This window comes from Cynocephalus volans, chromosome 16, assembly GCF_027409185.1.
Source record: "Cynocephalus volans isolate mCynVol1 chromosome 16, mCynVol1.pri, whole genome shotgun sequence".
Lineage (NCBI taxonomy): Eukaryota > Metazoa > Chordata > Mammalia > Dermoptera > Cynocephalidae > Cynocephalus > Cynocephalus volans.
Window position 1 is genome coordinate 23,895,267 of NC_084475.1, and position 72,089 is coordinate 23,967,355.

The following is a 72,089-nucleotide window of genomic DNA, read 5'->3' on the forward strand; positions in this document are numbered from 1 at the left end:
CTTAGTTATGGCCTTGCTTTATTACTCCTAAAAACTGCAATGATTTTGCATTGTTCAAACAGAGCTCTTTCCTCAGCATTAAGCTCTAACATGGCTGCCCATGTGCTAAGCTAATATTTGTGATGATCTATCAGAATGTGTATTCTGTTGTTGGATGGCATGATACACACACACACACACACACACACACACACATTTGTTAAGTCAACTTGTTTTGTAATGTTCAAACCTTCTGTATCCTTGTCAGTCTTTTGCCGAGCTGTTCTATCCATCACTGAAAGGTGGATATTGACATCTCCAAATATGAATGAAGAACAGTTGACTTCTCCTTTAATTATTGTTTTTTTAAAGAATTTAATGTTGGGCTTTTTTATTAGGTGCATATTTATCTATAATTGTTATGTTGTCCTGCTAGATTGACCCTTTTATCATTAAAAACTGTTTCTCCTTATCTCTAGTAACATTTTTGTTTTAAAGTCCTCTTTATCTGATAGTATGGCCAGCCAGTATAGCTGTCTTGTAGTTCTATTTGCATGTATGTATATATTTCCATTGTTTAACTTTCAACTTGTTTGTATCTTTGATTTAAAGTGTTTCTTCTGTATACAGTACATAGTTTGGTGTGGTTTTTTTTTCTAAAATCTAATATGACAGTCTATCTTTTGATTGGATTGTATAATCCTTTCACATTTAATATTATTCTTGGTGTGGTTGGATTTACATCGGCCTCTCTATTACTCTTAAATATCACTTTTAACAATTTTTACTTCCGTAAGTATCCATCTATGGATTTTGTGCACATTGTGGTGATTCCCTTGTCTTTGTCTATCATTGCAATATTACAGCTTCATAATACATGTTAGTGTCAGGTAATGTTAGTTACTCCCATTGCTCTAATAATTCAGAAGTTTTTTATTCATATATATATTTAATATATTCATATATAATATATATATATTTAACCTGAAGATCAATTTTAGAATTTTTTGTTTTGGTCCCTTCCATTAACAAAAAAAAAAGCATGTTGAAATTTTGATGGGATAACATTATATTTATAGATTAATTTTGGGAAAATGATCATTATGAGTTTTCTTATCTACAAACATGGTATGTATGTGTAATCAAGTCCTTTTATGTCCCTCTCTAAATTTGTATTTTCTCATAAATTTTCATATTTCTTCTTTAAAACATGAATGCATGTCATATATCTACACATGATGTCTATGTAAAAGTTATGCGGTGTTCATAGTAGTCGTTAAACTGGAATGTAAGACTTAGAAGTTGGCTGGTTCCTGGAACTACTCCCCACACCTTCCCATTCATATCACCTCCTCTTGCCCCTTCCCCTTGGTTTCAGATGTTTGTGTCTTGGTATGTTATCATGGTAGCCATGTGCGTGCACTTCTCTAAGCCTGTGCCATGGTGGGGGAGTATCATGTATCTCCAGTAGCCAAACAGTTTCCCACAATAGATATAAAAACTTACCCTGCAACTGTAGTTCATGATAGTTTAATTTTTGCACATCTGTACTGATACTGTTTAATTTTCTCCATCCGATGTGGTTTTAGTTTGCATTTCTATAATTGTAAAATATGTTAAGCATGTTTCATAAGCTTATTAAACATTTAGAAATCTCCTATAAGTGGCTGTTACTGTCTCTTACCTACTTTTCTATTGGGGTCTCTTTCCTTATTAAAAAATGTTTGGTTACCTGTGAGGCAATTATTTTCTCTCCATTGCTTCTCTTTGTGCCCTTTAATGATTTAATTTAATGAATAGAATTTTCATCTTAATGTAGTGATATTATATTTATGAATATATTTATATTTATGAATATTTTCTTTCTTAATATTGTTTCAAGACTTTTAAAAGAAGCAATTCTCTTTCCTATAACAACTTCTGAGACTTTTACCATGTGCTTTTATATGTGGGTATTTATTACCTCTGGAAATGATTTATTGTGTGGTACAAAGAAAGGGTACAGTTTTTTGTTTGATCATTGTCCTAGCAGCTTTCATTGGAAAAGATGTCTTTTTTTTCTACTTCTCTACAGTTCAATTCTTGTCATTATCAAGTGTGTAAAATGCAAGAGTCTTTTTAAGGGTTCTCTCTTTAGTTCCACTGGTCTATTTATTCATTTTAGTTCCAGTTCTGCACTGTCTCATTACTATAACTTTATAATACATGAGTGTGTGTGTTTGTTACAATTATATATATTCAATTTCATTTTTAAAAAATATATTTCATTTTGCTGATCCTCTGTATGGCATGTATATTTTCAATACCTTTGCATTTTGTTCTTTTCTTTTAAGTTTCTTTTTTAAGATTTTCCTTTCCAACCTGAGATTGATGATTAGCTAATAAATTCTTTTTCTTTTTTATTTTACCTATTTAAGGCTGGATGTTTCATCTTAAGCTAAGCTTTAAATTCATCCAATTTTTAGCAGCTCTATTGAGGTAAAATTGACACACAATAAACTGCATATATTTAGGTATATAATTTTATGATTTGACATAGGTACACACCCATGAGGCCATCAATACAATCAATGTAATGAACATATCCATTACCCCCAAAAGTTTCCTCATTCCTGTCTAATCCCTCCTTTCTGCTCTTCACCACCCTTTAATAAACTTGCTTATATTGAGCAGAACATAACAGGAAAAACATCAAAACTATACCAGTCAATAACTGATCACAAAGGGAACACACTGTGTAACCACCACCTAGGTCAAGAAATGGACCCCAGAAAGCCTCTTCAAGCCTCTTCCTCTCAGCATCCCCTCCATTTTCTCTAGTGGTAACTGCTATTTTTATATTCCAACTATTATGATTAGAACTTTTAAATAAAATCTATAGGTGCATTTCTGTTCCACCTAGGAGTGGAATTGCTGACTCATAGGGCATGCCTGAATCATGCTACCAAACCATGGTCCAAAGCGGCTCTACCACTGGACACTGTCCTCAGCAGTGATCAATTCCAGTTGCTCAACTTCTTTGCCAACTCTTGAAATGTTAGTCTGTTTTTATTTTTGCTTTTGTTATCACTGTTTTTGTCATTTGGTGAGTTTTTAGTAGTTTCTGCTGGTCTTAATTTTTATCTCTAATTACTATTGGGTTTGTACACCTTTACGTATATTTGGCATTTGAATGTCTCCTTTGCGAGGTGCTTGTTAAAGTCTCTTGGCTGTTTTTCTGTTGGGTTGTTTGGCTGTGCATCCTGGCACAGCTCTGTAAAGAGGAACATTGGCGCCCATGCCTGGCCTCTCCTGACCCCTCACTGTGAGGTAGCCTTTGGCTGAGGTGCATATTCTCACCTGATGCTATGTTCGCTTAAACTGTAGATCCCTAAGCACTATCCTTTTGGGTCCTATGCCTTAGTATCTAGACATAGTGTTGATTTTTCTTTATTGACTGCATTTAGCAAACTTATACTCATTTAGCCATTCTGCAGCTTATCTGTAGAATATTTTAGATTTGTAAAGTACATAATCATAAATTCTTAAGCTTTTATTACGTGTTTTGCTGTCTACAACTGGCAGTATGATGGTCAATTGTATTTGACTGTATCAGGCATACTTGAATTGTTCCTGACCTGAAATACCGTAAACAGTTCATCAATAAATATAAAGAATGTTACCTTCTATTCCTAGTTTTTCATGAGTTTTAAAAATTAAAAGAAAGTGTTGAGTTTTTTCAAAGGCCTTTTATCCATCAGTTGAACCGATCATTTGTTCTTTCTTATTGTGGTGAACCAACAGAAGCTCTAAAGTTCCTTCTAATCATGGGCTTAGCTGAATTGCAGCTTCTAAATGTGATGTCTTGTGATGGGATGATTGCCATTCTGTTCAATTTATTTTCTAATCTCCACTTGGTATAAGGGTTATTTTTGTTAGGGCATTGCCAGTTCATGTATAACACAGGTGTGATTAACCCCATCTCAGCTAGAAAACTGTCAAGTTTTAGGCTTATTGCCTCAGGTCTCAGACTGACTGAAGAATTTCCTCCCCCTGCCATGTTCTTCCATTCTCCTATGGAAAACCATGCTGTCCACCCCATGGGAGCCTGGGCAGGCCTCTCTCCAACCCCACTATGTCACTGGCCTACCTGGTGGGGGAGCCTGTCAAGAGAAAGAATCCCTTTGTCCTCAATTCAGTGTATTTGGACCCAGGAGATGCAGACTTTGATTTTCATCATTGGCCTTAATTGGGTCGATGCATTTTGGTGGATTTGAAACCTGCCTCGGGTGCACACACTTTAATTCCTTGTTGATGACTCCTTGCACACTGAGAATTTCTAACATATGAAGTTCCTGTAAACAATGGTCTTAATTATATGTTTTGTGTCCATGAGAGCTCAAACTACATGCAGCCTCAAATTACATTTCTTTTTCTCAGCTAACCAGTGGGGACTACAGCACAAACTGACTGGTTTGGGACGCTAGCTCATTAATCCTTCTTTTAAAAAAAATTTGTCTGTGTAGTCCAAGCCTATATAATGGAATTGAAATCATCTCAGGGTGGGTTTCAGACCCTTTGGGCCCATTGTGAAAGGGTCTCATCCCTGCATCCCTCTGCCTGGGGGCCTAGAACAGCTTGCCAGATCCTACAGATAAAGAGTCCAGAGACCAGAGGTTGAGGAAACATTTATTGAGCACCTGCAGTGCAACTCTTGCCCAGGCCAAGAGTCAGAGTCAGGCCAAGGCATCAGGTGGTCTCACAGGCCTGGGGATCTTGGACCTGACCCCTCCTCCTTCCCAGCACAGACTCAACTGAGGTGAGTAGTGCCAAAACAGCACTTTTATTTCCCAAAGCCCCTTGGGAGAAGGTTGGGGGTGGGGAGTGTGTTCCTGGTCTAAGAGGGCATCAGGTCCTACTCAGTGGGCAGCTTAGGGTCTTCCTCTTCATGGACTCCTAGGAACTTGGGACTGGCCTGTGGTTGGACAGGGTCCAAAGTAGGGATGTCCACACATCCCCGTGCCCACACCATTCCCTCCTGCTCCTCCCCACCACCACCATGCATCCATGCCTTTGCCTTGGCTGTGTCCCTTCCCCATAGACCATCCCAGAGGATTCCCAGATCCCTCCTTCCCCCAGCCTCTTCCAGGAGCTGTCTCTCCTCCCTGCCACCTGAGTCCCAGGCTCACTGTTTTTCTTGGGCTGGCCCATTCCTCTTGCTTGCTCTGGGCTTGGGCAGGAACATGCATCCCATGCTTTTCCAGTTCCTCCTTCAGCCTGGATGGGAAGGGGTGGGGTAGGAGGGTGAGATGGAGGAAGGAAGAGGGGGTGGAGGAGAGACAAAAGGGTGTGAAGAAACACAGAGACAGAAGGGAGAAGCGATCCCCTCAGCCACCTTCCTGGGGAGGGGCTGGGGGGACAGGGATTCTGTGCCCACCTCTGTCACGTCTGTTGCAGCTGCTGGCACTTCTGCTGCAGCTGCTGATGGTGCTGGGCAGCAGCTGCCAGGAGCTCCTCAGCCTTCTTGTTCTCCTCCTGGAACAGCTGCCTGGGGGCCCGGTGGGGTGGGTCAGCACAGGCCACTCCTTTCCCCAGCCCCCTCCACCTCCACATCTTACACTGCTGCTGCCGCCTCCTGGCTACGGAGGAAGAACCTGTCAGCGATGGTGGAGGTGCCCTCAGCCCCGCACAGGGAGCACAACCGATGCTTCACATCCTCCAGCTTCACTTTGAGCACCTTCTCTGTAGCACGAGAGGGTGAATGAGTAGGCGAGGGCAGGTAGGTCAAATAAGGGCCACCATCCTCCTCTGGCCTCACCTTCTTTGGGTAGCTGCTCCTTACTGCTGTCCAGGGCACAAATCTCTCTCACCAGCCACTCTGGCCTCTAAGGGGGGCAGAAAGGAGGCCAGTCCACACCTCTAGGCTTCCCCCATGCCTCAGGGAAGACCACCTGGATCCAGTCGTTTACTCACTCACCATGCCTCACTTCCTACTTCTCTGCCCCTTGGTGCACCCAGCCACAGTCTAGACTCAGGGCCTTGGTACTGGCCATTCCCTCCCCCTTATCCTCTCTCACCCCAGATACTCACAGTGCTGCACTGGGTAGGCTCATAGGATTGTTAGTGTTCAGGAATTTTGCAAGCACTGAAATCAGCACTGGAGTGTTTGCAACAGAGAAACCTGCAAATTCTTCAAACCTGGGCTGTTATCTGGAGACTGACCAGCACAGCTGCAGTTTTTCCCTTCTGGTGGCCTCATTGACCCCTTCCCTGTTGACATTCATTCTCTCTTTTCTTGTTTGGTGCCTGGGATCCCTTGGGGGCAAACACTGGATGCTTTGATCTGCACTTTCTTCCCTGTGCCTGTGATGATCCCAGGTACCCATGGATGTCTTCAGTGGATGACTTGACCTTGGCTTTGTCAGGTTTCCTCCTGACCACTGAACAGACGGATCAGCCAGGGTTGGAAGACAGGATTGGCAATGAGGACATTGGGTGGCTATGAGAGCACAGACAAGGGACTGGATTCAGGGTGATGGTGACATTAAGACCATCAGGGCTTGCTCAGGAACTGGGTGTGGCAGGTGAGAGGAAAAGGCCTGAGGATGACCCTGCAGTTGGGCCTGGTTCTGCAGGGAAGATGAAGGTGGGAGGAGTAGCTTCCAGTAACTCACATGGAATTCCCAGAGGTCCTTGTGCTGGGCCATCAGATCCTCCAGCTGCTCCTCAAAATCCAACCTAGGGACCAACCACACAGGTATGAGGGGCCACGGGCTGAGACCTCCACCCCACAGCCTGGCTCAGGATGGGGTCTTCATGCATATACTTGGGGCTCTGCCCATGCTTTGCTCCACTGGGAGCACCTCCACCACCCTGACCCTCCCATGTTCAGCTTGGCCAGCTCCTCCTCTAATGCTCATCCCTGGTAGTGCCACACCCACAGCCCACCTGAGCTCCCCAGGCCTTGGGTGCTGGGGTTACCTCAGCTGCCTCTGTTTGTTCTTCACTTCCTCGATCTTGGAGTTCAGGGCAGAGATTCTCTCCTTGCACTCCTGCAACATGCTGTGCTTCCTGGGAAGGGGCAAGGCAGCCCTCTCAGCTGTGTTCTCTGAATGAGTCCCCAGGAGGGGAAGGGGTAGGGCTTCTGGCTCCCTCTGTTGAGGGCCATTCTCTCCCTCTACACTGAGGTCCTTCTCTGTAATGTGTGTGTGCTGGAGGGTGGGGGGTGACGTGAGCACGTGACCCCTGGAAGCATCCTTGTGAGGTTTAGGTAGATCAACATGGACATATTCAAGTGCACATGCACACATGTATTAATATCATCTGACCTTCCTAAATACTTCCACTCTTCCAGTCTTACGGTGTGCCAAGGCTTGGAGTTGCTGGTCACAACATAAGCTAGATAAGCCTTCAGGAAGCAGACAGATGGATGGGGGATGGAAGGATAAGGGATGAATGGAGAGAGAATGGACAGATGGTCAGCTCAATGCCTAATGAACAGGCAGGTGAGTGAATCTACAGCAAGGAGCCAGGTGACAAAGAATAAAAGACACAGGATAGAAACTGGCTGAAGAAACTGAATTGAGAACAATATGGCAAATCAGTGGTTATCCCAGTGAGTGAGAGAGTTACCCTCAGCACTACTGCTGAGGGCGGAAGACACTCTTTGACCTCTCAATGTACAGAGGAAGAGAATGGGAGCTGTGGGCTGAGACACATCTCCCTTCCTCTCTGCTGGGCCAGAATGAAGGGGCAGGCAGAGCCAGACTTGGCTGTGAGCTCATACCCCTGTGCCTCATCCTCCTTCTCCTGACAGTGCAGCTGCAGGATCCTTAGGATCTCTGCAGGGAGAAAAACAGGGCCCTGTGAGAGTCCATCTAGCATCAGGTTTGGGCAGAGGAAACAGGACTGGATCATGTCCGGTCAGTGGACACCACCAGTCCAGCAGAAGCCACAGGGGGGACTAAGCTGAGGCAGGTTTCAAAGGCCTCAGCTGCTATAGGGAGAGTGGGCTTCTGCAGGGTGGGACAGGCAAAAGCCTGGAGACAGAGGAGCTGTCAATACCTTGTTTTTTGCTCACGATCTCCTTCACGCATACTTTCTCTCATGCACTGGAAAACACAACACGTTCAGAGATCAGGGACTGCCCACTGAACCCGCAGGGATGGGGCTTGCCCATGGTCACATGGAAGGCTGGGTATAGCCCTGCCCCCAAGCCCAATGTGGACCCCATGAAGTGAGCCCCCTCCTCTCTGGTGCCCACTCCCTGAAAGCTCCAAAGGGCCCTGACATTTACAAAGGATGGCTGTGAGGATCCTGTGGGATGCTCATGCTTTTACATAGAGGGGAAGAGAAAAAATAAAGACACTGCTTGAAATGGGATAAGGGCTGTGAAGAAATACATCAAGCAAGAAGGAGCATGTGACCAGGTGGGGTAGGATGTCATCTTCAGATGGGATGACTGGGCACAGCCTCTGTGAGAAGGGGACTTTCAAGCTCAAAGCTGAATGATGACAAAAGGCAAGAAGAACCTGTATTATCTAGGGAGAATGCACAGCAGCCTGGCAGAGGCCCTGAGGTGGGAGTGTGCTTGGAGGGTGTTTTCAGAACACTTCCACCAGCAGAGGAAACTGGCAGAACATGAGGCTGGAGAGGGAAAGGGCCCTTGGCCATTTCAAGGAATATTGGAGTACTGGGTTAGGGGATGCTACATGTCTGGAATACTGGGCTGGGAGAGGCTAGAGGCATGTGGGGGCCTCTGGGTGGCCCCTGGCTTGCTTACATGTGTCCAGTTCCTTCTGCAGGGCCTCCCAGATAGTCTGGGCCTCTCCCAGCTCTTTGCTGGCTTTCCTCTTTGCTTCACCAAAGAGCAGAAGGACAGACATTGTGTAAGTACAGCCTCCACCCACACTATTCCCTTGCAAACAATGACATTTCACATTTGTCTTCAAGCAAACCTAGAGGGGTCCAGATTTTACAGAGCAGGAAATGAGGATTTCAGAGTCCAGGCCCTTCTTGCTAAGCTCAGCTGGCAGCAGAGCCAGGTTCATGGGCATACGACTATGGCAGTTTTATGAAGAAGGGTCTTGTACTTAATTTAATGCTCTGCTGTTGCTATGATGAACATCTAGCAGTTCTTGCACCAGGGACACTGTATTTTCATTTTGCACTGGGCCTGGCAAATCCTGTAGCTTGTTCTGGCTGGCAACCAGGGTACCTGAGCTCACCTTGGGGAACCTCATTAATCTGGTTAATCAGGACCTCAACCCGAGGCTCCAGGTTTCCTCCTGCAGGGAGGAAAGGAGGTTGGTTGCTGACGAAGTAGGGTGGATGCCAGCCTTGTGCCTCTGCTGCTTTTATTCAACACAAATCTACTGACCGTTTCCTGCTAGCAGGTGCTGTGTTGAGGCCCTCACGAAGCTCACATTCTGGTGGGGTCAAGGGGACAAGGAACAGAAAAAAGAGATGCAAAGTCAAGTTATGGTAACTTTGGTCAAGAGAAATAAAGAAGGGCAAGGGGTTAAAGAGAGAAGGAGTGTTAGAATAAATAAGCTCTGGTGTGCTACTGTGCAGAGGTGATTACAATTAACAACATCGTATGGTATATTTCAAAAGAAGCTAGTAGAGAGGATTTTGAATTTTCTTACAACAAAGAAACAATAAACGTTTGAGATGATGGAAATCCTAAATACCCTGATTTATTACATAATGTGTGTATATATATATATTTATATGTATCTAAACATCTCACTATACCCTGTAAATATGTACCATTATCATATGTTAATTGAAAAAGAGAAAAAAAAGAGCGAAGGAGTGGGAAGTGTGAAAGAGTGAACAAGTGGGAAGGTGTATTGAGGGCCCCAAATCAAGTGAAGGGGCAGGCCCTACAGCTCTTTGGGTGGAGGAGGAAGGCAGTCAGTGCAGATGCCCGCCCTGAGGGGGAACTGGCTGGGAGGAGCCTGGTAAGCAAGTGTGGAGTAGCAGGAGGTGAGGAGGAAGGAAGGTAAGTGAAGGTGAAAACTTCTAGATCTAATGCAGTATAGTGGGAGCCAAATGGGTGACCAGCAAAGTACTCAGGACAGGGTTTTGGGAAAATATTTTGCTTTCTATCTCCTTATACTTCTTTAATTTAGAACCATTTTTAGTTCAAGGAATTCAATTTTAAAAGAGAAGAAAATGTAATTTCCCAAGGTTGTGAATTGTGGGGCCTAGAACTGAACCCGCATCTGCCTGACCCTAAACCTCAGGCTAAGCCTCAGATACAGAGGAGACACCTGACCTTTCTGCAACTTTTTCACCATTTCCACCAAGTCTTCAATTTTCTGTGAGGATGTGTCCTGCCCTGAGGAGACAAAACCAAACATTTCAGAATCCAGTAGGGTGAGAGACCAGAGGAAGGATCTCACCGGCCTAGGTTGGGACTGAGGTGAGCTGAGGGTAAGTCTCCAGCCAGAGTGGTGCCCCAGTTCCTTGTCCTGAGGTGGACAGTGCACAAAAGCCAGGTCTCCCCTCCAGACTGAAATGGTAACATAGGTATTCCCTTCATAAAACTCAGGGTGAGGGCAGGGGTGTACTCTCACTACTAATGCTGTTCAAAGTTGGGTGGGTCAAAAGCTGGTAATCTAATAATGAGAGGAAAAAGAAGGGTATAAAAAACTGGAAATGAGGAGTCAGAAATCACTCTAACTGGCAGGTGGAATAATCAATTATAAAGTTCTAGAAAATCTTACTTAAAACTGCAAGGACTAATAAGAAAATATAAGATGTCTGGCTAAAATATACATAAATACAAATAGCCTTGCTATATACAATCAGTACTGGTTCTGAAGCCTCCCTGTAAAATAATATTACATATTAACTTTTATAATCATTATAGGCACCTAATTTTACTACTTATGGCATTAACATCACAATAAAGGTAACCAGATACCAGGAGCCACTTGATCTAAAAAGACAATATCACCTATTACATACTCTTGCCAAAAAAAATGATGCTAATACTCATTTAACCTCTAGATCTCAATACAAACTCAAAGGAAATACAGGGATAGAGCAACATGTTGCGTGTGGGGATGCAATTAGCAAAATCAAGACTGGAAAACTCCATGGGCAAAACAACCCATTTTGTTTAACAAATAAATTCCAAAGGTAATAAAAGATAGAAAGAAAGACGCTTACAGACTAAAAGGGCTTTAAGAGACACATCAACCAATCTCAATGAATGGTCCATAACTGGTTCTTGATTCAAAGAAAAACACAGTAAAAAATATTGATAACAAATTCAGCAAAATTTGAAAATTAACTAAATATTTTATGAAGTAATTATTGTTATATAGATGTGACGATGGTATTACTTTTCTGAAGAGTACTTAGCTTCTAGAGATATACATGGAAACATTTATGGATGATATGTGAAATGCTTTAAAATGAAATCATGGAGTGTGTCGTAGGAGTGGGACGATTAAAGAATAAGTAAGATTGTCCAAGAGTTGATCATTGTTAAGGCTGGAGAGGGGTTCATGGAGTGATTATATTTTGTTCCTTCCTTTTGTACAAGCTTAAATTTTTTCATAATAAAGTTTTAAAAAATCTTCCAATCACTAAATCAATATAGAGAAGGTAAACAATCGATTGTTGCCATGTAAGAGTTGAGAAAAGGAGAGAACAATTAACAGAAAATAACATAAATGGCCAAAAAGTACTTGAAAATATGTACTACCTCAGTTATAATTAAAGAAATACAAATTAACATACTGCACCTAGCAGACTGGTAACACTTGCTAAGTCTGATAATGCCCAGTGTTTGTGACAGTGTGCGGAAACAGGCCTTCATATCTGCTGATAGACACTGAGGAAACCGATGCAGTTTTTTAGAAGGCAATTTGGCTATATCAACATTTTGAAGACATAATTCCAATTCTAGAAATTTAACCAGATATCCTTGGTGAAGTATGAAAAGGCATGTTTGAAGACGAAGCACCTACTGTCAGCTCATCAATGTGTGCTTCCAAAATTCCTGTGCTGAAATCCTAACTCCTAGTGTGAGGTATTAGGGGCAGAGGCCTTTGGGAGGGGATTGAGTTTTGGGGGTAGAGCCCTCAGGAATGGGATCAGTGCCCTTACAAAGGAGAACCAGAGCGCTCCCTAGCGATTTCCACCGTGATAGGACACAGCGGGAGGATGAAAGTCTGCGACCCACAGAGCGACCCTAGCCGCTCACTCACTCTGCCAGCACCTGATCTTGGACGTCCTACCTCCGGAACCGTGAGAAATGAGCTTTTGCGGTTTATAAGCGACTCAGTGTACGGTCATTCCTTACAGAAGCCCGCACTGACTCGCGCACTGGTGAAGTCGATTAGGCTTATTTGAGGAACTTGAAGGTGTGACCCGAAAGCATGGCAGTGGCGCTCAATGAAGGTGTATATACGCATCTTTGCGTTCACGTCCTGGTGGCCACACCCTGCTCCGAGCTCGCTTTTCCGTGCCGAGCTGACTTCGTGTTGGAACCTCCAGTGTTACAGGTGCGCGGTGCGGACCCAGCCCGCGCTGACGTGGGCGGGTCTGCAGGCTCCGGCGTCTTCGCGGAGGGCCCGGCCGCAGTCCCCGCCGTGTTGCTGGAGCCTGCAGACCCCTCGGCACCGCAGGAGCAGCCTGAGGGGAGGCGGCCGGGCGGCTGGCGTTTCTCCTCCGTGCCGGCTGCGGTCCTGGGCCTGTGACCCCGCGTCAGGCCGCCCGTCCTCCCCGGCGATGGCGGGGAGGGAGCCCCCGCCGCGGGCCTCGCCGTGGGCCGGGCGCCTGGGCGCATCAGGGGGATCCAGCTCGGACCGCGGACCAGCCCGGTCCCACCACGGACGTGAGGGGTCACTAAGGTCCTCAGCTCTGGGAGGGCCAGGAAAACGTCCTGTTCTGTTTAAGAGGCGTGTATGGACGTTCTCAGGAAGGAAACGGAATGACCGACACCGACAGGACGTGGAGCAAATCAGGCGCGACAGAAACACGCGAAAGGGTGAACCAGGCGGCTGGTGGGACCGTCACGCCCTCGTCCCTATGACAAACCCTCAACCCACCTTCCCGCTTCGCCTCGCCCCTCCCTGCCCGCTGGGCGAGCTCCGCTCCGTCCCCGCTTATCCTCCCCGCCCTCCTGCCTCTACCTCCGGCCGCCTCGGCCCAGTCCGCGGCGCTCTTGGGCTCCGCAGTCAAGGGCGCTGCTCTCCCCGCCATTTCCTCTCAGCTGCAAGGGCGGAGCCTGTGGCGCCTCAACGGCTGATTGGACCAAACCTCGCTGCGGGCGGGGCGCTGCGCGCCTACGCACTGCTCTCTCGCCAATCTGGGTGGAGGCGAGTAACGTTTCAGGAGGCGCGAGGAAGGTCCGCCTCCCCTGCCCGGCAGCTAGTGCGCATGCTTAAAGCTGCCCGGCCGGCCAATCCCGCCGAGAAGGCAAGGGTCACGTGCGGCCTTCCAAGCTTGCGATTGGCCGGTTGAGCGGTCACCTGCGCATGTGTAAAGGCTGCCAAGGGGCGCTCCTACTGACGTGGCTGGGTGGCGGCAAGTGCGCATGTGCTGGGCTCTGGGGACGGCTGTTCGAGTCCCGTCTCTGCCGTTATCCTGACTTGCTCTGTAAGAGTGTCCCCGCCTCCGGGAGCAGCGATTGGGAGCTCGGCCATCGCTGACCGAAGCTGAGTGACCTGCGGTCCGTGCCGGCAGGAGCTGACCAACCCCACCCGATTCACGAGAGCAGAAACCTGCGCAGAGGGTTAGCGTTTAGGGGTTAAGGGATAGGGTTCATGGTTGGGGTCGGGGTCGGGGTCTGGGTCAGGTCACAGAGTCAAGAATAAGTGTCAGGGTTAGACGGGCAGGGTCAAGATCAGTGTTAGGGTTAGTGAAAGCATGAGTCGACACCAGTTGACGATCCACCGGAGAGGGCTCATTAGGCAGCACACACACATATATATATAGGGCTTTTAAGGACGGCTGATTGGCTTAAAATACAATACCTACTTAGAGGGCAACCAGCGCCATGATGGGGTGTGGCCGAGAAGGACTTATGTGATCAGGGTGTGATCCCTTGGGGCATTTGGGTTCTTACATTCCTCGGTGTGATCCCTTGGGGCATTTGGGTTCTTACATTCCTCCCTTTTTCTTGTTTTAGGAAAGGGGCCGTTGAAGTCATTGAGCTACTTCCTGCTGAACTGGGGCATTGTGGGGGGGACAAAGGGAGGAAGGTACATAAATACCCATTATGAAACCCCAAAGGAGGGTGGAGAAACAAGTAATTTCAAAAGGGGGAAAATCCATAAATGTTCCTTGAAGCCACAAGTCGAATATGCACCGGTTCCAGGTTCCATTGTTCGTAGTTGGAGACTGGAGGGAGCAGCCAGGTGTCGGTGGCGAGGGCGTGTAGGAATGCATTTCCTCTGTAAGGTGGTGTCTCTTCAGCATTGGCTGAGGCGCTCAGGAGATGAGGCGGGGGGGGGGGGGGGGGGGGGGGGGGGGGGGGTTCATCGGTACCTAGAAGCTGGTAGTTTCTATGCAAAAGCTGGTTAAAGGCCTGATTAGAGATTTTTCCCACTTGGATTTGAAGAAACTTAATGATGCAGGGCAAGAAAAGGCAGGTTATGAGGATAATGATCAGAGGTCCCAAAATGGGCCAAATCCAAGTTAGAATAGGGTTTAAGATAAAAGAAGAAAAGGGGTTAGAACTAGATGTGGTTTGTAGGCTGGAAGCTAAGTCGGTGAGTTTGATGATGTTTGTTTCTACTAGACCAGATTCATTGATATAATAACAGCATTCTTCCCCAAGGAAGATGCAAGTACCTCCTTTTTCTGTGGTGAGGAGGTCTAGTGCTTTACGGTTTTGGAGGGTGACCTGAGCTAAAGAGGTAATTTGTCTCTGTAGAGAGGAAAGAGATTCGGCAGTGGAAGTTAGAGCCTCTTCAAGTTTAGTATTGATGTCTTTGACTGCCCATAAACTGTGTCCTAAGGCTCCTCCTGACAGGCCGGCTACGACGGCTGATGTTGTTAGGGAAATACCAACCATGATCGGGAGGAAGGCAGCCCTTTTTTGCCTTGAGGGGGGATGAAGAAGATGGAACAGTTCTGAACTGGTGTACAGAGTGAGTTGAGGGACGATGGTGACAAGAAGGCATGGGGCAGTAAGATTAGGCAGGATGGAGGTAGAGAGGGTTCCATTGCACCAGAAGAAAGAGCCTGGTGGGGTTGAGGAAGGGAAGCGTTGCCGCCAGGAGCGGTCGCATGAGAGAAAACAATTTCTGGGAGAGAGAGAGAAAGATGAGTGTTTCAGAAATGAATTGGCCTGGGCTGAGTGAAAGGTTATTTTTGGAAAGTGACGGATCTGGAAGTAGCCAGTCCTGGTACTTCCATAATTCGGTGCAAAGGTGGGAGAGCAAGGGTAAGGCCATGGTGGGTGGTATGGGTCCTTCAGTTGCTGTGATCCCCGGGGGTAGGAGGGGCCTACCATATATGACTTCAAAAGGGGAAAGATTGGAGGGCTTTTTTGGGAGAGCTCTGGTCTTGAGTAGAGCGAGAGGTAGAAGATGGACCCAATCAAGGTGTAATTCCAGAGACAATTTAGTTAGTATGGTTCTCTCTACCTTTAAAGACATATTTGGAGTCAGTGTATAAGTTAAGAGTTCTTCCTTCAGCTAGAACGCAGGCTCGCGTGGCAGCGATAAGTTCAGCCTGCTGGTTGGTAGTACCCTTGGGTAAAGGTTGGGCCTCTATAACCAAATCAAGGGAGACTATGGCATACCCTGCATAATGAGTGTTTCCTTCCTTGAATGAGGACCCATCCGTGAGCCATGCGAGATCAGCGTGAGATAGGGGTCCCTCAGTGATGGAAGAGCGGTAAGGTATAAAATTTTGAAGGCTTTCTACGCAACTGTGCAAAGGGGTGTTGGGGGAATCTGGTATAGGCAGTAGGGTGGCCGGATTTAGGGGTGGGCAGGTATTGAAGGATAGGGCAGGATTTTCCAGAAACGAGGATAGGAGGGTTAGGATTCTGGAAGGTGGGAGGGATTGGAGAGCCTTATAGGTAAGGAAGTCTTTGAGGTGATGTGGTGAGAGAATGGTGAGAGGTGCCCCAAATGTTAATTCGGATGCCTCCTTATGCAGTAACTGCCCCGCTGCCAGGGCTCTTGAACAGGGTGCCCAGCCTTGTACAGTGGGGTCCAATTGTTTTGATAGGTATGCTATGGGGGCAAAGGAGGGGCCATAATTCTGTCCTAGAATGCCCAGAGCTTGTCCCGTATTTTGTACAAGGGGGTGAATGGGAATGACAGCGGTGTTAACAAGGCGGAGATCTTGGACGAGACGAAAGGCGCCATTAGGTTTTTTTACAGCGAGTATGGGAGTACTGAAAGGGGAGTGAGTGGGACGGAGATACCCCTTTTTTAATAGGTCCTGAATGATGGGGCTTAACCCGAGGAGGGCTGTTGTGGTTAATGGATACTGAGCCTGACAAATATATTTGGAGGGGTCTTTTAGTTTTATGTGTACAGGCGAACACCGGGCCAGAGGAGGGCTGGCGGTGTCCCAAACTGTGGGGTTAACAGGGTGCGTTAGCATGGGTAAGGACTTCTGTGGAGGGGTGGAATTAGTAGGATCTTGGGCTTGAACTAGCATTAGGAGGAAGGAAACGGGAAGAGGAAGAGGACAGGGGCAAAGTAATGGAGACTTGAAGCTGTGATAGAATGTCCCGACCCAACAAGGGGATGGGGCATTGTGGCATGACTAGAAAGGAATGGGAGAAAACGGATTGAGTGCCTTGAAGGCAGCAGGTTAAAAGAGGGGTTTTTTGGGGAAAGATTTGTTTACCTCCTACCCCGACTATAGGAGAGCTGCTGGAGGTGGTGGGGCCTTTATATTCCCTTAAGACTGAAAAGGTGGCTCCAGTGTCCAGGAGAAAAGATATTGGGTGGCCGTCCACAACCATGGATACCCTGGGCTCCTGCTTTGTTATAGAGATGGTCGGGAAGGGCCCAAGGCTCCGTCAGTCCTCCTCAGCGAGGCCCACCATAGGTGGTGTCCACGGTTCGGGGGACTGTGGGGCAGTTGGTCCCTCACCCCTTCAGGCAAGGGGGCAATCAGATCCCAAATGTCCCTTCTTTTTGCATTTTGAACAAGGAGTGGTGGTGGGGGTGGGGCAAGCCTTTGCCCAATACCCTTCCTTTCCACATTTAAAGCAGGCTCCAGGTGGAGGCTTAGAGGTGGAGGCTGTGGGAGGGTGCCCAGGGAGTTTGATAAGCTGGGCTAACATCTGGAAGTTGGCGTGGTCGGCCTTTTGTTTTCAACGTTCTTTTTCCTCCTCCCGAACCTTGAAGGCCACTGACAGGATTTCGGTCTGAGGGGTTTCAGGACCCTGTTCTAATTTTTTAAGTTTGGTTTTAATGTCGGGGTAGGATTGGGCCAGGAAATAGGTCATAAGGACATGCTGGCCGTCTTCTGAGTTGGGGTCTAAGTTAGTGTATTGTTGAAAGGCCTGAGTTAATCTATTGAGGAACTTGGAGGGAGTTTCTTTGGACAATTTCTTGAATTTTTTGGAAATTGACGACCTTGCGAGCCGATTTTTTGAGGCCAATTATTAAGCAAGAGGCAAAATGGTCTCGAGCCTGGATTCCCTGGGCTGTGTTATAATCCCAATTAGGTTCCTGTTCTGGGACTGCTTGGGGGCCTGGCGGGTGATCCGGATTGGTACAATGGGTGTCAGTGGCATGGGTTTGGGCTGTATCCCAGACCCTGTGGCATTCCTCAGGGAGGAGGGTATTGGCTAGGAGCATGAAGATGTCATGATGTGTGAGGCTGTAGGCCTGCAGGATCCATTGGAATTCTTTAATGTAGGTGGTAGGTTCGGTAGAGAAAGAGCCTAGTCTTTTTTCTAATTCTGTAAGGTCAGCTAGGAAAAAGGGAACATGGACCCTAACTACTCCTTCAGCCCCAGCTACCTCACATAGTGGGGCGATTGTTAAAGGGGTGGGGGGAGGTCCTTGGGAACGGGTGAAAGGGGGGCTTAGTGGGTCAGGAGTAGGTGAGGGTAAAGACGGGGGAGTGGATGGTGCAGAAGGTGCAGAAGGTGATGCAGATGTCGGGGGAGGAGGAGCAGACACCGGAGGCACTGGGGGAGGAGGAGGTCGGTAGGGTGGGGGTTTATCAGCAGGGTTGAAGGTGGAAGAATCGAGGGGTGACTGTGAAGAGGGTTTACAGGCTAAAAGGACTTGAGAGGGAGCACAAGAGGAGCAGAGGGCGGGGTTCTGAGCCAAGAGGTGAAAAGCTTTGATGTAGGGGATCTTCTTCCATTTTTTTATGCGCTGACAGTAGTTAAAGAGGTCTCGTAGAATGTTAGGATCTAGTGTGCCTTCAGGGGGCCATGTTTTTTGATTATCTAAAGGATAATAAGGCCAATCTTGTGTACAGAATTTGGTGAGGAGTTTGTGAGGTTTTTCAGTGAGGGAGGAGGAGGAAGCGCCCATTCTGGTCTCTTAATGGGACTTTAGACAGGAAATCAGACAGAGATTTAGTGATAGGACAGATCCTTTGGCTGGTTGGGAAAGGCGGGATCCTAGAGGGCGTCTCCAGTAGGTCACGTCAGTCCCAGCAGGCTCAGGTACGAACCAGGAGAGAAGGGAGGTGTGGGAGGTGTGTCGTCACTCATACCTCCACTTCTCTAGGGCAAAAGCCCGGTGCCCGAAGGAACCTAGCACCAGGATTTTCTGGTCGGGTCCCGGACCCAGGAAGTGGAGGACAGGAGGGTGAAGGAGAGAACAGAATGGGGCTTTTAACCTCCAAAAGTGAAAGTAAAATTTACCGGGGCTTTGGAACCTGTTATAGTTTGGGTATTTATGGTGGTCGTGAAGACCGTGGTGGGGTGGGATATGGGTGTTAGGGGCTACTGGACAATCTAGACTCCCTGTGGTAGCCTGAAAAAGGGCTGGTGCCCTTTAGGAAAGGGGGCTTACCTAATGATGAGCCGGTGGTGAGTGGAAGGAGCCAGTGCCGAAAAGAATGGACGAGGGTGGACCGTCAATAGTGAGCGGTGGAAGGGAGGCCGGTCCTGGCGGGATGGAGTTCCCGAGGGGCGACTTGGAAAGTGCTGCCGCTGCAATTCGAAAAGCATTACAGCTCGAGGGAGCCCTGAGGGGCGACTTGGAAGGTGTTGCTGCTGCGATTCCGAAAAGTGTCGCCGCTTGAGAGAAGCTCCGTCCCAGGTTTCGGCACCAAATGAAAGGATGAGTGGACACCAGTTGATGATCCACCAGAGAGGTCTTGTTTATTAGGCGGCACACACACATATATATATAGTGCTTTTAAGGAAGGCTGATTGGCTTAAAATACAATCCCTACTTAGAGGGCAACCAGCACCATGATGGGGTGTGGCCGAGAAGGACTTATGTGATCAGGGTGTGATCCCTTGGGGCATTTGGGTTCTTACAGTTAGGGTCAGGGTCAGGATCAGGGTTAGGGTTAAGGTTAGGGTTGGGGTTAGGTTTAGGGTCAGGGTTAGACCCGAATACACTGGTTTTCAGAACAGTGTTCACGGATCACATGTTGACAGAGGAATGGTCCTCAGAGTTTGGGTGGGAGAAAACTCATATCAAGCCTCTTTAAAACCTCTCGTTGCATCCTGGATCATAGGCTTTCCACTACTCAGTGGAATGATGTAAAGATTGAAGTCATTTTGAGGTGTAGATAGTAGAATTTGACTGCTGCAGCGCAACCTCAATATGTATACAAAGCACTAATCTTGTGTGTGGGCAACTTTGCTGGTATTTTACAAGGAAGTATTTTTAGGGTGTATTCAACAGCTTGTGGAAACGAGTCCAGAATGGGTCCCATATTTAATGCCTGCTCATCTGTGTATTTGTCCTACATTCATTTGAACTGAACCTTCTCTTAGAGTCAATAAGCCTACCAAACAAAGCCTGCTCTTTCTCATCTTGAGCCCAGTGGAGCCTTGTTTTTCAAGGGGAACCTTTAACCTAGTGTTCCCCATGGGCCAATCCAAATAATATAAGAGCCTGGGAAGGTGGAACTGGGGACTGCAAGATGAAAGGGAATTACAGCTCATTTCTTTTGCGCAATGTGAAGCAATGGACAATGGGTAAGAGCAGGTTCTGTGGCTCTGTGGGAAGGATAACCAGATAACTTAAGTTAGAACTATAAATCTTTTTCTTTACTAGATAAAGATGGAGAACAGAAACTGGCACCTCCCGCATGAGATGGTATCATCCTTCCAGGAGTGAAGGCAGTGTATTCAGGACCTGGCACACAAGTGGGTGAATCTAAGGTTTCAGAGAGAAACCTTACCATGGATGACCTGGAGGGGAGCAGAGTGAGGGAGATGTTTGGCTCTGGTATAGCCTGTGTTGTTTATCTAGTTTCTGATATACTGTATAAGGGTGAGAAGATACATATTCCAAGTATGAATGGTCTTAAGCTTGCAAGCTGTATCCTGGGCAAATTGACTGATATCCCATACAGAAGAGGAGAAATTGACTGGAAAATTGTATTAGCCTGAATAAAAAATACAGGATATGAACTGTATTCTGTTGGGACAGATTGTTGCATTTGAATTGCAATAGATTTTTTTTGGCTACCTGTTACTAGTTGTGCATAATGCAGTTTGTATTATCAGTGTGTTGCAAGGGTCATTGTTTCCTCATGCCAAAGAAAATGAATTGCGATCATCAGATAAAATAAAGTCTCTTGAAATAATTCCTCTCTTTGTGGTCATATACCAACTGCTTATGTAGATAGGTTCATTTGTTTCCACTTGCTTTTATTTATTTTTAAATTTTATTTATTCATTTATATGCTTTTTATTCATTGAAACGTAATTGATTGTACACATCTGTGGTACAGTGTTGAATATCAATACCTGTGTACAATATGTACAATATGTAATGCTGAAATCAGAATAATTCATGTATTCAACATTACAGAATGTAAGGGTTAGGGTTAGGGTTAGGGGTTAGGATTAGAGCCAGGGTTAGGGGTTAACGGTTAGGGTTAGGGGTTATTGGTTAGTGGTTAGGGTTGGTGTTTGGCTTAGGGGTTAGGGGTTTGGGTTTTGGGGTCTCGTTTAGGGGTCAAGGGTGAGGGGTGAGGGGTTAGGGCGTTTGGTGAAAAAAATTGAGGATCAAATAAATGGAATCATATTCCGTGTTCATGGGTTGGCAGAACTAACATCATCAAAATGTCCATTTTACCCAAAGCAATCTACACATTCAGTGCAATCCCTATCAAAATACTAATGGCATTCTTCACAGAAATAAAATAAACAATCTTAAAATGTGTATGGAACCATAGAAGATCTCATATTGCTAAAGCAGTACTGAACCAAAAGAAAAATATTGGAGGCATCTCTATTCCTGACTTCAAAATATTCTATAAAGCTATACTAACCAAAACAGCATGGTACTGGCCTAAACACAGATAAATAGACCAATGGAACAGAATAGAGAGTCCTGAGGTAAACCCATGCTCTTATAACCAATTTATTTTCAACAGTGGTTTCAAGAGTATACACTGGGGAAAGGAAAGCCTCTTCAGTAAATGATGCTGGGGAAACTGGATATTGAGATGTAGGATATGGAAACTAGACCCCTATCTCTCACCATACATAAAAATCAATTCAAAATGGACTAAAGAGCTAAATATGGGACCCAAAACTATGAAACTACTAGAAGAAAACAGTGGGAAAACAGTAAAAGAAATGGGAGTGGGCAGCGGGGTTTTGGGTGAACCTACGAAGTCACAGGCAACTAAGCAAAATACACAAAAGGGACTACATCAAACTGAAGAGCTTCTGCACAGTAAGGGATACTATCAAACTAAAGAGACAACCTACAGAATGGGAGAAAGTATTTGCAAACTACACGTTAGACAAGGGACTAATATCCAGACTATATAAGGAACTTAAGAGCAAAACAATAATAATAATAATAATAATAATAATAATAACAATAACCCAATTGAAAAATGGCCAAAGGACATGAAAAAAAATTTCTCAAAAGAATACATACAAATGGCCAAGAAGCACATGAAAAAATTTTAATACAAATGAAAACCACGAGATTTCATCTCACCCCAGTTATAATGTGTTGATTAAAATGATCAGAGATGTGAAGGAAGACACAGCAGACGAGATGCAGGTGAAGAGCAGGGGGCTACTACTCTCTCAGGCAAGTAGCCCTGACCCAGCCACTGTTACAGCTTTTATTACATTTAGCAAGCTTGTGCATGCGAGAGAAGCATTAATGCATAAATTCTGTTATACTTTTCTCAAGAGCAGAAGGCCGTTACCTCCCTTCTCAAGCATTTGGTTACCTATAATGCGCCTCCTGGTAACATCCCAAGAAAGTGTTCTCACAACTTCAAGCATTCTCAAGGATTCTTTGCAATCCTTGACATTTCTTGGTTAACTTGTTTGCGAATTCACCCAGTGAACACATCCTTGGGTGCTGACCACAGATGGCCATTAACCATTTCCTTCATCTCCCCCTTTTTGTTTTTGCCATTTGCCATTTAATGTTTTAGCAAAGACTCAGCTACATATTGTAAGAAACCAGCAGCAGGGGAGTCCTGCCATGGTAAATTAAGTTTTACTGGTAACCAAATGGCAATTCTTGCCTTCAAGATATATAAACTATCTTTAGAAAAATTAATGTTCATGGTATGATTTAAACAAGTATATCATGAGCAATTACCTAAACATTTTATCTCACCAGTGGTTTGGTTCCAATTAATTTGTCCAATCATTATTAAGGTAATTGTACACACTGTGAACATATATAAAACTGTTTACAGTGAAATTTAAGGAATAGTTTGATGAGGAATTAATCATACCTCCAATCCATGTTTGTAAAAGATATAAAGATATGGGAAGTTTCCACAAATCTTTTTGTAATGGATAATATGGTAAATGAGGAAATGGAGGTGCAAATCCTCCACCGTGCCATACAATAGACTCATTTCCTGTAGTACTTATAGTATGATTATGTTTATTCCACTTTAGATCTGAAGTGTGGCCTTTGGTCCAAGCGGAGCCAATAGGACTCCAATCAATGACATTTCCATAGGAAGTATTAACCAGTACTCAGGCCATTTCTCTCCTACAAGTAGTCCAGGGAGCCGATTGGGGCAAGTGATTCAGAATAGGTGTTTGACAGGGAGGAATATGGGGTACAGAAGCATTTGGATCAAATGAAGAATTGTGGAAACTATAGGTACTTAACAAAAACAGTCGTCGTAACTGTTCCTTATTTGTAGTATTTCTTGTAACAGTTAACCGTGCCTGGGGTGCAATTTTAAGACAATGATCAACAAGTCCAATACAAATAGGAGGTCCCCCCAATCCCACTGTATAATTTCTAACATTAGTCCCTTCCTCTTCAGGCTTTAAAGGTCCTCACTGGGAATATGGTCCAGGCATCCATCTAGAGTCATTAGTATACACTAACAATGGGGCATCATACCAAGAAATGGCCCAATTAATGGGAGGATGTGAAATATAGGCCCAATAAGTATGATTATCAGCAGTGACAAAACCAACCTGAGTGGACACCAAAGCCATCATAGCCAAAAACATTGCTGATGCATTACCCCCATGACCATGTTGTTCAGTGATCTTATTCGCTTCTTGAGTCAATTTCTTTATCTGTCCCCAAGTTGGTATAGTTGCCATTTGAGTGCTTGGTAGTAGACAATGAAACATTTTCTGGCTATTGGGTCAATCTGAAGATCTGCTATGCCTTTCCGAACCTCTTCCATTTCCTTCTTTCTCTTTTGAGCCATTTCTCAGTTTAATTCTCTTATCCAGTATACAAAAGGATTCAGTATCTGTGGAGATATAAGCATAACCTCTGTCCCAATGGTTAACTACCGCCGGAAGCCAAAGGGATTTTAGTGTATCATAATAACATATAGGTTGTTGTAGTGGTTCACTAGATACATATGCCCATTGTCTTTCAGCTGGTGTTGAATTTTCTGCATTTCTATTCTAAAAGTTATGAGTAAATAGAGCTTGGGCTATTCATCATCTTGGGGATTCCATATAGTCTCCCCCTTTTTGTTTTCATAATAAAGATTTAAGTGTTCTATTATGCCGTTCAACAACGGCTTGACCTGTGCTATTATAAGGGATACCAGTAAAATGTTTGATATCATAGGCCCGGAAAAAACTGACATTTCTTAGATAAATATGAAAGGGCATTGTCAGTTTTTAACCATATAGGAATTCCCATGACAGCAAAGGCCTCCAAGAGATGAGAAGTAACTGCATCAGCACGCTCAGATGCCAACGGTGTTGCCCACATAAAACCTGAAAAAGCATCCACAGAGACATGAACATATTTCAATTTACCAAATTCAGGAACAATAGTAACATCCATTTGCCATAACTGTAAAGGAGCATTCCCATGGTCGCTGGCCCCTGCCGATAAAGGAACTGCATCTAATTTTTGACATATGGGGCATTGTTGTACTATCGCACGGGCTTGAGTCCATGAAATATGATAATCATGATGTAAAGAGTGAGCATTACAATGAAAACAGGAATGAGCCTCAGTGGCCTGCAAAACAGAACCCACAAGAGTATCAATTAATGCATTACCTTTACTCAATGGTCCAGGCATATTGGTATGAGCGCGAATTTGCGTAACAAAAAGAGGTGAAGAGTGGGAGCGAATAACTTGTTGCAGTAAGTGAAGTAAAGCATGTAATTCATTAGAATCAGAAGGAACAGTAACAGTTTCTATAGTTTGTACCACTTGGACAGCATGTTGGGAATCTGAAAGAATATTCAAAGGAATATCTCCTACATCAATTAAAAGTAAATATATAGCATATAATTCAGCTTTCTGAACTGAGGTATAAGGACTTTGAAGGACTTTATGGTTTATTGTGTCTGTATATCCTGCCAGGCCAAAATTGTTAGCATCTGTGAAATAAGTTTTTGCATTAGATATAGGAGAAAGTAACACAATGAGGAAGGATCCAAGATGTTCTCTGCAGAAATTGAAGTATCTTATGAGAAGGATAATGAGATGTAAAACTTCCTAAAAATTCACTAACAGCCAATTGCCACCATACATTCAAAGCATACAAGGATTGTATCTCTTTGTGAGACAAAGACAGTACAATAATACAAGGATCTTGACCAGTTAACTGATGAAAACGGAGTTGTCCTTTAGTAATCAAAACAGAAATTTTATCTATATATGTTTCCAATGATTTAGTAGTTTTATGCGGAAGAAAAAGCCATTCAATAATATTATCTTGTTGTAGTAACACACCAGTGGGTGAATGAGGTGTGTGAAAAATCACAAGTTGTAAATTTGTATAATCAGTAATTCTTTGCAATTGAGCTTGTTGGATAATATTTTCTAATTGTTGTAACTTAGATTTGGCTTCTTTGGATAAAACTCGAGGGCTATTTAAGGTTGGATCACCCTTTAGTGTTGAAAATAAATGATGCAATGCATATGTTGGGATATTCAATGAAGGGCGAAGCCAATTTATATCTCCCAGTAACTTTTGAAAGTCATTTAAAGTCCGCAATGAATCTCTTCGAATTTGTACCTTTTGGGGAATAATGATTTGTTCAGTAATCTTTTGTCCTAAATAAGAAAAAGGAGGCTGTGATTGAATCTTATCCTCCGCAATTAAAAGACCAAAATCCTGAAGTGTGGCATGAATAATCTGTAACAATTCTGGGCAAGAAAAAGTTGGAGGCATAGCAGTTAAAATATCATCCATATAATGAATAAATTTCAAATCCGTAAATTGAACCCGTAAAATCTCTGAGCTTGCTCATTACTAATTGCTCTTTTGACAGCAACGTGAAGCAGGGCCAAAAAATCAGTATAGGGTTCTTTAGGACCTTGCATTATCTTAACAAATGTTTGGGGAATTGTCCTGAGTCTTGAATCTGCTGCCAAGCCATAAGGCAAATTGCCTTTAATTGGGCAAGAGCAGCAGGGTTCATTTGACATTGCTGTTGAAGATCAGCCCAGGCACCAGTACCTGTAAGTTGTTCCACATCAGGCCCTCCATTACGCTAACAAGGATTTAGGCGAGACACCCTTTCTGCTTCATCTCGCCACCATGATTTAAACTGTATGTATTGAGAAGATTCCAAGGTCATACGAGCAAGCATTTCCCAATCTTTTGGGATAAGTAAATGGTCCTCAGCAAAAGACATTAAAAGTCCAGTAACATAAGGGAAGGCAATACCATAAGTACTAACAGCCTGCTTAAGTATCTTTAAATATTGAAAACTGACAGGATCATATTCCACTTGAAAAAATCCATTAGGAAATTCTTCATTAGGAGGCATTTCCTGTCTTAAAATGGGAAAATTAAAAAATCCATTAGGAGGCATGTCAGGAAGAGTCTTTTGGGGAGCCCCTGGATCATCATCTAACATAATCTTTGTCATTTGAGGCGAATTTGGAAATTTAAAAATACGATGTGGAATGCCAGGGGCAGAAGCAGATGGAGGGATTGATTTCTGCTGTACAACAGGGAAAGCTTGTGCATCCTGTAAGCAAGTGTCCATTTTTTAAATAAGATCATCCAAAACATCCAATTTTGGATCGTCAGGGGTCTTAGGTAATGGTGGGTATGATTTAGATTGAATCAGACATTTTTCTTCTAATTCGGGTTTTGGAATCTCAGTCTCATCATTGGAAAAATCAGAATGATCATCAGACTCTGAATTGGGCACGGGAGGGGCAGAAGGCTCAGGAGGAGTCTCATATATGTGTGAAGAAAACATTTTCTTTTGTGGCTTTACTGAATCAGATTGAGGACGCTGACTGCTATCATCTGAATCAGACTGAAAAGGTTGCAAGGCTAAAGCCACCATGTTAAAAGCTGCCCATTCTTCTGCCAATATAACTTCTCCAGCTTGATGAGCTCTCCATAAAGTTTTATCGACCTGCCTCCAAATTTTTAAATCAAATTGGTTCTTATTGTCTGGAGTAAACCAATAGCAATGTTTCTGTATCTTTTTTAATAATGAAAGTAAAATCTTCTCTTTAATTTTTCACCCTGAAGCAGTCAACAATGATTTCAATACTGCCATATAATCACTTAGCACTGACGGGGAGTTCCCCATTATGCCCCGACTCTAAATTTCCCGAAGAGATGGCGGAACTCGTCGCCGTCAGTAAAAACCTCTTTGGTCCCATCCATTCCCATGTCTTACCTTTCATGCCCCTCGTTTGGGCGCCAGATGTTGATTAAAATGATCGGAGACATGAAGGAAGACACAGAAGACGAGATGCAGGTGAAGAGCGGGGACCACTGCTCTCTCAGGCAAGTAGCCCCGACCCAGCCGCTGTTACGGCTTTTATTACATTTAGCAAGTTGTGCATGTGAGAGAAGCATTAATGCATAAATTCTGTTATACTTTTCTCAAGAGCAGAAGGCCATTACCTCCCTTCTCAAGCACTTGGTTATCTATAATGCACCTCCTGGGAACATCCCCAGAAAGTGTTCTCACAGCTTCAAGCATTCTCAAGGATTGTGATATTTCTTGGTTAACTCATTTGCGAGTTCACCAAGTGAACACGTCCTTAGGTGCTGACCACAGAAGTCCATTAATCATTTCCTTCAATAATGGCTGCTATGAACAAGACAGAAAATAAATGCTGGAAAGAATGCAGAGAAAAGGGAACTCTTTTACACCTTTCATGGGAGTGTAAATTGGCACAGTCATTGTGGAAAACAGAATGGAGGTTCCTCAGAGAACTAAAAATGGATCTACCTTATGGTCCAGCTATCTCACTGCTGGGTTTATACCCAAAGGAAATGCAATCACTGTATCAAACAGAATGAGTTAAAACATATGAACTACTTTGAACAGTGCCTGACACATTTTAGCTATTAATAGTATTAGGTTATTATTTAAATTAAGGATTTAAAAGGAGACTCCATGTTCTTTAAATGGTAAGCTAAGTGACTTTAAAACACAGCAGGTACCAGATAACAGGATACTAACCTTAAAGAATCAAGAGAAAGGAATATTCACCATGGGCATTACTATAACTGTACTCTAGAAGTCTTTCATAATCATATAATTAATAGTATTTGTTTTTCTGATAATTACTCCAATTTTTATGGATTAGTATAATTTTACTCTCAGAATTCTTTGTGGGAAATACAACTCTGGATAGCAACCTCCATGGATAACAATTTCATTTATCCCGAAAATATATTACATGGGCCAAAACAATATATATATGAGGGTACTTCAAAGAGTTTGTGGAAAAATAGGATTAAAAGATAATGTGAATCTTTCCATGAACTTTTTGAAGTACTCTTATATTTAAGGATATTTATTACAGTACTATTTGGACAAATAAACTAAATGCTCATCAGTGAGGGATTGGTTCAATAAGTTATGATACATCCACTCAAAAAACAGAAACCACAGCAACCACCAAAAAGAATAAGAAAAGAGAACAGTAATAAGTTCCATGAAGCTGTCTCTAAGATACACAGCGTTCTTCAAAAATTCCATGGGAAGATTTGTATTATCTTCTAATTCTATTTTCCCACAAACTTTTTGAAGTACCCTCATATTATGTGAAAATAAAGTTATACAACTGGCTACCACTATGTTATCACTTGTTAAAAAATAAAGAAAAGCTGAACACTATGTGCTCATTTGAGCATAGAACATCTCTGTAAGGATGCATCCCAAATCAGTAGCAGTGCTTATCTCTTGGAGAGTAGTAAATAGGTATCTGGAGGACAGGGGTTAGAAGGAGACTTACTTTTTAAATATACTTAAAAAAAACCCTTCTGTATTTTTAAAATATACTTTTTGTACCATGTGCATGCCTTCCCTATTACAAACTAGTAAAATAATTTCAGATAATTCTCACAAGAGTATCTGCTAATTTTCCAAGCTGACCCTGAAATAAGACCTAAAACATTAAACAAAAGAGATCTTGACTCTTTTCATTATTTTAAAAAGATTTGAAATAAGCTGAATAGGAATTTACCCCAGGGTATCTTCATCAATGTCATTCCAATAATGCCCTAAATAACATATCTGCTGCACCTGTAATAACATGGATTAGGTTATCTTAACCGCCACTTTGGCACTGACATAAAAGTGTACAGGGTTTCTTTGAGTGCTTTCTCAATTCTCATTCCAAATTATTTGTTTCAATTGGAATATATGAGAATAAATGCAATTATCAGGTCCACAGATGAGGGTCGAGACTCCTGTGAATCCATTCTGCCCACACCATGAATATGACTGATATACATTCACTCACCTGCTATTAGAACAGATACTTGTGAAGTAGGTTGAAGCGTTCTATCCAATTGTGGAAAAGCTTGCAAATATTTAGCTGGAGTTGGAATCTATAGTAAGTCTTCCAGTGGATACTCAAGTGGAAATACAGAAAGAGAGACACCAAGAGGGTCCATACCCTGTATACTAAGTGGGCTGAGAAGTCCTTCCTCTGTGTTCCTCCATGGCGTCTCCCAGATTCTTTCTCCCCACACAGGATTTCTTTACACTTCTCTTCTCCATGGCCAGTAGAGGTCTTCCTTTTTCTCTGCATATCTGAATAAATTTGGTTTGGGGATGGAACATTTTGGTCATTACATATGTGTGATGTGGCTTCTAAGGTTTATTTTCCTTTTCTGAGATTTACCTAATTGTCTAGGACATATCACATAAAATTATTTAACAAATAGTGAAAAAGAATGATATTTTATCATCCCACTGGGACTTCTCATTTTTATGATGTAATCAGTGCTGCAGGAGGCACCGTGTTGGAAGAGAACGGAACAGCCTGGTTTTAAATTTCGTCTCTGCTGTTTTTCTAACTTGGTCCTGAGGTTGGTCCTCAAGTTCTTGTAGAAGCCCCTATTTTTTACATGGAAGCCTGTGTGCATGCACAGCAAGTTTGTCTTTTTAAAATATGTTTGGATCTCTAGATATAAAGTTTAAGATGTTAGAAATGCTATTTACAAAGTGCCTGTGTGGGAAGACGTTTTAGTAGCATCATTTAAAGGATTTCCAGCTTCCTCTTTTTCCTGTAAGCAACGGGTGAAAGCCTCTTCGACGTGCTGGCCTGAGATCGGGGGTCTCAGCCATCCGGGGTTCCCAGCAGTGGAGGCAGCTCCCCAGCCTGCGTTTTCATAGGTGTTGGATTGGAGGTGGGGGGGGGGACGAGAGGGTGCTCCTTGTGTGTTGTCCTCTAGAAGCAGCCAGAGTCAGCTGAGAACAGAATTCCCACGGCCTGAGAATATCCGCTAGAAATTTGGATGTTAGAGTTTAGCTTGGGAATCTGTCCAGAGATAAGATGAATTATATTTTAGAAAATCAGGTGCTTGTCGGTGGGATGGGTGGGGAAAGGGCTCTAAAGGACACAGGTCTCTAGGCTGCCATGGGCAGCAGCAGGGCATCACAGAGGCCCATCTGCTCCAGAATATCTTGAAAGCAAAGGAGCTACAAGCCTTCATTTCTTCTATAGTCTACCTCAGTGGATTATGTTATTATACATGATACATAATATACTATACATGATTATCCATAAATGTAAACATATAAAATGGTAATATATAGTATAATCATACAATATTGTATTTAGTATACTATATTATGATTGATACTCAACTATAGTATACTGTTAATTATATAAGAAATATTAATGGATGCAGATATTTTTCAGAGACTTTACATGCTTTTATATTTATATATACAGTAGGAATTACTATGTGCGTTCTTGAGAAAGTTCCCTACTTTTCCATGCACTAAGCAATAAAAAAAACATGATGTTTTGAAATAGAAAACAGGAGTTTAGCCACATCTCCATCTGTTACAAGATGCTTTTACTTTATCTGAAAAATAGCAAAGGTAGTCGTGTTCACTTACAGGGTTGTCACGAGGTTGGAGTGATAATGGGAGAAGTATTCTGTGAGTGGTGACTGCTACAAACGTTAGCCATGGTTATCTGTAAAAAACGCCCACCTTTTAAGTCCCTTGTTCAAAGAGTCTGTGATTCTTGAATCGTGAAGAGTTGTAGCTTGTCTTTGAAATACTTACATTATTACTTGAATCACGGTCTGAAAGATCACTGCAATAAACCACTGTCCCAAAAACTAACAGGGGATGCCGCCCTAATGAGATCTCTTTTGTGTCGATTCCCGTTGTTACATTGGGGTGCAGCATACATGGGGCACAGGAGGGTGAGTTTGGGCTCAGGCAAACACCTGTGGGGTCCAGATGAGGATCTGGGACTCATCCACACACCAGAGAGCTGCTTTTTGTCCCATGACAGCCTTTGGGGTCTGATGTTGTCTGCCTGGAGATCCTGCAAGACTGACCGCATGTCAAACAGCAGTCCTAGTCCAGACCCAGGAACTTGGACCATCCAGCTTCACATGGTCATCATTACTAATTATGATGACTTTTTGTGTCCCTTACCCAACTGCTCTTTAACCCCCTCCCCCTCCTCCAAGAAAGAAAGAAAGAAAGCTGGTCCGATGGTAGTGGGTTATCAGAACTTATTAACATTAGTGTCACTAAAGTTGGTATACAACCCCCCACTGCTAAATTTGACTGGCTAAAAAAAAAAAAAAAAAAAAAAAAAAAAAAAAAAAAAAAAGAAAGAAAGACCATAATATTATAAAGAATATTCATCACCAGTTGGTTTTGCCTGATCTCACCTGTTATGTGAGAGAAGTCAGGCAGTCACTGCTCTGAGTCTGGCTTCTTTACCTCAACAGGATGCTTTTGACACTCGGTCACGCTGGATCTTTTATTGCTCCTGCCTTTTGCTGACATAAACACTCATCCAGGGCAGACATCCAGGATCAAAGCTGTAGGGCCGCAGGGCACCTTTGTGTGGAGCTCTGGCAGACTCTGCCGGGCAGCTTCTGAAGCGGCTGCTCCAGTGTGCATTCCCAGGAGCAGCGTGAGCGCCCACCCCAGCTTTGTAACCACAGGCCTCTTAGTTTGAGCCACTTTTGTGTGTGGGGGGGATCTCCCATGATCTTACCTGGCACTTTCCTGTTGACTGTCTTGAGGACTTTTTGAACGTGTCTATTGGCATTTGGAGTCCCTCTTTTGTGATATAACAGTTTAAATGGTATATCATTTATCTCACTGATCCAGAGATGTTATTTTCTAAATATGTCTTTAGTCAGACACGTGCTCTGCTGCAGGTCTGTTTCTGTTCACACGGGGATGGCCCCTGTGCTGTGTGCACCTGCGTTTATCCACTTCTGTCAAAGTCCCACATTTCCCCTCTTATCTCTTCTGTTTCTTACTTTTTCCCCTCCGACAATGGATCAAAACATAAAACTGACATATTCATTTTTAAATTGTATTTTAATTTTCCAAATCTTTATTCTAAATACCAAACACAAGGAAATTGAGTGTTTTAAGTTTTTTATTAGTACCCCAAACAGGAAACACATGTGACTGTGCTTTGCCATGGAAGGGATTCTCTGAGGGATCCCTACTACCCTGGCCCAGCTCTGCAGCCACGTCTCGTGGCTGCTGTGACAAAGCCACAAGGAGAGACCTGCAGATAGCTCAGCTCAGCTATCATTCTGCTCCTGGGCTGCTCCACGTCCTGTCAAGCCTGTACAGGAAGGTGCAGGAGGGCCAAGGCCTGGCCACCTGATTCTGCCTCTGAATGACAGAAAACAGGGCTTTTGGTTCCAGCTCCACAGCCAGGCCAGCAGTGGTGGGCAGGGCTGGGGTCCAGGGTTGTCTTTAGGGCCCCAGGGACAAATGGCCCCATTTTTTTCTTAATTAAAAAAAATTTATTGAAACATATTGATTGTACACATGTGCAATCGTGTGTACATGTGCATGAGGGTGTGCGATATGTGGTGTGTGCAATCATGTGTGCATATGTGTGGTTGTGTAATCATGTGTGCATGCAGGTGTGCATTGTATGGTGTGTGCAATCAGTTGTGTAGGCACATGTTCATACAGGTGTGTATGTGTACGTGCAGATATGTATGTGTGGCATGTGTAATCATGCATACGCACGTGTGCACGCACGTTACGTGTGTGTGCATGTGCGTATGCATGTGTGCATGTGTGTTTTGTGCTCCACTCCATACCCCTCGGAAATGGACTTGAACACATGGAGGTAACTTTATAAAAGTTCATGTTTACATTTAAGGAAATCAATACTTGGGGGACCTGACTTTTCTGAAAACTTTCATCACCCTTATTGATTAGGGGTTTCGTATGTCTTTAAAACAGCAGCACGTGTGTGGAGAGTGACGTCCGGGGGCTCTGGACGGGGTGGGTGGGACGCGGAGGGACAACGGGCTCCGTGGGCCCTTCCGTGTCCTGTGCTCAAGGAGGAAGTGAGTGCAGTTCCCGGGTACGCAAACGGGAAAAAGGGAAGCAGGAACAAGATAAGGACGGGCGTGAGGAGGGGACAGAGGCTGCCGGGCTCTCACGCCGCCCGAGTCCCCAGCGCGTCTTTTCATCGTGGGTTTTGAGCAAAATCTGCTCCTGCCGTTGACACGCATGTCACAGACGCTAAGACTGACCTCCCTGTGAGCTCGTGTCACTCTCACGAGGAGTCTGATTGAGGCACAATGAGCACACGTCACAAACCACACCCCGCCCGGCCCCGCCCACTCCGGCGGCGGCTCCCCCTCAGCCCCTCCCCTCTGCGGGAGGCGGGAGCCCGGATGTTGCTGTTGTCGGCCGTTGTCGGCGGTTGTCCAGACCGTTAGCGGGCGCTCCAGACGCTCTTCAGATCCACGGAGTGCGGACGAGATCGCGGAGCGGCGCTGCAGCGGCGGACTGAGGAGGCTGCCCGGGAAGGAGCCAGGGCCGAGGGCAGGTGCCGGTGAGGGAGGGGCGGGGCCGGGGCAGGCGCGCCGCGGCGGAGCAGGCAGGCCCGGGTGAGGGGCTGTGACTCCCGACCGCGGCAGGGGACGGAGCGCCGGGCTGAGAGGGCGGCCCGGGGGCCTGGGGAGGGTCCCCGAGCCCCGAGTGTGGAGGGAGCGGACGGAGACGGCTGTGCCCGGCGCTGGCGGGGACAAGAGAGCCGCCGCCGTCCGTCCCCGCGCCGCGCTCGCCTTCTCCGCGGCTGCTGCGGAGCGGCCGGAGGCGGGGCGGGGGCGGGGAGCGGTGCCCTCATCGTCCCCACAGTCTGGGCGTCTCCTGAGTCTGTTGTGACACTTGCATCACGGGTGGCTTTTGTGCCGTCAGGGGTGGTGGCGGTCCCTGTCACACCGTCGGTCAGACGGAAGAGTTCTGTCCAGCGCTCTGTGAGCGCGTCTGTGTGACGAGTCCCCTCGGCCCGCCTTTGTCTGGGACAGGATTGTATCTCCCCGTGTGTGAAGGACACTTTTCTCGGGTATAGGGCTCTCGTTTGAAAGACTTTTTGGTTTTTGTTTTGTTAAGTGCGCTGGCATTCTGAGATTTTATCCTAGTAGAAAAACTAATCTACTTTAGAGTCACTTTTAAATGAGTAGCCAGCCTATGAGCAAATGCAAAGCCAAAATTTCAGGTAAGTTGACTCAGTTCCCAATATTTATAAGTGGTTACATAGGACAGTGTCTGGTATGTAATGAGTGTGGGGTAAGACAGAGTTGTTAGTAGTAGTAATAGTTAAGTATAATTTCGTGTTTATCCTAAACGGATCAAAGCCAAACCCTTCTCAGTCTTGATGTGTTTATACTAGTGATCACTACTCAGTGAAACTGATTATTTCCTTTGAGGAAAGCAGCCTGGCTTCTCATGTTCATCTTGGTTTAGTGTCATAGCTCTTCTTTAAAGCAAAGACAAAGATCGGTTGAGTGTCTTTTCACTTTGAAATATTTATTTGCTAGTTGATAACTTATTTTTAAAACTGTTTAGTTGCTAAAGGAAAATATTTGTGTTTCAGGAAAGCCTTTCAGTTGTTTATACAACTTACTGTCCTGCTCAGTATACCGTGTATGAGCCAGTGATTCGACTTAAAAGTCAGATGAAAACAGCTCTCAAAGACCCTTCAGCTCAAAAGAAGTTCAGAGCATCTTATTAGAACCTCATCATCTCAAGAATCTCCAGCCTACTGAATGTAAAACTATTCAAGGCATTCTGCATGAGATTGGTGGAACTCCTATGTTTGTTTTTCTCTTTGCTAGGGTAAGAATCACTAATTATACTTTTGTCTAAAGAGAACCTACTTCTTTATTACTGATAGTTTCTTTTTGACTACCAGAAAGAAAGAAAAAAAAAAAAAGCTGCGCTCAACTATATTAGATTTTTAGCACTAAAAAAATCGCATATTAAAGATGTCATCAAGCTTTCTGCCACAGATGATTATGGTTTTTTCTAATTTATGAAGATTTTTAGAAGTTTTCTATTCAGAAATGTTATTAGAACAATTAAAATGTTAAATGTATGAAATTTTAAATTACTTTTGGAAAGAAAAATGCATGCTGTAGTAATGAGATGAAAGAAATGTATTTTTAAAAATAAGGTATATATGAAAAAGGAACATCTCTTAAAGCTTTCTACTGCATGGGGAAAAACTGAAGATCAATTAAAAACTTAAGAGATTTTTATTTGGGTCTGGAGTTTGTTTAAAGAAGAGAAATATAAAAAGTTTGACTTAGGCCATAAGTACCATTTTAGAGTAAATCATTTAATATCTGTTCTATTTAGTTACTGTAGGGTAAGGACAATAACTTATCTGATGCAGAGTAGGCAGTCTATATATAGACTTTTTCAGAGCATTCTAAAATCCATAAAGGGGGCAGAAATCATTTCTCCTACCTTGGGGTCCATATCCCTGTTTAATTAAAGCAGCCTCAATCTTCCTTTATCCTCAGAACACCATCTTCTTTTTACCCCTAAGTATAGCTTCTGCAACCTTATCAAATTTTCACACTGTCTCGCTAACTGGCTTTCTTTCTTTAACAGGTCCACCTTGATTAATTTTGCAATAAGGGGCATATCAATGTTTGTTGTTAGTGTTTTTATAAATATCTTGTTAGCACTTGACCTACCATGCTCTGTAAGCTGTTGTCTCTTCCTCCTCTTCTTTTTGCATACTTTTTTTTGCATGTATTGTTTAGAAGAATAGATTTTCCCCTAGTGTTTTAAAATTTAAAGCTCTTTAACTCCTCATTAACATTTTGTAATCTCCTCTTATATCATTGTACAATTTCAAAATGTATGTCCTTGGTTTTTCCACTTTCATAAAGGTTTTGAATATAATTTTGTTACGATTACTGATACAGTGATTGGACCCTAAGAAAATGATTAAATTTTTATCTTACATTAGGATCTTGCCAATACCTAAAGTATGCTTTCACATTTAAAACTTAGAAACTTTCTATCCTTCTCTCCCCTACAAAAATAAACTTCAGTCTCCTTGAAATCCTTAAATGCACAGCCTGCCATTTGAACCTGATGTCCATCATCCAGCCAAACAGGCAGTCTGCAGCCTCCTTGGTGTCCCACGGACTTCCAGTGCAGGCCTTTATCCCTCTCCAGGCTACATCCCAGCCACCCCTTTATCTCTGCTTTTCCAGGATTGGGCTCTCCTTCCAGACCATTTCTTCTCCTCATAGCCTTTCCTAAACCAAGCAGGTAGGGTTCAGAAGTGATTTCTGTGCTCGTGATATTTCTTTTGTCTCATTCTTCTTTGCTTTTTATCATGGTAATGGGTGTATGTTTCTTATGTACAACAGTTATCAGAAAGTGTTGGCTGAATTGAAGTATGAGGCATGGTTTTTACATGTAGATCTTATCTCTGACTAGACAGTAGGCCCCACGGGGGGGCAAGCATCATGTCTTTTTATATAGAGTCTATTTGTTGATTGACTATTCTACTGAAAACTTGAAACATTTTGCTGACAATTCAGATCACTAATTATAAAATGCTACTGACCTCTAAGGTTGTTAATGTTATTTAAGTCCATTTATAATATACTAAGAAGATTAAAGAGAATGGAATCTTTGCCTTTCGCTCAGTTTTGTTTATCCATAACTCTTAAATGGTTACAATGTGAGTATTAAAAAATAAACTTTCATAGAAACTGTTAGATATTACATAAAGGTAATAATCACACATGTTAAACTTTTACTCTCAACAGATCAGGAGAAAAATATATCTACTTTTTTTAGGTTGTTGGACTCAATAGCTGTGAAGAAACTCAAGTGTTAGTGCTGTGAGTTATACTCTCATTAATTAAGTACAACCAACAGAGAGTACAGGATTTAGAAAACTGTCATGGACTTTCCATGATTCATCAGGTGTTAATCAAATGAAAATGCATCATTGGCTATCACATTTTGAAGGTATGACCTCACAAAATTTATTCTCACAGTTTCATATGCAGAGATACTCATCTCTTCATCAAAGTCTTCCAGTGATAGTTTTGTGTTTTGGTTGCTCTTGAAGTAAATGAAGGAAACTCATTTAGGGTATATTTACTCAAAGTAAGGTACCCTTCTGGCTCTTTTTGTCATTAAATGATTACATTTTTCTTTAAAGTGTTGTAGAAAAGTAAGAAAAAAATAAACTCATAGAATTTTAGATCTGGATGGACCATAGATGCCTGCCAGGCTGGCCCCTCATTCTGTAGATGGATGAAATTGTTTCCTTTAGCTCCCACCGTGATGGGAGAAAACCAAGTTCTCCAGATACCTAGAGACACACCATTCCATTAGGCAATGCTGCTACAGAGTTAGTTTTAAAGTCACAGATGTCCATGTTAGTTTTTATTATGATCCCGCTGTCATCATATATTTAAACTTTTTTCTGGCTGTCAGCATTTGGTAGCATTGTGAAAGTATTTCTCTCTGAGGATAGGGATAGTGAGCCAAAAGATGGTTCCTCTACCCCTGCCCTCCACACCTACCTCTTTAAACTATCAAGATCCATACATGTGTGGCATGAATCCTTACCACTTTTTTGAAAAGGATTTAAAGGCTAACAGCAGTTTAATTCAATTGAAAAAATAAAAATAGATGTAGTTTGTTTTATCCCATGTTTAAAACTGAGTAATAACAAATATTTGAAAGGTTAGGGTTTTCCCATTATTTGAGTTGTTTTACAAAACAAATTAAAGATAATTTGTGAAATGTTGAATTATTTACCAGTTTTCCTTTGAATTTAATGTTATGACTGCTAAGATTGAAGGCTTAATGTTTCTGTTAAACTTTTTGATTAATCATTGTTAATCCATGTTATATTAATGCTGATTTTCCATAGACCCTTGTTGAAGTTTGCTGCGGTGAAGATATTACTCATATCAGTGAGAATGGAGAGTTTAAGTTGGATATAGAGTCCACTGCTATAATCCAAGATGTGAAACTGTTAGAGGAGCTGTTGCTTGACTGGAAGATATGGAATAAAGCAGAGGCATATCATACGTACTTTTCCCCCTTTTTCTTATTGTGGTAAAATACACATAAGATAAAATTTACTATCGTAACCATTTTTAAGTGGCATCAAGTACATTCACAATGTTGTGCAGCCCTTACCACCATCCATCTCCATAACAATTTTCAGCTTGTAAAACCAAACCTCTATACTCATTAAACAACAACTCCTCATTCCTCCCTTTTCACAGCCATTGCCAACCACCATTCTCTCTCTGACTGTATGATTTTGACTACTCTAAGTTCCTCATATAAATGGAATCATATGGGGTTTGACTTTTCGTGATTAGCATATTTCACTTAGCATAATGTCCTCTAGGTTCATCCCTGTTGTAGCATATGTCAGAATTTTCTTCCTTCTTAAAGCTGAATAATATTCTATTGTATGGATACACCACATTTTGCTTAGCACTTCATCCATCAGGGGACACTTAGGTAGCTTCCACATTTAGGCTACTATAAATAGAGACATGTACTTTTAAATATTCATCTAATTCTTTTGAAGAAAAGAATGAATTTACTACTTCAATGTTATGTTAATTATGAGTGAAAATCTGTAGGTATTTCCAATTCAGAGTTTTGAATAGCCACGAGTAATACTGAGCTGGAAAGTCAAGATCAGAACTTGGGCTGGCTGAGAACACTGTACTCAGGCAAGAGCATATGGGCTCATTTGGATCTGTTGGGAGCTTATATTTTCCATAAACTCTGAAAGGGGATCCTGCTAAGAGTCTGGGGAGTCAGGTCCAGTAGAGGGAAATGGACATACTTCTGAGTGGGGGAGCCATACTGGCCAGGATGCAGAGCTGGGATTGTTGTATATAGGGCAAGGCTTCATCATAAGCCTGAAGTAAGCAACATAGATAGATGTTAGGTCTGGGCACTGAATCTTAACACCTGGAATGGAGAAGCTGGTCTTCACAAGGACCCAGCCAGAAAATAAGTGCAGGGCTGTTTCCTTTCTGCCCTAGTTTTAAACATTCTTAATGGTATAGGCTCACATAGTCTTCTTAGTTATAGTGTAGACTGTGTCCCCGCAGCCACCCCCGGAGTGTGGCAGGGTTCTAGTAGGAATTGGTGAGTTTTGCAAAAAACTAGATAGTCTAGAAGTATAATATAACACTTATAATTTATAAGTAAAGAAAATACAACAATAAATGTATAAAATGTTTTGTTGTTAGAATTAAGTGCAGAATCAGTCCCTAATTAATTCCTTTGATATTGTATTTATCTCCCAGGATAAATTTCACCGGATCATTCACCTAGACAGAATGCTGTGTATGGTTCTATTAATGTGGGGTGTGTTCTTTGTGTTCTTGTGACTGGACTTTTGATGTCTGCATGTATTTATGAGAATACATGGTTCACATGGAAGAGCTGAATATCTTTGGCATCTCAGTGAAGTGCAAACTGAATACAAAATAGAACTCTATGTTTTCCCTTCCCTCTTACCTCAGGCTTCATTGAACTTGTGTTTAATCTAACAGGTATGTTTCATCTAACAGGTATGTATTTATACTTACGTCTTCAGACCTGATTATAAGCTCCTTGTAAGAGCAGAATTTTATTCATACTTCTATTATGAGCAACAATAATTGTGATAGATCTATAACGTAAGCATTGTAAAAGTATTTTTATTTTGTAATAATATTATTTTATTATTATATATATTTTTATTATTTTAACTTATTAATATACAATAGAGTTGATTTTCATGTCCCTCTACCAATTCCTCCTTTTCCTTGCTACCTCTCCCCCATCATACCAACCAACATCATATCTTTTACTTGTCTTAACAAGATCAAGGAATTGTTGTTGATTGTTGTGTCTTCTTTCCCCCCTGTAATAATAGTATTTTTAGTACTTAATAAATTATTATAGTGGCAGAATATTTTTGCTGTTATTTTTCTCTCTCCCCCCATATGCATTACAGTGAAGCTGCATCTTATGTAAAATACATATCATACACATGCACCTGCACACATGCACACACAGAAGTGTGGACTCCCAGATTTCTGTTTTCTGACCCAGGGCTGCTGACTTCAGGAGATATGTGCCATTACAGGGGTTGATGTCATTTGAGGATGTGGCTGTGGACTTTACCTGGGAGGAGTGACAGGACCTGGATGATGTTCAGAGGACTTTGGTGATGCTGGAGACCAACAGCAACCTAGTGTTATTGGGTGATTGACATTTCTCAGGAAGTCCCAGAAGCAAGACTTTCCTCTTTGGTGGTATATGCAGGAACCATTTAAAAGGCTTAATACTATTTAGGTAAGATGTCACTCATGACAAATGTGAGTGTCTTCCCTCTCTAACAAAAGGTTGAAATTAGCCCCTTCATTGCACGGCTTCCGACGTTGAGCTCTTCTCATTCTTTCAAGGCCCTGACTTAGCAGTTTGGCAAAGTCCTACCTGTGCTGTCTATAATTAACAGGACTCTCCATTACCAAACGTGAAGTGATCTTCAAGTTGGAGCAAGGAGCAGAGCCATGGACATTAGAAGAACCAAACCAGAACCTCCAAGGTCAGTCAGTTCATCCTGTGTAGAGGCCAGGAAGACTAAAGGCCAGCACATGTCAGCAGCATTCATCTGTTTCTACCATTTGTTTCCATGTCCCAGGCCTGAGGACAGCTGGTACAAACTAGGATTGGAAGAAACACCTTTACCTTTAGTGAGCACTCAATAAGATATACTTATGTGTAGTTCATTGATGTATATATACATGTATTTCAGATGTCCAGATAGTTGATGAACTAATTGAGAGGAGTCATGAAAGTCATGATAAACATTTGTGGCATGTTGTATTCACCAACAGCAGCACATCAACTGAGAGAGTTGAGTTGGGGAAAACATTTAATTTGAGCTTAAACCACATTTCAACTGGAAACTATTCAGGAATGAGGTTTGAGGAGTTTAATGTGTGCCAGAATGCATTTAGTTTTAGAGAGCCTGATGAGATGCATGCTACAGAGAAAGCTGATGACCATAATATCACTGGGAAATTGTGCAGACATCATGAACATCTTAGTCAGCATAACAAGAATCAAACTGGGCAGCAACCTTTTGAACAGAGTGGACAGGAGAAAGCCTTCAAGACAGAGCCAATAATATTTACACAGAAGAAGATTCACATGGGAGAGAAATCCTGTAAATATAATCAAATGGAAAATTATTTGATGAGTTAGCTTTGATTGCCCAAGGTATAAGTCAGGTATTTAGGAAAACTTTTCAATGTGGTGTACATGGGAAAATGTTTTATATAAAGGCTAAACTCACTAAACATGAAAAAATACACACAGCAGAAAAACCATGTTACTGAATATGAAAAACCCTTCATTAATAAATCATAATCTTACTTCACATAAGGGAACACATATGGGGAGGAGCCCTATGTGTGTGATAAACATGGGAGAATTTTCTATCAGACGTCAGATCTTACTATGTGTTGGGAAAATAGAATAGTTTAATCAGGGCCCATCACCTTGGGTCTGGTTGGGGGTGGTGCAGTGCATTCTTTGTAAATAAGTCGTGTGTGGAGTTAGTGCACCTGTGTGGCACTGCCACCTTGGCTGGTGTCTAGTGCCTTGGGCATCCACCACTCTGCATGGCCATGCTCTCAAACCTATGGTTTCCAAGAACCTTTTGGCCAGTTACCTAGCTCATAGACCTACATGTGAAGGGTCTGGTGACCCAGCCTCGTGTGTGAGCGATCTGGTGACCCAGCCTACATGTGAGGGGTCTGGGGACCCAGCCTGGTGTGTAAAGGGTTTGTGACCCAGTCTGGAATGGGCTTGATGTGTCTTGAGTTCCAAACCTAGGCCTAGCTTGACAATTGGCACAGCAAGCAGGGTTACAGGCAGGTAAAAGAGCACTGCAATTAGCCCAGTTGGCAGGATTATGGGCAGATAAAAGAGCTCTACAATAGTCGGAGTTGGCAGGATTCCTACATTAGCCTAGCTAGAGCCTGACACTATGCATCAGAGAATTCACACAGGAGAAAAGTGTTATGGATGTAATGAATGTGGAAAAACCTTTCACCAGGAGTCACTCCTCAGCAGACATGAGATAATTCACACAGGTGAGAAACCATATGAATGTAAAGAATGTTGGAAATCTTTTTATAGTAAATCATACCTCATTGTCCAGCAGAGAATTCATGCAGGTAAGAAATCATATAACTGTAATGATTGTGAAGAGGTTTGACCAAAAGTCAGCCCTCATTAGACATGAACTAATTCACACAGGTGAGAAGACATATGAATGTAAACAATGTAAGAAAACATTCTACAGTAAGTCACAGCTCAATGTACATCAAAGATTCATACAAGGAAAAAGTACTATGGGTGTAATGAGTGTGGAAAAATCATTCTCCCAAAGTCTCACCTCAACAGGTGTAGTGGATTGAATTATGTCCCCCCCAAACTCACTGAAACTTGAATTGTGTCTCCCAAGTTTTATGTATGAGAAACTTAGCCCCCCACTGTGACTGTTAACAGGGTGGGAAATCCTATTATGGTCATTGAAAGGTGGAGCCTTTGAAGAGGTGATTGGATTGTAGGACCATGCAGTAGTGAATGTATTAAAAATGGTGGTCAGGAAAGTGGTTCTGAGGACTTTAAAAGGAGAGGAGAGTCTGTCTTTCTGTCTCTCTGCTCTTGTCTACTTCCACCATCTGGCAATGTGAGACACCTGGGTCACTGTTGCCACCACCAGATGGACTTTGGACTTCCCAGCCTCAGAAACTGTAAGCAATAAATTTTATTTTCTTTATAAATTACCCAGTCTCAGGTATTCTGTTATAGCAACAAAGAATGGACTAATACAACAGGCATGAGAGAATTCACAGTGAGAAACCATATGAATGTAATGAATGTGGAAAAACCTTTTACTGGAAGTCAGATCTCACTGTACATATCAGAGAACTCACACAGGTAAGAAACCATATGAATGTAAAAAGTGTGGAAAAGCTTTTAACCAAAATTCAGACCTCAGCAGTGATCAGAGAACTCACATAGGTGAGAAACCATATAAATACAATGAATGTAGAAAAACTTTCTCCCATAAATCAAACATTAATGTACATCACAGAATTCACACATGTGAGAAACCATATGTATGTCGTAACTGTGGGAAGAGGTTTTGCCAGAAGTCAGCCCTCATTAGACATGAGAATTCACACAGTGGAGAAAAACCTGTGAATGTAGTGAATGTGGAAAAACCTTTGATGGAAGTCACATTAAAAGATGCATTAGAGAATTCACACTAATGGAGTCCCCATAAATGTGCAGGTGTCCCTCAATAACCACAGGAGATTTGTTCCTGGATCCCTCTTAGATACCAAAACTTGCAGATGCTCAAGTGCCTGTATAAATTGATATATTATTTGGGTTTTGCCTATGAACTTCCTGCCGTATGCTTTACATCTTGTCTCATAATACTGAGTACAATGTAAATACAGTGTAAATATTTGTGATACTGTTCTGTTAATTTTACTTGTATTATTGTATTATCATTTTTTACTTTTTAAAAATGTAATTGATTCACAGTTGTTGAATTGGTTGGTAGGAACCCATAAATACTGAAAGCCAATTGTAATGAATGTGGAAACATCTTTTGTCATAAGTCACACCACAATAGTCATCAGAGAATGTGCACAAGGGAGAAGTCCTGTACAGCAGAAACTGGCTGTGTGTTTTCCCCACACAGTTAGCCTACATACTCAGCCTCCAGTTACTGTGTGTGGGACCATGTAACCGAGCTCTGTTGAGGTGAAACAGGATAAAATTCATGAACATTATTTTCAAGACTGGCAAGAAGGAAAAAACAAGTCCATGCAGGTTTTCCTGATTTTTCATGCTGCCTGGAAATGAAGTGTTCGTGACCCACGTGGTGGACTTTGGAGACATTGGTGGGAGAAGACCAACATGATTTAACACAGAACAAATTGATTGAAGAAAGTTGAGATCATCCCATACCTCTATGACCAAACCTGTTTGTACTTTACATTAGTAAGAAATAAATATTCTCTTGAGTCATTTTATGTGTGATCTGTTTGTATTAAAACCAGCCCATTGAAACTAATTTAGTTTATAAGCATTCTGAGAGAAGTTTTCAGTCCTTGTGTATCAGAAGATTCACACAGGACAGAAAACTGTTTTGTCATCTTTTATTCTCATCAGTTTATGGGAAAATCAAATTATAGGGAGAAACAACAAATAGGAAACATCTCATCAGGCAGGGACATCATGTTTCATGGTGAAAATAAGGCAAATCTCTAAAATTATCTTTAATGTGTCAAAGCTTTGAACCTAAGTTTCAAAGGTTTTATATATTGGCAAATTTGAAATTAATGAAAACCAACTTAGGTAATACAGATGTAAATTTTTTAATAGAAATATTACATATTTCCAAAGCAATGCTGAGCAAAAAAAATAAAGCTGGAGGCATAACACTACCTGACTTTAAGCTATACTACAAAGCTATAATAACCAAAACAGTATGGTACTGGCATAAAAACAGACACACTGACCAATGGAACAGAATAGAGAACCCAGAAATCAACCCACACACTTACTGCCATCTGATCTTTGACAAAGGCACCAAGCCTATTCACTGGGGAAGGGACTGCCTCTTCAGCAAATGGTGCTGGGATAACTGGATATCCATATGCAGGAGAATGAAACTAGATCCATACCTCTCACCGTATACTAAAATCAACTCAAAATGGATTAAGGATTTAAATATACACCCTGAAACAATAAAACTTCTTAAAGAAAACATAGGAGAAACACTTCAGGAAATAGGACTGGGCACAGACTTCATGAATACGACCCCAAAAGCACGGGCAACCAAAGGAAAAATAAACAAATGGGATTATATCAAACTAAAAAGCTTCTGCACAGCAAAAGAAACAATTAACAGAGTTAAAAGACAACCAACAGAGTGGGAGAAAATATTTGCAAAATATACATCTGACAAAGGATTAATATCCAGAATATATAAGGAACTCAAACAACTTTACAAGAAGAAAACAAGCAACCCAATTAAAAAATGGGCAAAAGAGCTAAGTAGGCATTTCTCTAAGGAAGATATACAAATGGCCAACAGACATATGAAAAAATGCTCAACATCACTCGGCATCCGGGAAATGCAAATCAAAACCACACTGAGATACCATCTAACCCCAGTTAGGATGGCTAAAATCCAAAAGACTATGAACGATAAATGCTGGCGAGGTTGCAGAGAAAAAGGAACTCTCATACACTGTTGGTGGGACTGCAAAATGTTGCAGCCTCTATGGAAAATGGTATGGAGGTTCCTCAAACAATTGCAGATAGTTCTACCATACGACCCAGCTACCCCACTGTTGGGAATATACCCAGAGGAATGGAAATCATCAAGTCGAAGGTATACCTGTTCCCCAATGTTCATTGCAGCACTCTTTACAATAGCCAAGAGTTGGAACCAGCCCAAATGTCCATCATCAGAAGAGTGGATACGGAAAATGTGGTACATCTACACAATGGAATACTACTCAGCTATAAAAACGAATGAAATACTGCCATTTGCAACAACATGGATGGACCTCGAGAGAATTATATTAAGTGAAACAAGTCAGGCACAGAAAGAGAAATACCACATGTTCTCACTTATTGGTGGGAGCTAAAAATTAATATATAAATTCACACACACACACACACACACACACACACACACACACACACACACACACACACAAAACCGGGGGTGGAGAAGATTTAACAGCCACAATTACTTGAAGTTGATACGACAAGCAAACAGAAAGGACATTGTTGGGGGGGAGGGGGGAGGGAGAAGGGAGGGAGGTTTTGGTGATGGGGAGCAATAATCAGCCACAATGTATATCGACAAAATTTTTTAAAAAAAGAAATATTACATATTTCAGAAATACTTTCAAAATATTCACATAAAAAGTGCTAATGGCACATACTTATGTTAGAATTGACTTGCATTAGAATTTTCCACATAAATTTCACTCTAACTTTATGTTCTGTTAAATATATTGTCTAAAGCATTTCATTGCATACTTTTTTTCTACTGTGCTATTATAGGCAAATATGTATAACCATGATTGCAAAACTAGCTCAAGTAAAGAAGATGTTTTTATAATGTTTGAAACTAACAAAGAGCCAGTCAGTGGCTTCAATAGAAACATTAATTCTGGGTACTAGGGTGTGCAGGAGGCATTTGCTGCTGCTTCCTGGTCCACTGACTTTGGTCCTGATATACTAGGCATGAAGATCATGAGACAGAAACATGCATCTTGGCATCTTCTGCAACAATTTTGGAGTCCACAAACCATATCAAATCCTGCAGGATGGCACCTGTCAGGTGGCACTGGGGCTGCATCCAGCTGTGTTAGAAGCTATGCCACTAAATTATGGGGAGACACAGCTGTGCACCAACAGGTGTGTGTTAGAAGAGTTAGCAACACTTTGAAAGGACTCATATGGGGTAAAACCAATTGCAAAAAAAGGCCAAGTTTGAAATTGTCCCCATTTCAAGAATGCAGTGAGTGAATCAGAATGTCTGCTTTTAATGGTTGAAGAGGGAAACCCTTATCAGTATTTTGTGGCAAACATGAGATCATAGTTTGTCTGTGAAAGTAAAGAAAAAGCCTGGGGTTTCTCTCATTTATTATTCAGAACACTATAGTCTTGAACAAAACTTCTCCCAAAGTAATTGCCAATTGCCTTTATTAAAGCAGTAAAGTTAGGTCAGCTTGTCTCAGTGCATGAGAAACAAAGAATTGAGCAATTCAAAGAGGAACAAGGTTTAGTGAAAAACCCTGAACAGAGAAGAAGAAAAAAGTGCAAGAAAATAAGTGGTACCAACCCTCTTAGCTGTTTGAAGAAAAAGAAAAAAGTACGGGACACAAAATTACCTGCTTCTGAAAAGAAGAGAAAAAGAAAAAGAATCCAGGGCAGATCTATGTCTAAAGTGCTTTATGAAAAGCAGAATGCAGAAGGATAATGAATCCTTTGGGAACTTTTAAAGACATTCAAATGTGAAAAATGAATTTTGTTTTTAAAACTGTAGAATGGTTTACAATAAAAAAAAAACTCAACAACAAAAAACCCTGAAATAATAAAAAAAGAAACATTATTTCCATAGGAATGCAGAAATCAGTCACAAAACTGTTAACGCATAAGTCTGAACAATTTAAATAGCTGTGAACAACAGTACTCATTTTATTCTACTCAGTGAAAAGAAGTTTCTGGAAGGAAGGTTTCCCCTTCATTTCTGTTTCTCATTTCTTTAAATGAGTTAGCAGCATAGGAATAAGTGTGTACCAAGTGACGTGTAGCTGGGAGATCATATGTGTCTCTGTTTGCTGTGATGGGGTGCTGTGTGTGTCCTGCCACAAAGAGGGCAGCACGATTATTCTGACATCTACTTGTGTGTGACTTTAGACTGTAGTAGCCTCTCTGGGCTTCTGTCTTCATATTCAGTAAGGGAGTAATAATGGAGCCTGCTGCAAAGCGTCATGGTGAGGAGTCAATGAGATAAAGTGCTTCAAATATTACCTAGCACCTGGTAAACAATAAGAGGGTACTTCAAAAAGTTTGTGGAAAAATAGAATTAAAAGATAATGTAAATCTCTGAATGACTTTTTGAACTAACCTCATATAATCTGCAGATATCATTGGTGATGGTTATTGTTATAGTTTACAAAATTACTGTGTAACAAATTAGTAGGCAGCTCTAACCGACTGTTGTATGGCTATAAAAGAGCTGTCTTAAATCTGTGATGAATTCTTGATTTGGTTCTGTTATTCTCTTCTACACAGATTTATGCAGGGGGTAATTCTGGTTGAGCTTCTTATAATTAGCTGAGACCAATCTTTCCTTTGGTGATCGTTTTGTGCTGAGAATGTGACCCAGCTCTGTCAAGGGACTTACTAGGAGAATTCTCTGGCATGCTAGGAATGTTCATTCAAAGGAAGAGATAGCTTGAAGAATATGGTACCTCAGTAGAAGGACATTGTTATCAGTGGACATGTCCTCTGTTTACATACTGTGGTCCTCGGTCGGGGGGTCTCAGAATGGCAAGGCAGGATGCTGTAGAAACTGTGAATAATGATGTGACAGGCCACTGAAATAGCCACCCCAGGGGCTGCTCTGTTTGGGTACATCTATGCAGAGCCATTGGTTTCTACAGTTGCATAAGAAATAGCGCCAACTTGTTGGCTCAAACAACCCATTTACTCTCTCAAGTTTCTGTGAGTTAGGAGCCACCCCTGCTCCCTGCACCACTACCTGCTGGGGACAGCCTCATTAGCTCTGGTAATACCCCTGGGCACCACCCAAATGCTAATCAGAAGATGCAGACCTCAACTATTAGGATCAATAGACAAAACAGATTTAAAGGGAAATAAATGGGCTTGTATATTTTATGGAAACACTAACCAAAACAAAGTCAAAATACCTATATTGAATCCAGAGAAAATTGATTTACAGCCAAAGAATTTTTAGAGATAGAGCAAAATCCATACTGATAAAAGATTCAGTCTGTCAGGTTGGTGTAATAGTTTTAATGTCTGTGCACCTCACAACTGAATCTTAGCATGTGTAAAGGGAAAGTCAGTGAACTTTAAGGAGGAGACAAATTCACAGTCGTAGTGGGAGACACAGGGGCCTCTCTTCAGTGGCTTCAGAAAGGTGGAGAAATGGAGGTAGGGAACATGCAACCTAATCAAAATAATAAATACACACGGACACCTCAGAGTTTTCAGGTTAGTAGCATTCAAAGCAGAATACCATAAATACTGACTTTCATTGAATGTTTCCACCAAGCCAGATAAATTTTGATCAACAACACAGCAAACATCCCACAGCACCAGAGAAGCTGAATTATGAGCTGGGTAATGCGTGGTAGGTCTTCAGAGCCCAGCCTCTGCCAGGAGAATTGCACTGTCTGTCCAGTCTGGAGACCTGGAGATGGCTCTAGAGCCTCTTTTCATGAGAGGAGTCTCCTGGAGTTCATGATGACCCTGTCCCTTTCCCTAGAGCTCCCACAGGGGAAGGACACCCAGGCCCAAAGGAGGCATCGGAGCGAGTAGAATGAAATGGGATTCAGCATGAGGTGTGTGGTTGGGGGCAGAGATTGGGAAGTTCTGTTGGGCAGGGAATTCTCTGTCACCTGCCGTCCTTCTGTCCCCCTCTCTGATACCAGTGGGCAGAGAGCACAGCACCGTCATTTCTCTATTGTTTTCCACTCTATTCTTTTTATTTTCTTCCTCCTGTTTTGGGGGTGCTTAGTTTCTTCTTTCAGTTTTTTAAGTTCGAAGGTTAGCTCGTAGATTTCAGATTTTAAAAAAATATAGACATTTACAGATATATATTTTCCAAACCCTTCTTTAGTTGTGGTACACTGTGTTTATGTTTTCAATCATCAAAATGTTTTTTATTGCCTTTGTGACTTTTGCTATAATCCACTGGCTATTTGGGGTTTGTTGTTTAATTTCCACATAATTGTGAACTCCTCAAATATCCTTCAGTTACTGATTTTCAATTTAAATCTATTGTGGACAGAGAAAATACTTCGTATGAGCTTAACCCTCACATTTATTGAGGCTTTTTTGTGTGTGTCAGCTGCTTGGTATCTGGATCCAAAATTGAGGCCTAGCAAATGGTCCATATGCTCTTGAACATACTCTGTATTCTGTTGTTGGGTGGTGTGTTCTACATATTTATGTTTGTTAAGTCAATTTGTTTTATAATGTGTAATGTAATGTGTAATATAACCCAAGACTTGTTTACCCTTGCTGGTCTTGCCTAGTTGTTCTGTCCATTACTGAAACTTTCAATTGACATCTCCAAATGCTTATGGAGAACAGTCTACTTCTCCCTTAATTTCTTATCTATTTTCATTTAATATTGGGCTTCTTTGTTAGGCACATGTGTGTCTATAATGGTTTTGTTCTCATGGCTTGACCCTTTTGTCACTATAAAGCATCCCTCCTTATCCTCAGTAGCATGTTTGTTTTAATGTTTATTTTACCTGATATTAGTATGGCTGGACAGTCTAGCTGTCTTATGGTTCTGTTTACATTGCATGTCTTTTTTCATCTATTGATTTTTTCAATCCAATATGACAATTCTTGCATTTAAAAAATGTTTTTAATTGACAAATTATAATTGTACATGTTTATGAGGGTATTAGTCCATTTCTGTTTTTTATAATAAAATACCTAGAACTGGGTAATTTATAAGAAAATGAAATTTATTGCTTACAGTTTCAGAGGCTGAGAAGTCAAAAGTCCAGGTAACACATTTGGTGAAGGCCTAGATGGTGGTGACAGTGACCCAGGAGTCTCACATGGCAGAAATGGTGGAGCAAAGAAAGAAATAGTTTCTCATGCATTCTCCTTTTAAAGCCATCAGAAACACACCCCTGACCACCATTCTTAATCCATTCACTATGGCATGGTCCTACAATCCAATCACCTCTTCAAGGACCCACCTTTCAATGACCATAATAGGATTTTCCACACTCAGCAGTTGCAGTGGGAATTAAGCTTCTAATATATGAAGTCTGGGGGACAACAATTCAATCAACCCAGAGCAGTGAGGTACAGTGTGATGTTTCAATCCATGTATACATTGTGATATGATCAAATCATACTAATTAACATATTACCTCACATGCTTATTTCTTTGTGGTGAAACATTTAAAATGCACTGTTTTAGCAACTTTGAAACACCCAATTCATTACTGTTAACTGTGTTCACCACTCTGCAATAGATCAACTGACTTACTCTGCCTCACTGAACCTTTGTGCCCTTTGACCAACATATACCATTTACCAGCATGTTCCCATTTCCCATCTTCCCCAATTTCACCCCTAAGTAAACTGGAGGTTATTAGAAGCTTAGGTTTAACTTTTTTATAGAGCATGTATAAATGAGATTATGTGGTACTTTTCTGTGTCTGGCTTATTTCACCTAACATGATGTGCTCTAGATTCATTCATGTTGTCAAAATTGACAGAATTTTCTTTTTAAATACTGAGTAGAATTGGATTATATATATATAAAATATAATAAAATAATTATATATAATAAAATGTGGTATATATATACCACATTTTTTTATTCATTCATATGTTGATAAGTGCTTCTGTAGTTTCCATATCTTGGGAGTTATGAATAATGCTGCAATAAATATTGGAATGCTGACATCTCTTCAACACACTGATATCATTTCCTTTGGTTATATACCCAGAAATGGCATCACTGGATTCTATGGTAGTTCTATTTTTAGCTTTTTGAGAAAATGTCATGCTCTTTTCAAATTAGCTGCACTAATTTACATTCCCATGTACAGTGTACAAGTGTTCTCTTCTGTCCATGGCCTCTCTCACACTTGTTGTCTTTCATCTGTTTTATAGTAGCCATTCTAATGGGTGTGCTGTATGGAGAGTGAACTTCTGTGGGGTAGCAAAGGCAAAAGCCTGGATATGAAAGAGCTGCAGATAGCTTGTCTTTTGCTCCAGATCTCCTTCAGGTGTGTTTTCTCTCACACACAGAAGAAGACAGTGATGTGTTCAGACATCAGGGACCACCCACCACACTCTCAGGAATGGGGCTTGCTCACGGTCACATGGGAGGTTGGGTATAGCCCTGCCACCCCCAATTTAAACCCCTTGAGATAAGCTTCCTCTCCTCTGGTGCCCACATTTTCTGTAAGGACCAAAAAGCCCCAAGACTTATAAAGGGTGGCTGTGAGGCCCTGTGGGATGCCCATGCTTTCCATGGAGGGGAGAGAGAAATAGATCACACATAGTGAGATAATGGCTGTGAAGGGACACATCAAGCAGGAACAGGCATGTGACTGGGTGGGGGCAGGGTGCTGTCTTCAGATGGGGTGATTGGGGAAGGTCTCCCTGAGAAGTGGGTATTTGTGCTTAGAGCTGAACAATGATGTGAGGGAAGAGCAGCCTGTATTGTCTGAGGAAACACAAAAACCTCCTGGCAGCGGCCGTGAGTCAGGAGTGTGCTTGGAGGATGTTTCTAGAACACTTCCACTAGTAAAGTGGGGAGGAGAGATGGTTAGGAAATGAGGCTGGAGACAGAGCAGGCCTAGGCTATGTCAAGGATGCTGAGCATCTGGAATCTTGGGCTAGAGGAATCTAGAGACATGTGGGAACCTCTGTGCGACCCCTGGTCCTCTACCTAATTTAATGCTCTGTTGTTGCTGTCATAAATATCTAGTAAATTTTTAGCAGGGGCCCCTGCATTCTTATTTTTCACTGTGCCCAGCAAATCATGTAGCTGGTCCTGGCTGGCAGCCAGTGTCCCTGAGCTCACCTTGATGAACCTCATTAATCCAGTTAATTGGGGCCTCAACCTCGGACCCCAGGCTTCCCACTGCAGGGAGGAAGGAGCTTGGGTTCCTGAAAGAGCAGGCAGAGGGAGTGGGTTCCAGCCTCTGTCTCTGCTGCTGTTACTCATCACAAATCTATTGAGCACCCCTGTGAGCAGGTGCTGTGTGGAGCCCTTATATGGGCTCACATTTGGGGTGGGGAGACAAAGAACAGACAAACAAACACTGAATCAGGTTGTGGAAACCACCATCAAAAAATAAAATGGGGCAAGGGATTAAAGTGTGAAGGAGAGGGAAGTGCTTCTGAAACTTAGCGTCCAGGGTCTTGTAAATGCCAAAGCACTCATCACCACCAAAACATCTGAAACAGAAAGTAAATCGGTGATAACCCTTTGTTCTAAATTTTTATTGTTGCAGGAGGCAGCAGGAAGTCAAATTCCTGAAGTCTCACTGTTACCCAAAGGTCACATTCCTTTCTAGGCCCAAATGCAAATTTGTCTTCAGAAGTGACTAATGAACTATGTCCCATAGCCCACTGAATACAATTTATATTCAGTACAAATTGAATAAGCTTGTATTCTTCACTTACATAAGAAGACCTCAAAGAGAACTTGGGCAGAAAGTTAGGTGGACACCTCGGCTGTATAAGACAAGCCCTTTGTTTGGGGAGACACTACTTTGAAAGTGATCCCCAGTGTTCTCCCTGCTTGTGGGTAATGAAGCCTTTTCCTCCCACCTTGACCTTAGTGATTTTGCTCTCTCCAAGAGATGCACACCCTATAGTCAAAACAAATTTCCAGGTACCCCAGATGAGAGTTGTCTGGTTCTGAGTAAGGGTTCCAGTCTTGTTCCCATCTCATCCCTGGCTAACTCTGCATGTTACTGACTCTTTACTGAATTGGAACTGGGGCATACCTCTTGGAGCTTGGTCTTGCAGAAAGAGGAAGTCTCCTCACCAATCGGCAAACTTCAGCAGCTTTCTGGATTCCCATTACCAGGTATTTCCTGCAAGGGGTGAGTATCTCTCCTTTTCCCAAACCAGCTATCTAGAGCATTTCGTAGAAGGAAAATGACTCAGGTTGGAAACTACACAGAATGTGTCTTGTCATTCTGGTTCTGGGACCTGGCAAATCTGGGAGGTTTGCAAAACACCTTCATCTTAACCAGGGGAAAAGAATCAGGTCAGGGACACCTGACCAACATGACTCTCAGAGTTACCTTCTAAAGTTATCATTTTGGTATTTCTGGGATAAGGTGCACTATAAACTTGCTTCTTACACCTCTCTCCGAGTCTTCTGTTCTGTCCTTTTTCTTCTTCTTAAATTAAATAGCCAGGGGCTATAACAACCTGGCAGTAGGAAATTGGTTTGGAGTGTGACACTACCTCACAGGCAAATGAGGGAGAGGTATGTGTAACTGAAACTTCAAGCAGACAAACTTGATCTTCCTGAACCTAAATTTACAGGACAGAGGCATATGGCATTTAATGCAAAATAATTTAAATTTGACCTGGGCCAAAAGTTGTGGGATCTGTATTACCACCAGCCCAGTAGATAGACCCCTGGGCCATTGGCAACAAACATTAAGAAGATGCATTAGAATATGAGGAATAAGCCCTCAGTTCCAGAGAAGAGCCCATTAGGGTGTATTCTCCAGCTCCAGAAAGTCTTTGGCTAAAATGCTTTTCCTTTGCAACTCAGCATGGCTGTGATATACTTTAGGAAGCCAGAAAAAAAAAAAAAAAAAAAAAGGCCAGAAAATGGGTCACTCAACTACTGCACCATCCTATAGCTAGATCTTTTCTGTGAAATACAGGATAAATGGGATGATTTCCTGTGTCCAGTGTTCCATGGCCCTATCCAGAATGGGGCCTTACAAAGAAAATGTAAGCTCTGTGCTGTTTAACAAGGGACCATCCAGACCTCTGGCACAGGCTGGGTCACTAGAAAGAAAAGGTGTTCTTCCTATTCTAGAAAGCCTTGGTAATGAGGACAAAGAAGCCCTTTGCCCTATGAGGTACTGAGACAAGGGAGAATGGGAAGAAGCCACACTTTCAAGAGCCCCAGAAACCCCACTGCAAGCCCCTCAGGTCCCCTGTCAAACCCAGATGCTCCCATCCCAAATCAGGAACAAGATCCTGACCCAAACCCTCCTGATTCCACAGCCAGTCCCTGGCCAAGAACAGAGGAATCTTCCCCTCCAACATCCACCCCTCTCTCCAGGCAGCACCTTGCCAAGTGGGAGCTCATAAGCCTGGGCTAGGGGGACTATTTCTCTTCCACCAGGTCCCAGATGGGGATGGGAATTTAGCCCAAATGCATGTACACTTTACCACCTCTGATGTCTGTACCTGGACGGTACATGCAAAGGGCCTCTGAGCCAGTCCAGAAGAATTTTTCTCTCTTATGGAGGGCGTCTTCACCTGTAATCCAACCTGGGCAGATACCAAACCAACCCTCCTGCTATGCTTCCAACTGCAGAAGAAAAGTCCCTTGTCCTGGCCAGGGCAAGGGAGGAAGCACATAAGAAATACACCAGTCAGGCTGATTGTCTCATCTGGTGGCCAGCAGAACAATCAGTTCTTTTTTTAAATGTAATTTTATTAATATCATTTTTCACATTCTAGGATCTTGTTGCAGAGCAGTTGGGAGGGAGGGGGAGAGGGAAGGGGGAAGGAAATGGGGTGGTAGGAGGAGAAAGGAGGAGGGGCTGGATTGAGGCCTGTGGCACCCCTTCATTCCCACAGGGGAGACTGGGGGGCTTCCAGTGGTGGCATGGTCATTGCTGGGCTAGGTGCAGATGTCAGGAAGGTGTGGCAAAAGCCGTCACCCCCACCATTCCAGCTCGGAAATTGGGGGCCCTTCTTGCTGTGGCTTAGTGGTTGTCACTGGGTTGGCTACACATGTCAGAGGCATGGCTGAGGCTTGAGGCCCCACCACCATGCACCAGGAGAGCCTGGGCACTTCCTGTGGCAGCTCAGTGGTCACAGCTGGTCTGGCTTTGGGTGTCAGTGGAGCATGGCCAAGGCTCAAGGCCCCCCACCTCCCTGGCTGGGAGAGCCGAGGGCACTTCCTGGGGCAGCTGGGTGGTCTTCGCTGGGCTGGCCGATACCATCAAGGAGGGGCATTATGCTAATGTAAAAACTATGCAACCAGGGTGGAGAATTGCACCCTTGTAGAAGCAAAAGCGTTTCTGTTTAAGTCACGAGGCTTCTTGTAAAGGGAAGGTGGGAAGGGTTTGGTGCTGGGGTGGAAGACAAGGCCGGCAGCTATTTTGTGCTCATTGTGTGCACAATGGCACCAGTCATGTCCAAGACCCATCATTCCTGCTTCTTAAGTATAGGGAGAAGGGAAAAGGAGTGAAGGTCTCGTTCTTCTGAAGCTACTTCCTGCTTGAGATGGGTGAAGATATGGAAAAAGTAAAAGATTTATGTTAGTGGGTAACACAATTAGGTGGTGGAATACTGGTTTCATGTGGGGAGGCTGTATTCCTCCAGGGAAGGGTCGCTGGTTCTGAGGGGCTGATATCCTCCTCGCAGGAAGAATTTGGTGACCTTTTGGGTGGCAAAAGCCTACATCTGTTCCTGCAAGAAATTAGAGAAACACCATAAGAGACAGTGACCAAAAAGTAGGCTGAGTCCCAGCACAGTTAGGGGTCCTAGTAGGGGCAAAGGCCAGGGTATCCAGGGGTTCAGTGACTAGGGCCACCCCCGGGTGTATTTGTGTTTTGTAACCCTTTGCACTGGCGATCAATGCTTGCCTTTAAATGGTTTGAGTTGTTTGGGATCACCCTGGACTCATGTATGTAATAACAGCATTCCTCCCCCAAGAAGAGGCAGGCACCTCCCTTCTCGGATGTAAGGAAGTCAAGGTCCTGACAGTTCTGTAAGGTGCCTTTCATGAGTGAGGTGATCTGTCGCTGGAGGGAGGAGATGCTGTCTATACTTAGTTCTAAAGAGACTTTTTGATAGAATTGAGAGGCAGTAGCAGGGCCCGCTGTGCCAGTCCCAGTTGCAGGAAGCATCCCTGCCCCAATTAAAAAATAAAATTAGTGCCCTACGGGAGCAGGGGGCACTTCCTGAGAGGGGCCCAAAGTTAGTCCCAGTCTTGTCTCCATCCTTCCATCTGTCTGGAGGTTGATGTCAGGGAAGAGCCAAATGAATACAAAATCACATTAGGGGGCAGGAAACAGGATAAGGTAGTTTTACAAAGGAAATATATTCTGTTTTTAGGGCATGGATGAGGAGGGGTAAGTGAGTGGTAGCGTTTGGTGTTAGGGAGTCAGAGGATGGGCAGGCCCCGCACAACACTGACCGTCCCCACTGAGGTGAGATGAAAGAGAAGAGACATTTGTGGTAACATTGTGGGCTGCATCGACAGGGAGGGGGGTGACCACAAAAGGTTTTTCGTGAAGTGGAAGACAGATGAGTTGCTCAGGGACCAGTCTGATTTGCTGAGGACTGCATCGTCCCTGCGGACCTGGAACCTCCATGTCCCAGGTAAGGGGGAGAATTGAGATAGGAGGAAAAACACAGGAAGGATGCTAAGGGGTAGGGAGCCAAAAGAATTTAAAGGGGACAGTGTCACGATGACATTGCTAAGCAGCATCCTATTGATAGGAGGTAAAGGAGTGCAGGAGAAATCTTCCTATAATGTCACACTGCTCTGGGGCAGCTGCTGCCAGTCCTATAGCAAGTGCTAGAACAGATAGTATAATTGTAGCTCTTGTGTGAGGGATGTGGAGTGGGCCTGCAAGAGTGAGAGGATAATCACCGGGGAAAGGTCATCCTTCTTCTGGGACTGGGGGAAGAGCAAAAGTCCTGGAGATTTCCAGTTTTGTGGATCCTAAAATGGATGAAGTGTGAGGAGAGGTTGGGTTGGGGGTTGAGCAGAGGGACCCCTCTGGCTTGGTGTTAACAGATTCTTTGAGTAAAGTCTCAGGTGCTAGTTTTACCAAGGATAAGTGGTACCAAGAGGCCTTTCCTAGTACTTTTGCTGCCATGGGAGTGGTGAGAAGTACTGTATAAGGCCCTGCCCAGCATGGTGAGAGGGGCTTTGGGATTTGGGTCTCAATGTACACTTGCTGTCCCGAGCTCAGTTTAAAGTCTGAGGGGGTGGTGGGTATTAGGTCATATGAGAACCCTTTCGGCCATGCCCCATCATGGTGCTGGCTACCCTTCTCTTCCACCTTCTCCTTCCCGCTGGCACCACAATACCTTCCCGCCGGTGCGAATTGCACACCAGTCAGCACAGGCTCCCTGCTCCTGGCCCCTTAGCAACACAATCCATCCAATCCCCAAATGCCCCGAGTCCACAGCAAACCTATCAGCTTTCTTCTAACCCTATAAAAGCAGATGTGCCCACTGAATAAAAAAACCTTCTCCGGCGAGCTGCCTTGCATTTGTGTCTCATCCTTTAACTGGTGCTGAATTTTATTCCTTTTATTGGTGCTGAAACCCGGGACAGAATTTTCCACTGTGGGCCCTGTCTCCATCTCAACCAAGGCGGCTCACCCTCATCCACCTTTTCGGGTGCTGGCTCTTCGCACTCACCACCCCTTCCACCCTTGGGTAAGTCTCGCTTATGGGGCTGCCACCCTCTTCTGGGCTACAGCAGAGCAGTTATCGACCAACAAGGCTCTGATGCCCTTAAGAGATGTAAAGTTACACCCCATTAAGGCCTTTACAGTCATGGCAGACCCTCTAGCCACTCCCTTCTCTCCAGGAGCCTTTGAGCGTGAGGGCTCAGTGTGGAGGCTCCTTTCTGCTTCTCTCTCTCTCTCTCTGTCTGGATGCTAAAACAGGTTCCAAAAATCCTAGTACTAGGTTCCTCGTGGCCTCCGGCACTGTGCCTCCTGGGAGCTTGAAGTGTGGGTGACGACCCTCACTCTCCTCCTAATCTGGTTCCTATAGAACCTCCGTGGCTCACAAACTCCTTGGGGGATGCCTCCTGGATTTTGCTGACCCACTTCCGGCTCGGGGATTCATTTCCTCGTTTTCTCTTTTTTCTCTTCCTCTTGATTTCCTTATCTCTGTCCACTTCACAATGGGAACCTCCTCATCCCTTCTGAAAACCTCACCCCTCAAATGCTTACTCAGAAACCTTACTGTACTCTCCCTTACACCAGATATTAAGCCTAAACTCTTGATCAGATTTTGCACTCAAGATTGGCCCCAGTACCCCCTGAACAACCAAAACTATTGGCCTTTTGAGGAATCCATAGACCCAGACCTCTTTCGCAACCTTTTTAACTACTGCCAGCACTCAAAAGGTGGAAGGAGATCCCCTATGTTGAGGCCTTTCGCCTCCTCAGACAAAATCCCCATCTTTGTTCTTCATGCTCTCCCTCCCAAGTCCTCCTGGCCTGTAAGTCTCCACCCCTTCTTGACCCTCCTACTTTTGATCCTGCGACGAACCACCCACATACCGCCCACCTCCCTCCACTCCCACTTCCCCCTCCACCTCAGTTTCCTCTCGGCCATCTTCCATTTCAGCTTCCCCTTACACTCCAATTCCATAGCTGCCCCCCGTTTCCCCTCCTCCTGCAAAACCTTTTAGTCCTCCACAGACTAGATCACAGGGGCTCCCTCCGGTCCCTCCCACTATTGCACCACTTTGAGAGGTGGCTGGCCCAGAAGGGGTAATCAGCGTTCATGTACCTTTTTCCATCTCTGATCTCACACAATTAGAGAAGAAACTGGGCTCCTTTACCACTGACCCCACCACCTATGTTAGGGAGTTTCAGTGGATCCTGCAGGCTTACAGTCTCACACACCATGATATACACCTGTTGATAGCTAACACTCTCCTTCCTGAGGAGCAAAGGCATTTATGGGAATTGGCCCGAGCCCATGCACACAAAACACACAGGACTAATCCTAACCACCCTACAGGTCCCAATGCAGTTCCAGAACAGGATCCCCAATGGGATTATAACATCCCTATTGGCATAAATTCCCGTGATGTTTTTGCTTCCTGCCTTGCAGCTGGCCTCAAATGGGCTGCTCAAAAAGTTGTAAATTTCCAAAAGGTTCAGGAAGTAATACAGAAAAAGGAAGAAACCCCTTCTGAATTTTTAGACAGGTTAACCAAGGCCCCTCAACAATATACCAATCTAGACCCAGAAACCCCAGATGGTTGTCATGTTTTAATGACCTATTTCCTAGCCCAGAGCTACCCCGACATTAGGGCTAAATTAAAAAAGCTAGAGCAGGGGCCCGCTACTCCTCAGACTGAAATTCTTACGGTGGCTTTTAAGGTTTTTCATAATAGAGAGGAGAAAAAGGAACGCCACAAGCAGAAAGCTGATCAGGCAAATTTTCAGATGCTTGCACAAATAATCCAAGGACAGCCGCAACCCAGGCGCCCACAAACCCATAAGCTGCCCCCTGGAGCCTGCTTTAAATGCAGAAAAGAGGGACATTGGGCAAAAGCCTGCCCCTCTCCTCGGCCTCCAACCACTCCCTGTCCCAAATGTCACAAAAGGGGCCATTGGGGATCTGATTGCCCTGCCACCCGAAGGGGAGAGGGGCCAATCACTGCACAATCTAAGCTCAACCTGTTGGGACTAGCAGGAGAAGATTGATGGGGCCCTGGGTCTCTGTTCCCAACCATGACCATCATGACACAGGAACCCAGGGTGCGGCTTGTGGTGGATGGGTGCCCCATTTCCTTCCTCTTAGACACTGGAGCCACTTTTTCGGTCCTGAGGGTGTTCTGGGGCCCAACTACACCTTCCTCCTCTCCTATTGTTGGGGTAGGAGGTAAACAGATTTTCCCTCGTAAAACCCCCCTATTAACATGCACCTTGCAAGATGTTTCCACACCCTTCTCACACTCCTTCCTTGTCATGCCCCAATGTCCCATCACTCTACTGGGAAGAGATATTCTCTCCCTTCTCAGGGTTATGATCAGCATCACCTCCCATGCCTCGCCTACCACACAGGTTTTTATAGCACTCCTGGCCGACGACTCGGACTCACAGCCTCCTTTTCCAGCATTAACTGAGCCTGTCAACACAGTTGTCTGGGACACGTCAAGCCCCTCCACTGCAAAGTGTTCTCCAATACACATTAGGTTTAAGGACCCCACTAAGCTTATATGCCAGGCCCAGTATCCCCTGACCACCACAGCCCTTCTTGGCCTTTGCCCTGTCATTCAGGATTTACCAAAAAAGGGCCATCTCTGGCCCACTCACTTGCCTTTCAACACCCCTATACTAGCTGTAAAAAAACCTAACGGGCCCTATCGCTTGGTGCAGAATTTGCAGCTCATTAACTCCTCAGTCATCCCTATCCATCCCTTAGTGCCCAATGTCTACACCCTCCTTTCTAACATCCCATTCCACCACAACCCATTTTTTGGCTTTGGATTTAAAGGATGCCTTCTTCTCTATACCTCTAGCGCCAAGCTGTCATGATATTTTTGCTTTCACTTGGACTTATCCTCAAACCCGACACTCCCGACAATTTACCCAGACTGTTCTCCCACAGGGATTTCAGGACAGTCCTCACATCTTTGGCCAGGTTTTAGCCCAGGATCTCACTGATTCTTATGCCAACCACCCCGATTCCAGGCTTCTTCAGTATGTAGGTGACCTTCTCTTGTGCAGCCCCTCGTGGGAGCAATCTCAAACAGATACCGCTCACCTATTACATCACTTAGCTAATAAAGGATATCAGGTCTCCCCACATAAAGCCCAAATTTCTCAGTCAACCGTAACCTACCTCAGCTTTCTCCTTTCCCCAGGGAAAAAGTCAATTACGCTTAACAGAAAACAACTTCTCATGGCCCTTCCCATTCCCCAAACAAAGGCTGAAATATTGTCATTTTGGGGATTAGCTGGATACTTCAGAGCCTGAGTCCCAAATTATTCCCTCCTGGCCAGACCTCTGTGTAACCTAACTAAGGGTCCCCCTGATGAACCCCTACTCTCCTCCCCCTACCATCCCTTTTTAAAATTGCAACAGACCCTTGTACAGGTGCCGGCACTTCATCTCCCTGATCTCTCTAAACCTTTCTTCTTGTACATCCATGAGAAGGGCAGACAGGCACTCGGTGTGTTGAGACAAAATTATGGACCCACCTTTGCTCCCGTAGCATATCTTTCTAAGCAGTTAGATCCCACTGTCCGTGGATGGGCACCCTGCACAAGGGCCCTAGCCGCCGGACAGCTCTTACAAAAGGAGGCATACAAATTAACTTTCGGGGCACCATTAACTATCCTTTCCCCCCACCACTTAAAGGATCTCCTGACATACGTGGGACTTCAATCCCTCCCTCCGACAGAGTTTTGTCCCTTATCACCTCCTTCCTCGAAAACCCTGACATCACCTTTCTTCCGTGCCCCCCCTTAAATCCTGCCACTTTACTTCCCATACATTGTCCTTCAGGTGTAGGCACCCCTTCCCATGATTGCCTGGAGGCCCTAGAAAACTTCCTGCCCTGTCACTCCTCTATTTCAGAACGACCTCTCTCTCATCCCAATTACATTTGGTTTACAGATGGTAGTTCTTTCAGACAGGACTCTGCCCATTGTGCAGGATATGCCATAACCTCTCTCACCGAAATCATAGAAGCCAAACCCCTACCCCCAGGCACTACCAACAAACAGGCTGAGCTCATAGCAGTTACAAGAGCCTGTATTTTAGCCCAAGGTAAATCCCTCCTGCTTTACACTGACTCCAAATAAGTTTTCACATCCTGTTGTCCCATGCTGCTGTGTGGAGGGAATGGGCCCCACTCACCACAAAAGGAAACTCAATCACTAATTTATACCTTATCACCAAACTTATAGAGGCCTCTCATCTGTCCATCTGGCTAGGGGTAGTTCACTGCAAGTCTCATCAGAAAGACAACTCCTCTGTCACACAGGGCAATTCCAGGGCCGATGCAGCTGCACAAACAGCAGCCATGAATCCCAAACATAAACCTGCTCACCTTTTAGCCGCCCTCACTGACATACCCCCAGCGGACAATACAGTCCTGTTCCAGCTTCTACATGATCTCTTCCACACTAGCCCCCAAACTTTAACAATCTTTTTACAAACTTTCTTTACGCTCACCCCTTTAGATAAAGCCCTCCTATGGGAAATTTCCCTTACTTGTAAAGTCTGCCAGCGCTCTAACCCCAACACTCCTTTAAAACCTAAACCTTTCCCCTCCAACCAGGCCAGAGGTCACACACCTGCAGCTGATTGGCAGGTGGATGTCACTAACATGCCACCTGCACGACACACCAAATATCTCCTAGTGCTCGTAGATACCTTCTCTGGATGGGTAGAGGCCTTTCCCACATCTAATAAAAGGGCTATTACAGTGGCGTCCATCTTTCTCTCTCAGATTATCCCTAGATTTGGAATGCCCACTTCATTACAGTCAGACAATGGTCCTGAGTTTATCTCTCAGATTACCCAGAAAGTTTCCCAAGCTCTCTTTTCAGTGGCACTTACACTGTCCCTATCATCCCCAGGCTTCTGGAAAGGTAGAGAGATCCAACAGAACTCTTAAAAATATTTTAACAAAATTATCCTTAGAACTACACCTGGACTGGGTTCAGCTACTCCCATTGGCCTTACTCAGGATAAGGGCTCTTCCAAAAAAACCCTCTCGGTTGTCTCCTTTTGAAATAATGTACGGGCGTCCCCTCTTACCTCCAGGGCTCACTCCCTCACAGGGTCCAATACCGCCAGACCTCAATTTACCTCTCCTTTTCCATCTCTGCTCTGAACTTTGGAAATTTCAAGACTGGCTTCTTCCTGACCCTGCTTCCTCTCAAAACTTCTTGCCTCTCCACCCTGGACAACTAGTATATTACAACTCCCCGGAAGAAAAAGGACCTCTCACGCCCAAGTGGGAGGGCCCCTACCCAGTTATTCTTTGCACTCCTAAAGCCACCAAACTCTCTTTACCTGGTAACCGTTTTACTCCTTTGATTCACATTTCTAGATTAAAACCAGACACCCAGAACCTTGTCCCCACCGGTGTCCAGGATATCTCAGAAGAGTCCTGAGGCTCCCCTCCATCTACTCCTTCTCCCTCTTATTCTTGTACTCCGGACCCATCTAATCCCCTGAAATTGCGATTTTCCCGCATTCCTGCCCTTCCTCTCCTCAACCACAAGGATGCTCCCTTTTAGTATTCTTAACACTTTTAATATCCTCCTCCTCTTTCTCTTTATACTTCCTCAAAGTTCCTCTTCTCTGTCTTATGTATGGAGATTTAAGGTGAGAGAATCATACACACACACAACAATTACCAAAGTCACCCATTTGGCCGCTACTGCAGACTGTTCCGTCAAAGGTTGCTCCGAGGCTGTCACTATCACTCTTTCCAATTCCAAGTTAGCTAAACAAGCCAGGCTTGTTTGCTTCCTCTTTGATCAGACCTGCGATTACTGCCCCTGGTGGCCTGACACCTATGGCGGCTGTCCGTATTGGTCATGTAAGATCCACTGGGGGTTAGGGTATATGGGACAGCCTACTGGTAGAAGACTTTTTCAGTGTGATGGCAAATGACAGTGTTCTTTAACCATCCAGGACCCATGGGAGAGCCAATGGGCTACCAGGGTCCTTGCTTCTGTTTACTGTAGTGGCTATGCTTCACACCCCTGTGGAACTTTTGAAATATCCCGTGAGTATGTTCCTCTTCATGACCCGATATCTCTTGTCTCTACAGACATAAAACATCATGAACAGAACATCATATCCTCTTTAGAATATGCCCCTTCCCTTCATGCCCCGGGCTCCCCTATATATACTTGGTTACAGATCATCTCCGATACTGTTAAAACCAGACTGTTCCATCCATTTCCCCTGGAAATTGCTTTATGTGTGCCTCCTTGGCTCGCCCCATGCTTGCAGCTGTCCCAGTCAACAACACCAACTCATTCCTTCATCCAAACCATTCCCAGGCCCCACTGCCCTCTTCACCCCTACCCAATGTTCCTTTGTGGGAGCCTGAGGATGGCAACCACACCCTCCTCCCTAGAACATACCTTTGTGGCCCCACTATTTCCAAATCTTTCAATGACCCCTTATGCCAATACAGTCTGAACCTCAGATATACCACTGATGCATCGCCTGGAACCTTTTTTTGGTGCAATGTAACCCTTATCACCACTCTCCTCCACATCATAACTTCTTGCCTTCTCGTAACTGTTGTTCCCCAGCTCACCGTATACACCACCTCAGAAATGTTTCACCTTCTTAATCCCCCAGACTGACAGAAAAGAGCGGCTTTCCTTCCTGTCTTGGTTGGTGTGTCTTTAACCATTTCCATCACCAGTGCTGGCCTCTCGGGAGGAGCCCTGGGCCGCTCTCTGTGGGCTGTCAAAGATATTAAATCCAAGTTAGAAAGGGCCCTCACATCCATGGCAGAATCTCTAACCTCCCTACAAAAACAAATAACTTCTTTGGCCCAGGTGACCCTCCAGAACAGGAGAGCCCTTGATCTGCTCACAGCAGAAAAAGGTGGCACCTGCCTCTTCCTAAGAGAAGAATGTTGTTATTATATTAACGAATCGGGTGTGGTAGAAAATAACATCATTAAACTCACTGAACTAGCTACCAGCCTGCGTGCCCCACCCGACTCCAGCCCATTCTCCTCTCTAATGTCCAACCCTCTCCTAACCTGGGTTTGGCCCACCCTCGGCCCCCTCTCTGTAATCCTTCTGGTATGCCTTTTTTTAACCTTATATACTCAAGTTTTTACAAACCTAAGTGGGCAAAATTTCTAACCAGACTTTTAACCAGCTTTTACTTAGAAACTACCAGCTCATATCTCCTGATGAACCCTCCGCCTCTTCTCAGAAACTCCTCACCACATGCTGATGAAACATACAGGATGTGATGGATTGCCTTCCTAGATGCCCTTTCCTCCATGCCTGGTTACGACACCCGGTTTTTACACATCAGGAGTGGACTCAACAGATTATCGACTTATGGCTGCAGGGAACTTTCATCCATTTCACGCCCCCCAGGAGGTCCTTTTATATTCCACCATATTATGGGGTCTCCTGACCATATTCCGCCCTGACACTCCAACCCCTTCCCAAACGACACCCTCTACCAGCAGGAAGTAGCCAGAAAGAGAAATGTTGCCCTTTTCCTAACAAAACAAAAAGGGAGGAATATTAGGTCATATGAAAACCCTTTTGGCCGCGCCCCATCATGGTGCTGGCTACCCTTCTCTTCCACCTTCTCCTTCCCACTGGCACCACAATACCTTCCCGCTGGTGCAAATCACCCACCAATCAGCACAGGCTCCCTGCTCCTGGCCCCTTAGCAACGCAATCCATCCAATCCCCAAATGCCCCATGTCCTCAGCAAACCTATCAGCTCTCTTCTACCCCTATAAAAGCAGATGTGCCCACTGAATAAATAAACCTTCTCCGGTGAGCTCCCTTGCCGTGTTTGTGTCTCATCCTTCAACTGGTGCTGAATTTTATTCCTTTCAGTGGGGAAAGGATGAAGTAATAGAAGGTTGGCCTGTTCCCTAAGAAGATCCCTAAAGAGGGAAAGAGTAGGGAGATACTGACCTAAAGGTGATGAGCTGGAAGGGAGAGGCGTGAGAGTGAAGGGTCTACCATACATAGGTTTGAGGGGGCTGAAGCCTCTAGGCTTGTGGGGGGCAGTTTGTAGGTAAGCGAGCAACTGGTGGGGAGGCCAAAACGAGGTATAATTTCTGATGTGACAGCATGCATTACTGCTGTGGCATCCTCTGAAGTGCAGGGAAAAGCCCCAACCCAACCTGAAAAGGTATCTACTAAGGTTAGAAGATAGCATGTTCTTTTGTGGGGAGGCATGTGAGTAAAGTCAATTTGCCAGTCCTGGTCAGGAGCGTATCCTCTGGCCTGGTGGGTGGGAAAGGACTGAACTTGGAGGCCACCTTGATTGGAGCAACAAGTACACAGGGGACAGTTTTGAGTGATTTGCTTTAGTAACTTGGCCATGTGGGGAGAGTAATATAAGGGATGAAGAAGATGTATTAGGGGTTAAATTGAAAATCTAAAAGGATTTGCTCAGCTTGTGTGGTAAGGAGGACATAGTGACCAGAGAGTGTATACCAGCTGTCCTTCCTTTGTGCCCCCAACTGTTGGAGGTGTTGTATTTCTTGAGGTGTGTATTGGGATAAGGGCGTAGAGGTCATGAGAAGGACCTGAGCAGGATAGGAAGAGTGGAGACTTGGTGACTGAGCAGCCTGTTTTGCGGTTAGATCTGCCAGTTTGTTTCCCTGGGGTATGGGGTCGTTGAAAGTTTGGTGTCCTCTGCAGTGTATAAGCCCAACCTCCTTTGGGAGTTGTGCAGCTTCAGTAGCTTGTGTTAGATTTACTATGGCATAATCTGCCCAGGGGGCAGGCGCGGAGGTAGCGCTCCCATCTATGAACCGCATAATGGGATGTGGGAGATGTGTGGAAAGGGGTTGAGAAAGAGGTCTAAAGCCTCCATGCAATTATGTTCTAAGGGTCATGAGTATTTTTGGATGAGAGTGGCTGGATTTAGGGGAGGGCAGAATTTGAAGGAAAATGGAATTCTCAGTGAAATTAAGGTGAGGCAGGAAGGGGAGAGAGAATTGACTTGGCCTTATGGCTGAGAAGGTCTTCACTGTTTGTTGTCCAAAAGTTAGTTTAGAGCTTTCTTGTGCTAAAAGGGCAGCTGACGCCAAGGCCTGTAAACAGGGGGACCATCCTCAAGTTGTGGCATCTAATTGTTTAGAGAGGTATGCAACTGTGGAGAAAATATCTCCTGCCTCTTGTTGCAAAACCCTGACCACCAGTCCTTGGGTTTTGGTGAGGTATAGGATAAAAAGATGAGATAGGTTTGGAGCGATAGAGCTGGGGCTGTGAGGAGAGCAGCTTTTAATTGCTGGAAGGGAGAATGGATGGGCTTTGTGGGATCTAAGGGAATGGCAGGATCCCCTTAGGCTGCCGCATAAAGTGGCTTTGTTAGCATGCCAAAGTTAGGAATCTATAGGCAAAGATACCCTGCAAGCCCCCAGAAAGAAAGGATTTCACCCTTTTTGGTAGGAGTAGTGAGCTCAGAAATTAGACTCTTGTAATCCACAATTATTTCTCTGGTGTTGAGAGTGAGTGAAAGAGAAGAAATTTGGAACTTGCTGGGGACACTCGATATCCCCTGAAGGCCAGCAGGAAATTAAGGAGAAGGGGGGGAGAGTTAGGTGTTGGGGTGGAAGACAAGGCTGGTGGCTATTTCATGTTCATTGTGTGCACGATGGCACTGGTCACGTCCAAGATCCATCTTTAACAAGTGTCTGTGCACATATTTGATAACCTGGATGAAATGGACAAATAACCTGGAAAGACACAATTTACAAAAATTCACACCAAAAAAATACATACACAATCTAAATAGGCATATGCCTATTAAGGAAATTGAGTAAATAATTAATAAACTTCAAAACAGAGAGTACCCAGCCTAGGTGTTTTCACTGGTGTATTCAATCAAATCTTCTAAAAAAAAATTTAAACTAATTTCCTACCACATGGAATACTTCCTAATTCTAATTAATAAAAACAGGATCGGGCCGGCCCGTGGCTCACTCGGGAGAGTGTGGTGCTGATAACACCAAGGCCACGGGTTCGGATCCCATATAGGGATGGCCGGCTGCTCACTGGGTGAGCGTGGTGCTGACAACACCAAGTCAAGGGTTAAGATCCCCTTACCAGTCATCTTTAAAAAAAAAAAAAAAAACAGGATTACCTCTATACGTATTAGAAGAATAGAAAACTATAGACCACTATCTGTCATGAACATACATGCAGAAATCCTCATCAAAATCTTAGAAAACCATATCTAACAATGTGTAAAAATTATGAAAACTACCAAAGTATGATTTATCATAAGCATGCAAAACTGGCTTAACATGTGAACATCAATTAGTGTAATCCATCACATCAAAAGATTACCAAAAAAAGCAGATGGTCATATCAGTGGAAGCACAAAAGCATGTGATGAAATAGAGCACCTAACATGATTAAAAACTCTCAGAAAACTAGGTATAGATGGAAAGTTCTTCAACTTGAGAATGACTATCTATATCAAACTAAAACTGATATCCTTAATGGTGAGAAACTAAAAGATTTCCCACAAAATCAGGAATAATTCAAGAATGTACCTTCTCACCACTTCTTTCAATATCACACTGGAAGTACTGGCTTGTATAATAACACAGTAAAATAAAATAAAATGTATAAAGATTGGGAAGAATTAAATAAAATTGTCATTGTTTCCAGGTGACATGATAGTCTATGTAGAACAAAAAAGACACACACACACACAAAAACCAACCAACAACAAAATAACCACTTGGAACTAATAACTGATCATAGCAATATTGCAGAAAACATAGTTAATATACAAAAGGCAGCCACTTTTCTATATACCAGTGATGATCAAGTTAATTTTGAAATGAAAAACACAATATTGTTTACATTAGCACCCCCCCCAAAAAATTGTAAATCTTTAGATGTTAACATTCAGAATACTTAAAGAATTCTTACAACTCAACAACAACAAAAACAACTAAGACAGAAGATAACCTCCTTAAAAACTGGGCAAATGACTTGGATAGACATTACTCCAAAGATGATATTCAAATGGCTAACAAACTTATGCAAAGATGCTTAACATCACTAATCATTAGAAAAATGAAAATCAAAACCTCAATGAGATATCATTTTACACAAATAGAAAATAACAAGTGTTGGTGAAATTAGAACATTTCTGCAGTGTTTATAGGAATACAAAATGGTGCAGCCAGTATGGAAAATAGTACAATGGCTTCTCAAAAAATTAAAAGTAGGATTACTATAGTATCTATAAATATAACTTCTATGTATGAGGGTACTTCAAATCATTCGTTAAAAAATAGAAGTAAACTATAATATGAATCTTTTCATGAACTTTTGAAGTGCCCTTGTATATATCCAAACTAATTGGTAGCATGATCTCAAAAATATATTTGCACACCCATGTTCATATCATTACTCACACAGTCAAGAGAAGAAATCTAAATGTCAACCGATGAAAGAACAGATGAGCAAAATGTGGTATATACATACACAAGAATATTAGCTCACCTTAAATACAAAGAAAATCCTGACAAATGTGACAACATGAAAATGTGAGGCTTTTAGAGTGAGCAAGACTGAAGCCATGATGGGACCTAAAAAACTGCTTAGGCTTTAGAAAATTTTTAAAAAGACAGTGTTTTTCTAGTCTCTTTCCTTCAACCCCCTAACTTTCTTACCTTTCTTGCTAAGCAGGAAAACAAGGCTGATAAAAGCTAATCAGTGCCTTGAAAAACTAACAATGTTTCTTTAAAATCTGCAGAATTCTAAGAAAAAGCTGAGCAGAGGCACCAACAAGGAAATCCACGACCAACTATGAGATAAGAGCTTGCTGGACTGTGCAAAGGGGGGGGGGGCTCTCTGCTAAAACTTCCCCCCATTCACTCCCTTCACCTCCTCCCCAAAACCCCTTTGGTAAATCTGAGCCTTTGAGAAGAGTTAGCCGACCATATCCTCAGGTCACTGGTGTTCCTGAATAAAGTTCCCTTCCCTTTTCACCAACATTTGACTTTTATGTTGTTTCTGTTAAGTAGAAGACAGCCAGACTTGGGCTTGGTAACAAGGAAAATGGTCAAACTAAAATAAGCAACTCCCAAAATGACAATGTTCTGTGATCCCACTGATACAAGTCAAATTTTAATAAACAAAAAGTAGAATGGTGGGTGTCAAGTGCTAGGAGAAGGGAAAAATTGAAAGTTGTCACTTAATGGGTACAAAGTTTTACTTTAAGACCAAATAGTTAGGGGAGCTGGTCAGTTAGCTCAGCTGGCTAGAGTTATGTTGTTATGACACTAAGGCTGAGGGTTCAGATCCCTTTGAAAACCAGCCACCCTCCACCCAAAAAAGTTCCGAATATCTGCTGCACAATACTGTGAGTGTATGTAACATTACTTGAAGGTAAAGAAATGTTTAAGATGGTAAATTTTATCTTATGTGTTTTTTTACCAAAATTAAAATTATTTTAAAAAATTATTTATAAAAGCTAATAAGGAATCAAAATCAAATATTAGAAAAACTGATTAACAGAAAATAAGTTAGAAAAGGAACAACAAATGATGAAAAGGAAAGTGAGACAAATAGAAAATGGCAAACCAAAATCCAACCCTGTTAATAATCAGTTCAAATAAAATTAAACTGAATATTGTACATAAGACAGAGACTGTCATACTTGACAGGAAATTAAGATGGAACAGGATGCTACCCACACAGACACACCTTAAACACAAAGTTCACCACCACACAGCCAGCCCTGCAAGAAATTCTCTAGGGAGTCCTGCATGTGGAATCTGAAAAATGATACTCACTACCATGAATACACAAGAAAGAACAAAACCCACTGGTAGAACAAAAATGCAAACAAGAAAGAGAAAAAAACTAAATCTTGCCAACACAAAAACAAAACAAAACAAAAAACATAATGACAAGGAAACAAAAGCAAACAAACTCTCAGTCTCTTTGGAAGATGAAAAGGAAACAATTCATTTTTCTAAAACCAGTAAGCAAATGAGAATAGCCGAGAATTTATCCTGTCCTTTCTACATGAATTTTTTTCTCAGGGCAACCAGAAATAGCTGAGTGAACATTTCTGTCTATTGAAGAATCCTAGCTAGTAAATAAGAGGGAATAAAATGATTAGAATATGGTATTTTGCAACACCCTATTTGAAATAATGAACTAGCAAGTGATCACCAATGTCTGCTAACGTCATAGAGAGATGATGAGACACAACAGGCCTCCTGCTGTCAGAACATGCACCTCTGAAGCCAAATCTAACCTGAGTGAGACGAAGCCTCAAGATTCATCAGCAATTTATCATCAGGAAATGCAGGGATGGTGGAACACGTTAAATGACACTACTGGGATGGAGCCAGCAAATTCAGACTTTGGGCAACTTTGTGAGGTAAAGGGGAAAAATTAGATGAAGAGAGAACCTATAGATTAAAAGAAACATTAGAGACATCTGACATAGCAACCAATGCAACAAGCAGAACTTATTTGGATCCACATGTAAACAAATCAATCATAATAAATGGAGAGAGGGGGAGAGAATTGGAGAAAAATATAAATGTATTTAATGTTTGGTCATATTAAGTAATTATTATTGGTTTTTAAAATGTGATTATATACTGCAGTTATGTACTTTATGAAAGATTCTTCTCTTTCAGAGACACATACTGAAATATATACAGACAAATGCTATGATACTGGGATTTACTCCAAATACTCCAAGGGGAAGGCAGAAAGTGGGCAGGGGGACAAATAAGATA

General features: G+C 43.3%; 1 long non-coding RNA gene and 3 pseudogenes across 1 annotated transcript; 3 read left to right on the forward strand and 1 right to left on the reverse strand.

Moving 5' to 3' along the window:
* Positions 1-4,801: 4,801 nt before the first annotated feature.
* LOC134365142 (synaptonemal complex central element protein 1-like) lies at positions 4,802-13,182 on the reverse strand (annotated as a pseudogene).
* Positions 13,183-19,503: 6,321 nt separating this feature from the next.
* Positions 19,504-20,491, forward strand: LOC134364952 (branched-chain-amino-acid aminotransferase, cytosolic-like; annotated as a pseudogene).
* A 13,170-nt stretch (positions 20,492-33,661) lies between these two features.
* LOC134365235 (uncharacterized) lies at positions 33,662-38,611 on the forward strand. The gene is made up of 4 exons (XR_010021969.1): positions 33,662-33,827; positions 34,872-35,113; positions 37,103-37,276; positions 38,193-38,611. It is a non-coding gene; the product is annotated as an uncharacterized LOC134365235 (long non-coding RNA).
* An 8,028-nt stretch (positions 38,612-46,639) lies between these two features.
* On the forward strand, positions 46,640-47,378 carry LOC134364402 (rRNA-processing protein UTP23 homolog; annotated as a pseudogene).
* Positions 47,379-72,089: the final 24,711 nt, after the last annotated feature.